The 72089-nt window shown below is 39.8% G+C and overlaps 1 protein-coding gene across 1 annotated transcript; it reads left to right on the top strand.

The window, feature by feature from the left end:
* Window positions 1-17518: 17518 nt before the first annotated feature.
* TXLNB (taxilin beta) lies at window positions 17519-62349 on the top strand. The gene is made up of 10 exons (XM_037144963.2): window positions 17519-17651; window positions 21472-21918; window positions 30355-30446; window positions 36087-36257; window positions 43602-43796; window positions 45562-45681; window positions 49438-49512; window positions 55539-55631; window positions 57740-57835; window positions 59074-62349. Exons 2-10 carry the CDS (start codon window positions 21486-21488, stop codon window positions 59860-59862), a joined length of 2064 nt encoding a protein of 687 aa, XP_037000858.2. The 5' UTR covers window positions 17519-17651; window positions 21472-21485; the 3' UTR covers window positions 59863-62349.
* Window positions 62350-72089: the final 9740 nt, after the last annotated feature.

The raw sequence follows: 72089 nt of genomic DNA, 5'->3' as shown, positions 1-72089 counted from the left end.
TTTCTCCTACTGAAATACGGCCACTTCCACGTGAAGAAGCTTGAACTGGCCTTCATGAAGATGACAGACCACAGGAAGGGAGAAATGCAACCATTCGAGGTGCCCTAGCTGAGCCAAGCTCTCTGCTGATCCATTAGCTGCATGCCACCACCTGCGTGAGTCCACGTGACTCCAGCAGGAGTCTTGTCTGCCAACAGAACTCTGACAAATGAATTGTCATTGTTTTAGATCCCAAAGTGCTGGGTTGACTTCTTATGCTGCATTATGCATCTGATCTAGTATGCTACAAATATTATGTTATTAATATTGAATCCTGTTGCACAAGAATGAAAGGGAGAGAAAAAGAATGAATAGGAATAATAAGATTGTCTCAGAAACTTCTAGAAAAGCAAGAAAACTATTCCTTGGAAAGGTATGGTTCACTCTTTTATGAGAATAGTTGAAAGGACACAGTCTCTCCTGAAAATGGTACTAGAGACAATAACTACAATCTAGTTCCTTCCCCTGTGTCAAATTCATGATTTAATTCACAAATATTGGTTGAATGATAATGCTATGCTATGCACTCTTCCCTCAATCTGTCTTACTCAATACTTTTATCAGTGACTTGGATGAAGATGTGTCATTAAGTTTATCAAAAGTACAAATGGCAAGACCTTGACATTTAAAACATTTAATGGTGGGGTCATCATTCCAAAATGTCTAAATCAGCCCTGGCTGGTGTGGCTCAGTGGATTGTCAGTCTAACCAAAGGATCATCTGTTGGGCACATGCCTGGGTTGAGGGCCAGGTCTCCAGTAGGGGGTGCTCAAGAGGCAACCACACATTGATGTTTCCCTCCTTCTCTTTCTCCCTCCCTTTCCCTCTGCCTAAAAATAGATAAATAAAATCTTTTTAAAATGTCTAAATTGGAATAATGAGGCAAATCTATAAGTTTAATATAGATTCAGGTTAAATCCTTAGATTCAAAATAGCAACTTAGCTCAAAACTTACAAGTACAGAATTGGAGAATCATATTTAAAACATATCACATTAAAAAAAAAATAGAACAAAACACAGAGACCTGAGTCGGCTGCAGGTACGATGAGTCGAGAACACTATAAGGTTGCCAAGCACAGGTATCTTAGCTACAATGGACGTGCAGCTCCCAGAAGAGGGGAGCAGTGGCCCCCTGCTCTCTGCTCAGTCAAGCCACAACCTGCATATTGTGCTCATTTCTGCACTTCAAGACAATATGCAGGAGAAACATGGAAAAACTAGAGGAGGGAAACCTGGCAGAGGAAAACAACTGAAGAAAGCAGGAATCATTAGGTAAAAGAAATATGGTTTTCAAACATTTGAAGGGTTGTCATAAGGAAGTGTTTTGAAGTTTATCATCTTTCTGTCCTGATAACAAATGTTCAGTTGGGGTCTGAGAGGAAGACTGTCTCCCTGCTTCAGCCATGTGGTCAGCAGACCTTCTCACATCTTTTCACAGAGAATGCAAGGGCTGGGTCCCTGGAGCATCCCTGAAGTGTGACTTTCCTGTTTGTAAACATGCTCTAGACTAAACCTCAAAAAACATCAGAGGAACCATTCTCCTTGTATCTACTACATTCGGAAGTGGCTGCAGGAGGGAGCCTTCGAAATGGCAGCTCAGTGTCACTGGGCTGAGACAGTCTGTCCTCGATCTCTCCAGAAGAAGATACTGCTGAGGACCGAATCACCTACAACCTCGAGGACCTCATTTACTCATTCATGGAAGCTTCGTGAGTACTGACTCTTGGGCCAGGTGCTGTGTTGGGAATGCTCAGATAAGACATCATCTTGCTCCCAAGGAACTCACTGCCTATTGGGTATATAGGCAAATAGCTAATTATAATAAAACTTGATGAAATGCTATAATCGTGACTAGTTTCCTTGGTAGATCTTATAGTTCCCTATTTGTCATTAGTATTAATAAATCATTTTTATTCTTTAAAAAATTTTATACTTAATTCTAAATCTTCTGAGGATTAGAAGTTGCATGCTTATCAGGAAAGACAGTTCCCTTCCCAATTAATTGAGGTTATTTACTATTAGAGACAGATGGAGGACCTGGATACTTTCCAAGACCTGAGGATACATGCAAAACTCTACTTGGAGTTATTATGTTAATAATCCCACAACTCTGATAGAAGTAATTATCCATCCTGCTTTCCTGGATTTACATTATATACAAGATCTAATTCTTTCATCTACTTACAGAATCTACAGCTTCCATCCAGGAGAATGCATGTGATACGTTTGGGATTTTTAAACTATGTAAATATCTCTTTCATTCTAAAGACTTATAAACTGATAATACCATAAAATATATAGATGCCTTTTGATTTAATTCTTTTCAAAACTGAACTTTTTGTTCTGTGATCAGTCCACAGATGTTATGACATTTTGTAAACAATTCTCTTTTTTTTTTTTATTTTATTTTTTCGAGAGAGGGGAAGGGAAGGAGAAAGAATGGGAGAGAAACATCAATGTATGGTTGCCTCTCATGAGTTCCCTGCTGGAAACTGGCCTGCAACCCAGACATGTGCCTTAACTGGGAATCGAACCACGATACTCTGGTTCGCAGGCCCAAGCTCAATCCACTGAGTTATGCCAGCCAAGGCCTTGTAAACAATTCTTAATACACATGCTAAAAATTTAAAAATTCATGAGTTATAATCCATAGCAACCTTTTCAGTGACTTTCTATCATAAAATCTGTAGGCAAGTTGTTCTTTCATAGAGGATCTTAAATACTAGTTTTAATAAATATTGATAAGCTGTCAGACCTAATTTCCCTTCAATTTATAATTTAGAGCATAACACCACATGCTCAACATTTTCCAGTTTTCATAACACATTAACCAAATAATAAGGAAAACTGGACAACTACCACTACCAAAAAGGTCACAGTTCTAATGGAAGAGCTAAGAACATGGAGCAGACATTTGTGGGAATAATTCTACTTAGAAAATAGGTTTTAAAAGGTTAGTCATTTAAAATATTTGGCAGGTGGAATGCATGATTATGACTTCAAATTGCTATTTAGTTACACATCAGACCATAGGCTGTTAAAACTGCCCTTCTGCAGCTTACAGAAGGTTCAGTTGACACAAAAGACAGTATTCACCTTCTTCAAAGCATTTACACTAAAAAAAAAAAAGCAGTCACCTAAATATGAAAAAAACAGAATGGAGAGTGGAGTTATTTTCTTTAAAATGCCCTCCTAGAGCTACTGACAATTTGCATTTATAAAAGAATCCACACAGATACCTCTGGATTAGCTAGAAGAGATGGGCAAGGACCGCTGGTGAGACTTGGTATGTGACACTAACTGGACTTGACTCTCTTCAGTTTTAGTTTCTCTGGCTTCTGCAGGGGAATCTCCTGTAGTCGCTTAGTTGGCTCTCTCGACCTTTTCTCTTTTGTTTGCATCTATTTTTGTCTGAAGATGTGTTCTGTCCTGCTGTGTTTGTGGCTTTGTGTCAACATGCACAAGTAGGCTTGACTGACAGCCCAGCCGTCACCTCTTGAACTCTTGTTTTCCTGCACCTTCACTTGACTTGACCTCCTTTTGTGCCTTGTGATAGTGTTTGCCTCTTACATTTACCCTTAAAGACATTTGTATGTGATGCATTTTTCCCAACCTTGGCACATTTAAAAACTGATACAAATAAACTTGTACACTTCCCTTGACTTTTGTCTGACTTGTAGTTACATGTTATGGAGTCTTTCTACTGAAATTCCCATCTTGGGTCAGAAAATGCCCTCTAACTGACATATTCCACATCAGCTAATTTCTGTATTTTTTATAAGCATAATAAATGAGCCAATAACGCCAAATAAATAACGAGGCTCAGCAGTAATAAATTCTAGTCCCTTCATCTTCTTTTCAAAGACTTCATGTAATTTTTTTTCTTTGTGTTCATCTTTAGGAAATCATGGCATTTTTTTATTGAGTTGATGGGGGTGATATTGATAATAAAATCCTATGTTTCAGGTGTACAATTCTATAGCACACCATCTGTGCATCGTACTGTGTGTTCACCACCCTAAGTCAAGTCTCCTTCCATCCGCATCTATCCCCGCTACACCATCTTCTCTACCTCCTTCCACTCCCTTTCCCTTCTGGTCATTACTATGCTGTTGCCTGTAACTATGAAGGTTTTTTTCTTAATCTGTTCACCTTTTTTATATAGATTAAATGTGTTTCATTTGACTGGAGGATTCATTACAATTTTTTATGTCACGGCTTTGGCCAGTGATAGCTTTTCTTTAATGCAGGTTTCTATCACTTTTCTGATAGGACTTTAATAATCCTTGAAAGCTTTCTTGCTTTCAGGCACACAGTGATCCAAGCTATCTTACATACTAGGCCAAGCATAGACTGAGATGTTTCTCCAAGAATCTAATGTTCTTTTAGTGAAAAAAATATATAGAACAGGACACATGGGGGAAATATTGTTTCTAGGTTACTTCAATATCAAAGCTACAAAAGTTTTCTTTTAAAGTTTACGTTGATATTTCTAACTCTGTGCTAATAAAGTTACAATGTCCCTACTTAATCTGAGGAATTCTGTGAGTGTAGTACCTTTCTTTTATGCAAGCAAGAATAATTTCTTATTTTCCTTACTTGACTCAGAGTTCCAGGAAACCCGCCCCAATATCACTATGAGTGATAAAGTACAGTGCAGAATGAAGCTCCATGTTTTCTATGTAGTCACTTTTGTGTTGAGCAGTGATCCCAGAAAAGGGTGTGGGTTCCAGCTCCTTGGCCCCAGGTTCATTCGCCAGCCCCCATTCTGTACAGCTATGTAAGTGCTTGCCAGACTTGCCAAGCTCATCAGTTCCACTTGCACCTATTGGCTTTGAGCTGGAGGTCCTGGTCACAGCTGCCAGTTCTGCATTCTCGGAAGTGGAAGCTTTGGGTCACTCGTCCTTTCTTGGTGCTAATATTCAGTTTCGGAAGAGAGGTCAAGAGCTAGTCCAGTCTGTTCTTAGAGGATGGAAAGGTTTTTGGCCGTGTCTTCTGTGACCCACTACACAACTGAAAGCACAAATTCATTTATCCAAGTGGACGCTGGTCAGACTGATTCTTCCTAACTCCTTTTTCATTTCTCTATGATACATTCAATTCAATGTTAGCACTCTTAAATTTTGCCTTTATCTTAAAACTCTTTAAATGTGTCTTCCTTTCCTTACCCACAAGCATTTCCTTATAAAGACCATTCAACACCTCCTCATTCCACTAGCAACCTAATATATCATGAAATAGTTTATCTGCATTTTATAAACCCAAGTGATTTGGGTTTATAAATCCAGTTAGCCCAGTTAGCACCACTTCCAACCCAGTGCCGGGCCAGTTTAAAGTGTTTAATTTTCTTCAGAAAGATCAAAGAAAGACTTTGTATGCAAATAACATACATGCAAATTTAGGCTTTTGAGGTTTAGACTGGAAGTTTCCTTTGACCCATGATTCAAATTTCATATATTTTGAAAAACATCATCTGGAAAATTTTTATTTTTCAAAAACTCATACATTTTTAATTTAATTACAGATGACACCAGTACAGAACTCCGATTTCTCAGGGGTCTTTTGATAAATGAAAATACCCATTACTTAATATTTATAAATTCAAAGGTCCTAAAACAATTTAGAGTTTTATCGGAACACAGGCAAACTGTATCAAAATAAGGTAGTTCAGAAACAATATCATGTACATTTACATGAGGTGATTGCATATTTTCACTTCAGTGTTTATGCATAAATCTAAATTTGCGTCACTATCCTTGTAGCGATAAATATAAAAAAAACCCATTAAACTTCCCAATTTCATTATAAAATATAGGCATGGTTACCCTTTGAAATGTAACAAGTTTTTAATATGAAATTACTTAGTTTTGGAAAAAAATATTATTGAAAGCCCACCAAATTAATTTTTGTTGTTGCCCCGTCTTTCTAGAACCGGAGTTTTTATGATTAGGACAGATTTTAAATGGCCCATTTTTATCCCTCTCAGAACTTTACTCAGGGCCAAGCTTCCTATTTCTTCCTTGGCCTTACTTTTTTTCTTACTAATAGAAAACTAAATTTCTCTTTTGGAGCCAAAATCTTTGATATTAAAAAAAGCATTCATTAAAAAAAAAGACCCTGGCTAGCATAGCTCAGTGGATTGAGCGTGGGCCTGCGAACCAGAGTATCGCAGTTCAATTCCCAGTCAGGGCACATGCCTGGGTTGCAGGCCAGTTCCCAGCAGGGGACACATGAAAGGCAACCATACATTAACATTTCTCTCCCTATCTCCTTCCTTTCCCCTCTAAAGATAAATAAATAAAATCTTTTTTTAAAAAGTATTTATTTAAAACAGCTTAATTCATATAATATTTAACTCTGTACATTGTCATACATTTGACTCTATATATTATCATCCTATTTTGGGGCTAATATACATCAATATATTCCAACAAACTATTCAAATACAAATTTTTCATATATGCTTTTAGCCAATAGAACTTCATTGTTTCAATTAAGTGTTTTTTGAAATTGTTTGCTTGTTGTTGCCTCCCCAAAAGAGCACTTATTCTTTAGATACTAACATCTCTGATTTTTAATATGTCAGTAGCCTGTCAAGAGTCTTTTCTTTTGTTTTGCTTTTTTGTTTTGTTTTAAGGGAGGAAACATTTTTTTTTGTTAATGCATACAAAGCTTAGACAATTATAGATTTGTGCTTAAATATGTGCTCGGGTGAAAAAAAGTTCATCATCCAATGATTTGAACCTAAGGTTCAGGCGTTGAAGCATAAATTTCTGTGAACAGACTCCTCCTGATGAGGGCCCTCCTGGTGATTGTCCCCAATCAGTGTGGGACACTGCAGGACAGCACTCCTTGAGTGAGGGCCCAAACCTATTCTTTCTGGACTGTATCTTCTAATCCACGGGGATATGGTGATCATATCTCATGACTTCAGTCACATTTCCAGATACTCTTCTTGGCATCTCTAGAGAAGGAACATATGGTAGCTTATGGGGACCTTATAGGAAGGTAGGTTTTGGGCTAAGAGCAAACATGTACTCAGGTTCTCATGTCCCCAGCAGCCAGGGTACCATTACTTTTTAGTAAGTTACTTTCCCCCACAACAAAGTCCAAGAAGATGTCATCTTTTGCATTTGGTGGCACTATACAGATACCTGAGAGGATTTCCCTGTATTTTTGCCTCATGTTTTTAACGATTTTGCATCCTCTCTTGGCTGTCTCTGAGGAAGGCAGTTAGGAATTTGTCCTTCTCACGGACACCGTGACCCCACCTGGCCAGAGCACCAGGCTGAGTCTAGGACAGCCATGTTACCCAAAGCCAGAGGCCTCACCTTTACTTCGTTTGCCTGGTGACCCCTGGAGCTAAGCAACAGGGCAGCCCTGTCAAAATCCAATTACAGTTTTGGGATCATTACGAATTAACAAGATTAAGTGAAAAACAAAATCAATTCCAAATTGCTACAAAATGGGGCTCATACAATGGTCTGAAGATGAATAGAAGCGAGGAGGTGCTTCCTTCCCAGTCCTTGAACTTAAACTAAGGAGCACACATGGTAAATTACTCTAGTCAAGGGACAAAGTAGTCACGTAAGAGACACTCGGAGCAGAAAAGGCATGGAAAGCCTTGACAGGCAGACAGACAAACTCAGGGAATGGTTTTCCTCCAAACAACAAAGCCGAGGCATCAGCGCCCCACAGAAGAGAGGTAAACAGGAACACAAGGAAGATTTAAAAATGAGGTATCAGACGTTGTGGCATTTATTCATTCAGTCCTCTTCTGCTGACCTAGTCTCTGTCATCTCAGGGTCTGTGCTGTTTCAGAGCCTATCCAAACCACCTCAAGTTATTGTGGAGAAAAAGACCTCACACTTAGAATTTAAAAATATCTTTGGTACGAACTGCATTGCAAGAAGACAGGAGAAGAGTATGCATCAGATCGTAACTAGGTGAGGACCACACCCCTGTTTTTCAACACATCCAAACGACAGGCTTTCCTCCAAACAAGTTCAACCTTGGCCCCTTCGCAGAACCACATTGTGATCAATGGGGGAAGGAGTCCCCGTGACACTCGGGCAGGGAAAGAAGAACTCGTGACCCTGAGGGAGGAGAATCAAAGGAACTGCTGATACCAATCAGAGAAGAGAAAGATGAGGCTTGTGGTCATTGCTTAGCAAACCTCAGAAAGTCTACTTGAAGAAAAAACTGCCTTTGTCAAACCTTTGAACCTTTACTACACAAGCTTGTGTAGTAAAACACATGGACCTACCATTTCAGTAGAATTTATTTTTTACTTAACTCTTGGCTAGAAGTGCTAGCTTATTAGGAGGGGCTGATTTTTTTTCAGCCGATGTCATCTATTTGAGATCAAGTGACGGTGGCTTTGGACAGGACCCCTGAGTGTAAGGAAGGTGAGGAGAGGATCTGTGAGGCCCGTCCGCACCAAGATTCTCTGGATCCCACTGTACCCACCAAACAAGGAGGACTGAGAAGAGGGAAGGGAGAGAAAAAATATACCTGATGGGGGTTCCCAGTCCAAAGCCCTGGGTGGCTTGACCATCTCAATGTGGGGACCACCAGTGATGGACACTTCAGTCGATCCATATCATCACCTTCTGGTTGTCATTAATTTTGGTATCTTGTTACCATAGTTTGTTTTTTTTTTCAAATGAGACATATTTCCCAAGTTTTCTGGAGGGAACATGAGACAGAGGAGGTGGGACACCACAAAGTGACTGTGGCCCTGGAATTCAGGAGCTTCTGCCCCTGAGGTTGTCTTATGATTATTCAAATGCCATCAGGATTTTCCTGCCATTCTGCAGCTGCAAGCAGACCCTCCCCCAAAGGACATCCTAGAACTCCGCTGGGAAAACCACCGATGACACAAGATTTAGACGGGAACGAGGGGAGGAACATGGCCATGCTCAGCCTGTGGCCTTCAAGCCCACCTGCAGGAAGTTGGAGGCTAGAGGGTGAAGCCTGCTCCAGGGAATGTCCTTGCTGAAGCCATGAAAACTCAGCTCTAGCCCTAACCAGTGTGGCTCAGTGGGTTGGGTGTCATCCCGCAGGGCGAGGGGTTGCTGGTTCAATTCCCGGTCAGGGCACATGCCTGGATTGTGGGTTCAGTCCCTGGTTGGGGGCAATCGATTGATGTTTATCCCTCACATCAAAGTTTCTCTCCCTCTCTTTCCCCTTCCCTTTCTCCCTCTCTGAAAATAAAAATAAACTAAAACCTTTAAAAAATATCTAAAGAAAGTGTTAAAAAAATCAGCTCCATCCTCAGTGGACACATTCTAAATAAACAAGGCAACACAGTCCTGTGGTCCTGAGTCTCTACTGTATTCAACAAAGTGGCAGCAATCGGCCTTTGAAGATGAGGGGTCTGGTATAACTACCGTACAATAGATCTTATTCTGACCTTTCTTGAATAAAATATTAACGTGAACTATATCTCCCTTGTGGAATGCATGTGGCCAAATTCTGTTAATTCAGATGAAACAGAGAATCAGGGTAAAGGAGCTTACCCTAAAATTTGTCTTCATTATTTATAAGAAATTCATGATTCTATTGTTATCATGAGAAAAGTATTTATGTGTAATTAAATAAGGCCACTTAAGATGTGGAGCTCTTTTCAAGTACACATGTAGCACCAAATATTTATGCAAATTTCAAATGAGTTTATGCTGGAAAGCTAGTCCACATTGTCCTTTACTGAAGACAATCTTTGTTTGCCTAATTGTTGCTTAAAAGGAAGAAAACCAAATTCTTTGCATAGGATGTGAATCATACTTTTCACTTCTGGAGACCAACTGCACACAGCTGGTACAAATTAAAGAGGTGCCAGTTAGGAATCAAACAGTACAACTTGCTGCCCGGTTCTGTATTTAGACTAATTGAAAATAATCTCTGCTCAACCACAAGCCCACATTTTTCTTTATTCTACAAACACAGAGGTGATTGCTAAGTAGGAACAGAGTGTACAAAGATTTTTCTTCCTCACCCCAAATCAGATCTAACCCAGATCAAGTACACATATACCAAAACTAGGAGATGATAACAATAGATTCTCAGACTTGAACTTGGTTCTAGAGAGCAACAATTTCAAAACATTATTAGTGTAGAAAATACTAATTCCCACTTCACAGGCTTCACATAAACACATCATTATTGGAATTGGAACATATTATGTGTTTGTTATAGAGACCACGTTTCCTGTGTTAGTCCCCTAACAACCATGAGAAACAAATAGTTTCCATTTTGCAGGGTAGAAAATTGAAGAAATTAAAATATAGCATAAGTAAGAGACTGATCTGGAATTCATGTGGAAGCTGCCTGATTTTCAAGTATATAATCTTAATTATTATATGATATTTGTTTTCCTTAAGCCCATAGTAGAAAAGTATAGAATTCATAAACTCTTGCATTTGAAAGAGATCTTAAGAGAGTCATTTAATCTGACTCTCTACCCCACCTTCCCATGCAGAAAGTTCCTCTCCAGTGTCATCAAGAACCAGGCTCTATTGAATATTACTGAAACTTTAGCTTCTTACTTGGGGGACAGTTCATTTAAATACTGAACTGATGTAATGGTTAAACAGGTCTTTGTGACTCCAAGAAAGCATTGTAAAGATCTTCTAACTTCCTTCTCCACTAAAATGAACTAGCATCTTCTTTGGGACTCTCGGTGCTTCCCAGACTTGCATGTCTATTTCCTTCACCAAATTAGGGAAGTTTTCATTATTTTTTCAAACAGATTTCCAACTTTTTACTCTTTCTCTTCTCCTTCAGGTACCTATATGATGCAGGTATTGGAACACTTGAAGTTGTCCCAGAAGCTCCTTATACTATCCTCATATTTTTGGATTCTTTTCTTTTTTTGTTATTCTGATTGGTTGTTTTTTCTTGTTTTTGTTTTTTTTATGTTCCAAATCATTGATTTGACTCTTGACTTTATCCACTCTATTGTTGTTTCCCTGTAGATTGGTCTTTATCTCAATTAGTACATCCTTCCTTTCTGACTGGATGCTTTTCATGCTGCTGAGTGCCTCACTTGGTCCTTGAACATCCTTATAACCAGTGCTTTGACTCTGCACCTGACAGATGGCTTACCTCCATTTTGTTTAGTTATCTTTCTAGAGTATTGATCTATTCTTTGATTTGGGCCATGTTTCTGTGTCTCCTCATTTTGGCAGCCTTTGTGTGTTTGTTTCTATGTATTAGGTAGAACTGCTAGACTCCCTGTCTTGGTAGTGTGGCTTAATGTGGTAGGTGTCAGTGGCACAGCCTCCCCATCACCCAAACTGCGTACACAAAGCATACTCTTTGTGTGGGCTGAGTATACCCTCCTCTTGTAGTTGAGCCTTGGTTGCTGTTGGCCAATCAATAGGAGGGATTTACCCAGGCCAATCATCTGCAAGGACTGGCTGTGACCACTGACTACCAACCTCCACCCTCCATGGAGGATCAGCTGTGTCGGGGCAGGGAAATAGTGCTCCGTCATGGTCTATTGCTGTAGGTCAAATTTACCTGGTAGATTCTGAAAAGATTGGCAGCACAGGCCCTGGGATTTCTGGGGTGGTAGAGGCCAAGGTCAGCCCCCCACCTGTATTTTGCCTTGGGCCATTTTACCTGAACTATAAAGCAATCTGGGATAGCCACTACTTATTTTGGGCTTGGAGATTCTAGGAGAAGCCAAACTGTGAACCAAAGTTGACTGCTGCTAGTGCTAGGCCTGCTGCAGAAGTATGGGAGTTGGGGGTTCATTGAGTCTGGCTGTTGCTTGTTTGAGAGGATTTAGAAAGTTGTGAAGCATGGGGGAAGACCAGCCATTCATATGTAAAAGGAGGCTGGGTGGGTCCAGAAGTTGGGTAGGAGGGAGATAGATGCAAAGAGGGCCCCTCCAAGACACATCATAATTAAAATTCCGAATGTTAAAGAGAAAGAGAGAATCTTAAAAGCAGCATGAAAGAAGCAGTTAGTTACAGGGGAATTCCCATAAAACTGTGAGCTGAAAGTTTGCAGGCTAGAAGAGATTGGCAAGAAATATTCAAAGTCGTGAAAAGCAAGGCCCCACAGCCAAGATTGCTCTACCCAGCAAAGATATTATTTAGAATCAAAGGGCAAATAAAGAGCTCCCCAGATTAAAAAAAACAACTTAAGGAAGTTCATCATCACCAAACCATTATTATATGAAATTTTAAAGGGACTTATTTAAGAAAATATAGAAGATCAAAACTATGAACAATAAAGTGGCAATAAATACATATCTATCAACAATTGAATCTAAAAAACAAACTAAGCAAACAAGAAGAATAAAGATGGAATCATGGATACAGAGAGCATTTTGATGGTTGTCAGACAAGAGGGAGATATAGGAGAATGGGTGAGGAGATGAGAGAATTAAGAAGTACAAATAGGTAGTTACAGAATAGCCATGGGGATATAAAGTACTGTGTAGGAAATGGAGTAGCCAAAGAACCTCTATGCATAAGCCATGGACATGAACAATGGTGTGGGAATTGCCTGAGAGATTTGGGGGTGCTGAGTGAAGGGGGGCAAAGTGAGAAAAATTGGGATAACTGTAATAGCATAATCGATAAGTATAATTTAAAAAATAAAATGCTGTAGCAAATCAAAGAATGAGAAACAGAAATAAAAACTCTAACATCAGGGAAACCAGAAAAAATGAATCCATAAATTCTACACCACAATGACTGAGGACAAGAACACAGTATGTGCTCGACAGAAATGGGGTTGGGTGGTGGCAGAAAAGGAACCAAGAAATTGAGAGGCTAGCTAATTTGCCTGGTAGATTCTGAAAAGACTAAGACATTTGAGATGAATACTCACCAAGTGAAGATAATATCAAAAGAAGTAGGAAGGCAGGGAAAATATAGTAGTATCATTTGACAGCTAGTTTTTTGTTTTCTAATTAGGAGAGTGAACAGTTAGACCCAAAATTCACAAATCCCACTCACAAAGTCAAATAACTTCTCTCCATCCTTTCAAGAGATCTGAGGATTGCTCTGTGGAGAAGTTTAACCAAAAAGGCTCTGGAGTCAGGGATGTGAGGTCCAGTGAGGGCAAAGGTGAAAAACAATGGTAAAGAGAAAGAAGTAAAAGACATAAATCTCCAGATTAAAAACCCATTAAGCATCCAACACAATAAATGGGAAAAAAATCAAATTTTATTATTGTGAAACTTCATAATAATAGGGTTAAAAAGAATATCCTAAAAGATTCCAGAGAGGAAAAAAGAAATAGATCATACAAAGGATCTGGAATAAGAATAATCTTGTACTTTTAAAGAAATAATGTGGTAATATTTCTGATGGAAATGTAAGAAAAGTTTACTCAAAAACATTCTTTTACATTTTGTAAAAGTTTGCATCCATCCAAACTACTAAACAAGTAAATAAAAGGGTAGCAAAAAGGCATTTGAGATATACAAAGTCCCCCATAAATGCTTTCTCAGAAAGCCAAAGGACAATATGTTTCACTAAATGAGGAAGGAAACCAAGAAAGAGGAAGAATGGGAATCAGGACATAAGAGAGAGATAAAGGGAATTTCCAGGATGACGGGGTGGGGCGAGGTGGGGAGGAGTGCTAGGACCACAGCTGCGCAGTAGGCTGAGAAAGTTACCAAGTCAACCTGGAGTAGGAAGTCAAAGTTCCGAGGGTATTTATATATGGGGTGATAGTGCCAAAAAATATTATAATGTGTATCCTATTGCCTAATAGATTTGATCTCAGGGAAGATTGGGTAGAGAGGCATTTTACAGAGCTCTTATACAGTTATGGAACACAGAGTATTATTAATACTAAGCACATAGAAAAAAAAGAAGGTGATCATTAACTCCAGGAAGAAACAAAAAATTTCCAAAGGATGGAACTACAGTCACAGTGTTCTACCTCATTTAGCAGTATGTTTTATTTCAATATTGAAAACATAGAATATGAATTAAAAATAAGATGTAATCTTACTGAGAAGTGAGGAGAAAAAAGGGGTATCAATAATTTGTCTTCATCTATCATTACAGGAAGACAAAAGGCAACATCAAAAATAGATGAGTTGAGAAACAGCAAGATAGGTGTATTCACAAATGAGAAAGTAAATCACAGAAGAAATACCTGCAATAGTTTAATATTATTTACTATTTCTGGGGAGCATGTCAAGGAGAGGGTAGAGATTATTGTTTCTTGCGATGAGCTGTTTAGCATATTTTGACTTTTAAACTATTTTTTGTAATATTTGCATAAAATTGAAAATGCTATATATTTTTTAAAATTACCCTTTACAGTAACACAAGCTCTGTTAATTTATCTTCTTAAATTCTCTACTCCAGATCTCTGGGCCTCTTGCAGGCCACAGATGGGTTCTTAGGAGCCACAGTTAGTACAGTGCTATTAATTTCATTTATAATTAAAATGTAGGTGGGATTGTAGACCGCCATAGCCACTTTGGAAGACAGTCTGGCTGTTCCTCAAAAAATTAAGAATAGAGTTACTATATGACCCAGCAATCCTCTCCTAGGTATCTACCCAAAAAACTCAAAAATATTTATTCACAAAAATATATTCACCCCTATGTTCATTGCATCATTATTCATGGTGGCCAAGACATGGAAACAGCCAAAATGTCCTGCAATAAAGGATTGGACAGAAAAGGTGTGGTGTATGTGTACACAATGGAATACTACTCAGCCATAAGAAAAAATGAAATACTGCCATTTGTGACCACATGGATGGACTATGAGAACAATAGGCTAAGTAAACTAAGTCAGTCAGAAAAAGCTAAGAACCATATGATCTCACTCGTATGTGGGATATAAAATAGAAACTTGTGGACACAGCAATGTGGTGACTGCCAGAGGGATGGGAGGTGGGGAAGTGGAGGGGGCCTAATACACGGTGACGGAAGATGGTGTGACTTTAGGTGATGAACACACAGTGCCATGTGCAGGTCTAGTATCACTGAAATGTACACTTGAAACCTACACGATCTTATTAACCCAGATAAAGTTAATAAAATGTAATTTACAATGTATAAGCCCATTCTGGATCATCTGGGTAGCTGTCATTTTGGTGCCTTCACTACCTGGTGTATGTCTAATCATGTTAGTGAGCGCCAAGTAGCCCCATTGCAGGAAATAGAATTATTTCCTCATAATTGCAGGAGAGTGAGAAAGAGCAGAAAATGATGCTTTTGTATCAAAGAAAGTCCAATTGAAATGACGGCAGGTAGCCCTGGCTGGTGTGGCTCAGTGGACTGAGTGCCAGCCTACAAACCAAAAGGTTGCAGCTTCAATTCCCTGTCAGGGCACGTGCCTGGGTTGCAGGCCAGCTCCCCATTTGGGGTCAAACAAGACACAATCAACTGATGTTTCTCTCCCTCTCTTTTACCCTACCTTCTTCTATCTCTGAAAACAAAAACAAAAAGAAAGAAAAAGAAATGATGGCAGGTAGTATGAATGAAACTTAGGTAAGAATCTGAGTGAACTGAGTCTTAAAGAAAATGAATCCTTTTATAAAGCACAGTGTAGAAGAGGCCCTTGAACTCAACAGTCAGTACCATATTCATATTTTAAGTTGAAGTTTTGGTTCAGCAAAATGCTATCTGTCACATAAAAGCAATGTTGTTCATTTAAATTGCATTTATTGATTTTTTTAGGGTTTTAGGTAATATGTTTTTAAAGTTTATAATATAATAATAAGCACAAGAAGTTTATACATATTATATATATATATATATACATTAGTACCAATAATAATATTATAATATAGTTAAACATGGCAAGGTCTTTTTTCCCTCAAAATGAACTTCAACATTAAGTTATTCTGTTAATATGTATATTACTTAAGTTTGAGAATCACTCACTTATTGTTTATATTCACTTAAAGATCTCACTGGTTCAGTTTGCTGCAATTCAATAGAGCATATCACCCACCCGGGGCCTCACCAAGTACTCATTGCTTAAAAGGAAGTACTTTTTCTCTCACCCCTTTTAACTCACCAACTTTATTATCAAATGATACAGTAAACAGTTTGATTGTCTTTATCACTGAAATTTCTTTATCCTGACCTCTACTTGTTGAGTACACTCATCTGTGTGTATATAATTGATGCCTCCCCTGAACTTGGAGAAAGGGGTGGGGAAAGTCAGAGGGTAGGATATTTTCATTTCTCCTTGCTATGATAACAACTTAACACAAATCTAAAGGCTTGAAAACAACACAAATTTATTATTTTATAGTTTGGGGGATTAGATACCCCAAATGAGTTTCACCGTTAATATCAGGTGTCAACAGAATTGCAGTCCTTCTGGGGGAGCTGAGAAAAATTCATCTCTTGCCTTTCGAAGCTTCCAGAGACTCCCCACACTCCTTGGTTTGCAGCCCCATACCCTTCTGACCTCTGCTTGAGTCCCCAAATCTGCTTTTCTGACTCTGACCCTTCTACCTCCCCCTTTTCTTTTTTTATAAGGATGCTTGTGATTCCATCGGGTCCATCCAGATAATTCTGGAAATCTCCCCATCTCAGTATCACCAAATCACATCTGCAAAGTCCCTTTCACCATGTAAAATAAGTAACCTATCACAGGTTCCTAGGATTAGGATCTGGAAGTTATTCAAGTGGCATTATTCTGCCTACCACAGGGGTATCGCAATGTCCAGCCAGTCCCAAGAGCAGAAACTTGGTGGAGGAATCCACTTTGGAGAAGTGTGGAAATACACTCTCCCAAAACAGACAACAAAGGGGGCTGGGCGTAGGGTTAAGAGAAGCATCTTTTGATGAGTGGGGAAGGAGGAGGTTCATCTTCTGAGGAATTGAAGAGCAGGTTGAGGGTTTAGAAAGGGTGGGAAAGACCTGGAAACACTGCTTAGGAAGGTGGGGAAGCCTCCAGCTAAAGATGAAAAAGCAACTGCTTCCCTGAGGGCTCATCTGAGATGTCAAGGCAGCGGCCTAAGGAGTGGCATCTGAGGTCACGCCAATGACCATGCCCATGATGATACTAAACCCACCACCAGGAGAGCTGCCTAAATCTGCGCTTTGTATTTTTCAAACAAACAGTGACATCAGAATTAAAGTAGCTGCACCCCCTCCTTGTTTTGCCATTGTTTTCCTACTTCCATGATTCGTGTAAGAAACCTGACACTAATTCGACTGGCATAAGAAGAGGAAAAAGGAGATGAATCATAGGCCACACTGGAAATAAACCAAGAACTAGGAAGACTGATCTTGGCCCCAAGTAACAGCAATGGTGAAAAACTGCACTGGCAAAGGGGCTATATACTGAGAGTTTAAATTTCTCAAAGTGCAAAACATGGAGTTTGCTAAGATCTACCAGCTGCTTCTCCTCTGTCAGATGTTTGCCTGGGAGACAACTACTGAGGCTGGGGCCCATTTCTCTCTTGCTGTGTCATACAGTGTTGCTCTCCCCTCCCCCTCCCGGCGCTCCTGCTGCCTGATGTGTGTGTGTGTATGTGTATTCAGTTTCTCTCTCCTTCGTAAGAACACAGCCGCCTGCCTTCGCCTGCTGCTGCTGCTGTTCTGACTAGCTTTTTGCTGCCTCTTTACCTCTCCTTTACTCTCTGCTTAGCTTCTAGTTTTCTGGTAAGTGTGACAAACACTCCCCCAAGCAGTGTAAGAAGATGTGGGGTGCGGTTTGTAGTGTTCAAAACTTGCAGCATTGAGATCGCCAGTGAACTGTTGAAGAACTTTCCATTGTTTTATTTATAATTAAAATGTGTTGCTCAGAAAGGGATGTGTGTGAGTGATAATCTGCCGGGACTGCTAGTTCAAGGAAAAAAATTGTCTCCCAGCGGAGGAAAAGGCAGGCAATAAAGTTTACAGAGGATAAAATTTAGAAATAATTTTTGTTGTAAAATTAATCTAGAATGAGAGGATCTAAAAGTCCCAGTTCTTTAACTGTTTTTTCTCCCCTTTGTTGATTTATCTTGAGGCTACTTTTAAGAATTGAGTCGTTCTGTGGTTTACAATGACTCAGTAATTCCATTTTAAAGTAAATGTGGTGCATGAAACTTAAAGGCTACCTGTGGGAGTAATATAAAAACATCAATGATTACTGTCTCTAATCAATGAAGAATAAAGTTAATATAAACAAAATGCTTGCATTTAGACTAGCCACACTAATACTCCTACAGAGAGTCAGTTCTAAATTCACTGCTTAGAAGTTTGGTTTAATCTAGATTTTTATAACATTCTAAGAAGACTTCCTAACACTTTAAAACCCACAAATGCATTTAAGCCAATAAATGTTTACTGTTTTTAGTTTGTATTAAAAAGTACTCTTTTCCCTTGATTTCCAAGGATAAAGTGCTAAATGCCATGGCTCCTTTTAGAAAAGCTTAAAATAGCTTCTGGCTGAACAGCAGGTGCTGTGTCTTTCTCCAAGTTCAGGGGAGGCATAGTTATATATAGATGAGTGTGCCCAACAAGTTGTGGTTGGGATAAAGACACTTCAGTGATGAAGACAAGGCAACTGCTCACTGTATCGTTAGATAATAGAGTTGGTGGATAAAATGAATCAGTGTGGGTTGTGGGGCTGGGTGGAAAATGTGCAGGGATTAAACAAAACAAAAAGACTCATAGACATAGACATCAGTATGGTGATTACCAAAAGAGGGGGTGGGAGGAGGTAGAAGGAGCAGGGGGATAAATGGTGATGAAAGGAGACTTGACTTGAGGTGGTGAACACAGAATACAATGCACACATGACATATCATAGAATTGTACACCTGAGACCTATATAATTTTATTAGCCAAGGTCATCCCAATAAATTCAATTTAAAAAAATTGTGAGAGGAAAGAGCACTCCCTTCTAAGTTAATGAGTACTTGGTGAGGGCCACAAGTGGGTGGCAATGTTTGTAAGTTGAATTTTCTTTTTTAAAAAATTTATTTAATTGTTGTTCAAGTACAGTTTTCTGTCTTTTACTCCCATCCCAGCCCATCCCCCCAGTGCTCCCCACCTCCCTCCCATTTCCACCCCCCTTAGTTGTTGTCCAGGTGTCCTCCAAACTAGTTCCTGCAAATCCTTCCCCTTTTCCCCTGAAATTCCTTCCCCTCTCCCCTCTGGTCACTGTCAGCCTGTTCTCTATTTCAGTGTCTTTGGTTATATTTTGCTTGCTTGTTTATTTTGTTGTTTAGCTTCCTGTTAAAGGTGAGAGCATATGGTATTTGTCTTTCACCACCTGGCTTATTTCACTCAGCATAATGCTTTCCAGTTCCATCCATGCTATTGCAAAGGGTAGGAGCTCCTTCTTTCTTTCTGCTGCATAGAATTCCATTGTGTGTATGTACCAAAGTTTTTGGATCCATTCATTTGCTGATGGGCACCTAGGTTGCTCCCAACTCTTGGCTATTGTAAATTGTGCTGCTATGAACATTGGGGTGCATAGGTTCTTTTGGATTGGTGTTTCAGGGTTCTTAGGATATAAATTAAAACCTTTTGCATGGCTAAAGAAAACAGTATTAAAATAAAAAGAGAACCAACAGTATGGGAAAACATACTTGCCAATGGTACCTCAGACAAGGGTTTAATCTCCAAAATATACAAAGAACTTACACAGCTCCACACTATGAAGACAAGCAACCCAATCAAAAAGCGGGCAAAGGACTTGAATAGGCACTTCTCCAAGGAGGACACACAGAGGATACAGAGTTACGTGAAAAGATGCTCAGTATCGCTAGCTATCAGAGAGATGCAAATTAAAACCACAATGAGATACCACTTTACACCAGTCAGAATGGCCATTGTAAACAAAGCAACCAACGAGTGTTAGAGAGGTTGTGGAGAAGAGGGAACCCTAATCCATTGTTGGTGGGATTGCAGCCTGGTACAACCACTGTGGAAAGCAGTATGGAATTTTCTTAGAAAACTAAAAATGGATCTGCCTTTTGACCTAGCAATTCCACTGCTAGGATTATATCCTAAGAACCCTGAAACACCAATCCAAAAGAACCTATGTTCGTTGAATTTTCTGATCTTGCTGGAGTTCAAGCATTTGACACCTGCTGCCCTGAGAATGGGAGGGGGGCCAGGAACAGAGCAGTGGGCCTCTGGTTTTGCTGTCGTGTCTCTGCAGCAGCTAAACCTGTGCATGATGAGCACCTTATCATTTGTTATCCTGATACTCAGCCACTTCACCGTTAAATATCATTTACAAATAGAATGCACCATAACTTAAAAACCAAAGCCAAACCTATTGTGGGCCTACCCATGGTGCTAGCCAGAAACCCTGGAATCTGTGATTTGGCTCATTCTTGGCCCCCTCTTTCCAAAGAACCCAAATTATATCTGGATTATTTCTCTAGTTAATTTCCTCCCTGTTCATTAAACATTGATGTTTCTCAAAAAGTATTAAGCTATCCTAGAGCTTCTGGAATGAAAAGAGAAAGTTGTAACCTGTTCTTATTCTCCAAAAGATAGTCAGTTTTTATATTAGAACAAAAAAGCATTAGAAAAATTTTAAAAATTTCTTAATTTACACCTTCTCTCATTATCTGTCTTATTCCAAAAATGATGCTAGTTTTACGTTCAAAAAAGGATTTTTATCTTTTGGGAAAAGGAAAATACCAGAAAAGATGCTCAGTATCACTAATATCAATATATATGTCCTAACCTGGCTGGTGTAGCTCTGTGGATTGAGCGCGGGCCTGCGAACCAGAGTATCGCGGTTCAATTCCCAGTCAGGGCACATGCCTGGGTTGTGGGCCAGTTCCCAGCAGGGGACACACCAGAGGCAACCATACCTTGATATTTCTCTCCCTCTCTCCTTCCCTTACCCTCTAAAGATAAATAAATAAAATCTTTTATATATATATATATATATATATATATATATATATATCCTATATCCAGTATAAGAATTCATTTATGTCAATATACTCTTATTAACCAAAATTCATTTACAGATTAAAATAGTTAAGAAATATTATTGTTATAAAGGATTTTAGTAAGTTCAGTGGCTCTAATATTAAATATTTTAACTTTGAAAAATAATACCATTTAGAATGTAAATATTTTAAATGTATACATCCATGTACTTCCAATAATTGTAAATCTACGTAGTATTTAAGAGAATGGTTATACAAATTGGCTATTCTAAACAAAATGATAAATACAGCCATGAAAAACAACATCTTGAATTACTCTGTTAATATCAATAATAGAAGATACTAGTGGAATTTAAAGACCGAAACCCAAAATCTGCTAATCACATGACCCGATTTGGAAAAATGGCTTCCCTCTATTTCTACCTATCCAACTGCAATATTGATGGTTTGTGGAAGTACAAAGTATACTCACTCTGTGTGAGAAACTGTAATCAGCAGGTGCTCATTTGGGGATACCCTTATCATTGACATGTAACTGGGTTAACTACAGAAAGTCCGTCTGTGCTTGCCACTAGGTACCGCTCCCAGGATGGAGGCTAACCACTCTGTACAGCTCTCGGGAGAACCACAGTCCGTGCCTCCGGGGGACAGTTCATCACCACCCAGTCTAAATGGCCTGGAGAAGCAAGGGCATCGAGACTCCTCATCCCCACTCCAAGCACCACTGAAGGAGGCAGAGGTGAAACCTGAATCAGGGGCTCATGACATCTCCGAAGAGTTGAACAGACAGCTGGAAGCCATCATTAACACGTATGGGCCTGCTGCCCACGCCGCAGGCAGAGAGAGCTCCACCACGGAGCAGCCTGAGAACGCAGAACCCGCTGATCAGGAGGACGCGGACTGTGAGGAAGCCGCTGAAGAGGCCGAGAGAGAACCCATCACTTCTGGAGAGCCACCTACAGCCAAAGAGCCTGTCAGCAATAAAGAGCAAAAATTGGAAAAGAAATTTCTAAAAGGATTAGGCAAGTAGTTGTATTCTATATTATGATTTTTCTTTGAATGAGTTTAAAACAAAGGGGCTCTTCCTCCAACCTTTACTAAAGACACAGCTCATATTTGGATTACTGCAACAGCTTCCTTCAGGGTTTCCCTACACGTTCTCGCTGTACTTGTCCCTAGCTGCTTTCCCTCAACGGAGCTAACGTGAACTTTCCACAGGTGACCCACTTCCCCTCTGCCCTCAGTGGCTTCCCATTTTCTTAGAACAAAGATCAGAACTCTCAACAGTCTTTCAGGCACTAATGGTCTATCCCAAACCACTCTTTCTAGCTTTATCACACACCACTCTGCCCTACAACATCCCCCTCCTGAACACTCTGTCCCGATCACCACCACCGCTACTGCTGCCTAATGACTAGTCATTCTGATCTCTTTCAGTTCTTGAAACCTGCCTCAGGGCCTGCGTACATCCCATTTTCTCTCCCTCGATGTGCCCACCCATTCCCCCAGTTCAGACGTTTGATTCCTTATCTCATCATTTAGCTCACAACTCAAATGGCATTTTTCTTAACCCAACTATAGATAAAGTCTTACTGTTCTCTGTTTCTGTTGGTACTATATATCTTTCCTTCCTAGCATACATCAGCATTTAAGAATGTGCACTTATTTTGTGACTATTTGGTTAATAAGTATCTTCCCCACTAGCTCTTTTTTCAAGGGCAGGAACTGTGTATACATTGGACGTCATCAGAGGCCTGGTGTGTAGGACAGTAGGTGGCACATGGTAGGTGCTCAGTAAATATTTGTTGTAAAGACAAATGGCTGAATAACAGGAAAATTATTGAAAGCAAAGCTAGTGGAATTTGGGTTTAAACAAAATGTGAGTGTTGGGGTTGTTTTGTACATGTGAAATGGTTGTCAGTTGGATCACTTAGTAATATGTCCCATTACTATATAAACTATTTTTTATTTAACAAAGTTCTTCAGAAATGTGTCCATTTCAGAATGTCAACAATTGCAGAAAATACTCTTACTCTCATTATTCCATTGGTTCAGCAAATACTTATTAATGTCTAGTCTTTATGAGGCTCTGTGCTAAGTGCACAAAGATAAATTAGTGGCCAAGGCCTTTTAGTCAAGGAGCTCTTGGTATAGAGAAAAACCGACATGTAAACTAATTATTACATAAGCTACGCGCTAGAACAGGCACAGGAAAATTGTTGGGAGAGACATGAGGGACACCAAAAATGGCTGTGAGAGAGAGGTGAGAGAATTATTGTTTTAGCTACAAATGAGAGTGTGTTACTTTGCATATGAACGTCCCTCTGCCTGTGTTCTTTGGTGAATTTCACTGAAACACTCACTACCAACACCAGCTCCTAGGTGATTCATTCCCTGACATGCCTAGGTAGAGTCTGCATCACCTTCCTTAGTGTTTTATTAAATTTCCTGCAGCAAACATTTGTTTACATATCTGCATCCCATGCTGGATGGAGAATCTATCAAGGGCAGTGTCCATATCTTACTTGTTTCTAAAGACAACAAGGCAGAGTGAAAGATTGTGAGTGTTAGAATCAGAACTGGGTTCAGACTTTAGTAACAGATTATCTGTAAACCCAAAAGTATGTCTGTGCTGACACAAGACATCACGATGATGCTTAAAATCCATTCATTGCTGGCAATGTTTCAAGAAGGGCTAAAAGACACATTCAAATAGCCTAGTTGACTCACCCAGCAAAAAGATCTAGTTGCAGCATGCAAGATTGGAATTACTCTAGTGTTTTAGCACTTTGGGAAGGTGAATAAAGTTGATCTGTGTTACAGGAACTATTTTTCCTTCTCATTCCAAGGCACCTCCAAAGGGTCCCTTAACAAAAACTTCCCATAAGACAATACAGAATCACATGCAGAGGTGAATGATTTCAAGTGCTTCCAACCAAGAAAGTCCCTTTGCTTTATCACTCTAAAACCACGTCTGCACAGGAATTTGTATGAGTTGTACTGAGAGGATGGATATGAAGAAAGTAGAATTAAAGTTAAAGATGGCCAAGTCTGGTTTCTATTCTGTTTATGAATTATTTCAAGATCTGCATGAACCTCTTAATTTTTAAAATTCAAGAAAAAATTCCACAACTCTAATTCTGCCACTCTCCACAAATTGCCAAATTTTGATGGAACGTGTTTGGTCAGAACCAATATCTGTGAGTTGGACTGCACAGGTGGGTCCACTCTAATGATCCGTGCCCACGCTACTGACCCTCCCATGCCGCCCCTCTGAATACCATTTATGTTCTTCTAACCACTGTGCTATTCCAGGTACAACAGCAGTTAAAGCAACATTTAAGGCTAATCTAAATATCTAACCACCATTTTAAATATTATTTTAGTTGTCTACAAGTGATTTTAATAGGCTTCTTGGCCATTTTTCAATTAAATGGCCCTGCACTATTATCTAAATCAGTGGTTTTCCAACTTAACTAAGCATTGGAATCGAATACATAATTCATCAAAAATGCTGCTTCTTAGCACAGAGATTCAGAATTGGTAGGTATTGATTTGAGCCAAGGCAGCCTGGGTAATTCTGACACAAATGGTATAAGCAATGGTCCCAGTGCTTCTAAGAAGTGTTTCCTCTACCTTTAGCAGAAAATAGAAAGTGCCAGCTGTGATCGTCTTTTAAAATCTACCTGGACCTTCTACAGAATTGTGTTAAGTCATTCTACCCATGCCCAAAAATATATCCTTAGATTCCACTTACATATTTGATCACAGATGAGTTTTTAGTTATTGCATATTTATCAGAAATTTTTCACTTTATTGGTATGTTTAAGATGCTGAAATGTTCTGACTCTCTAGCCCAAAACTTTTCAACTTTTTGGGATATTTGAGATTTCAGACCAAGTTACAATTATCCTACTGCCAGAATTCTCTGACCTTTAATATACAGCAAAGATTTCCAGTAGTGATGGGCATGGTTTACAGCATTTCCTAAACTTATTGGACCAAAATACCCTTCTTTCACAGAACACCTCTGCATATTTAGAAAATGTCTCTGCAGCCCAGGCACCCGGGACTTTTTTCCTGTAGGGGCTGCAAATCCTCCCACAGCCAACACACTGTCCCTTCAGTGGGCAGAGCCACAGTCTATCTCTTCAGTGTGCACTTCCTCCCTGGCATCTGAAGTGAGAGGGACAAAAACAGATGCCCTGTTGGAGGGCACGGCGACGTGTCCTGTTAACATCTCACGTGCCCCCTTGCTTCCCTCACTCCATCTTGCAGGCTCACAAGTGATTTACTAATCATTCCTCTGCTAATATTATCTGGGCTGTACAAGATCTACATGGTAATAAGCACAAAACTGACAAAATATAATATACTTTCTGATATTTAGGTTGATAACCGATTGAGTAGGAAATCAGTTTGAAGCAAAAGCCCAAGAGAAAACAGAGCTGATCCACAGGCCCATTCTGAGCTCAGGATCCATTTAGTCAAACCACTTACTATAGATAGGGAAACTGAGAGTTGGGGTTTGTTCTTTAATTTTTTTCCTTTTATTAATTCTAGAGAGAGGGAAAGGGAGGAAGAGAGGGAGAGAAATATCAATGTGGGAGAGAAACATCGATTAGCTGCCTCTTGCATGTGTCCCAACTGGGCTTGTTCCATGACTGGGAATCAAACCTATGACCTTCTGGTTTGCAGGAAGATGTTCCAACTGACTGAGCCACACTAGTCAGGGTGAAGCCTAGAGGGTTTTGAGTTTTAAAGACTGAAAAAAAATGTTATTCAGTTAGTTGATGTGATTGTAAGATTAGTCATAATGAAAACAAGGGGAAAATCCGCAGTCATTAATGTTGCAGAACCAAATATATACATAAATAAAAATAATCAGTATATTAGTTGAGAAGCATTTACTTAGCTCTCTTAATGTGTTTCATTTTTCTACTTCAAGAGAGTTTTGGCTCTACCTTCTGAAGGGCACCTTGAGCAGGACATTGGGATTCTGAAATGTCTTTAGCCATTTACTCACTTTGCCTTAGAAGAATCACTTTCCCGGTGGTCTGTTTCATCCATTTTACTTTGATTTCTGGTTTCACTGTGAGAGGGAAATAAACTGCTGCTAAACAAGTGCTAGATTTTCTGGAAAATATGGTAGGAGACCAGATACATTCATGCAGACGAAGAATCAGCCAAGACTAAAAGGTTCATGAGTAGGTTCATAGGGATGCTAAAATATGGGCCAGATTCTAAAATGAGAAGAGGGTTTAGAGAAGTAGGTGGAAGGAGAGAGAAAAATATGTCTCAAGCAAAATAATTTGTACTCCCTTCTGAGCCGAATTGGGAAAGGATATATTCATTTCTTACTGCTTTTCTAATGTGTTTCTTTTTTTATTAAAATCTTGGCTTTATTTTATTTTTCCTGGAATAATCTCCCCACTATGACTCTTAAAGATTTTCTTTCTTTTTAAGAAATTTGTCTTTATAGTTACAGCCAAGAAATTATTAGTAGTTTAAACACATCATCAACCAACCTAATAAGAAGTCCAGGTCCACTGCCCAAATGAGTAAGAAGCCAAAGTTCCAATTACATATAATAAGGCCACTAAAATACAAGAGAAATAAAATGTCAGCTGAATGGAAAACTATGTGACTAGAATATACAGGGAAGGTCGTATTTTCAAAACTGATGTAGTTAATAAAACCAATGAAAGCACACAAAAACCATGACTATGAGAGGTGACAGTGAGGAGTGAGAGAATCTTTATAAATTTTAAAAGTGGACCAAAGCATTTGAGATAAACACATATGCCAGCCAAACAATGTTGTTTTTATCTAAGCTAAAAATAGTTAAAGCTATTTCAGGAATCAAAATCTTAGAGGCTGAACTCAGAATTCATTTAGCCAACCCACTAATTTTATACACAGAAAAAATGAGATCCAGTGAGTTTAAGAATCAGTAAAAGAAGTTCTTCAACTGGAATTAACTATGCAGTCGGTTCTGGAACCCAGGCCCCCAACTGGAGCCCAGTGTTAATTTTGCTCTACTGTCCTTCCTATCTACATACCTATGTTATATACATATTTCCCTTAAAAGATATCTATAGGTTCTCAGGAATTAGTTGTATTAAACTCGTTATCTTTAAATTATATTAGAGCAAAAAGAAAGTTAATACTGAAATATGGTTCTGGGTCTAACATTCTGGGAAAAGAACATTCAAAGTCTTTTCCTGCTTTCAGCTTTTCCCACCACTCTTAGAAATCGGGGAGGGGGAAGATAGATGCACAGGCATACCCAAGGCCATGTTTTAGCCCCGAAGTTCTAAAAAATCATTTTGAAAAAAAAGTATAGTTTTGAACACTCATTAAATCTATATAATTTGTCACCAAACTTTACATAGTCATCGCTACGCTAAAAGTTCAAGAAAAATCCCAGTCAACACGTCTGGGATTCATTGTCTTACTTTAAAGTTTTCAGTTTCTTTGAAGTAGAAATAATACTTTTGCATTTCAATGCTCCTTCAGTCTACAACAGTGCTAATAGCCACAGTCATATGTGACATGGTTGTTCTCTCTACATGGGTGGGTCTACTTTCGTGTAGACTTACAGGCAAACTGAGCTTTATGCGGAGTGGTGGCCATATGCCACCGTGTACCTTGCCCAGCTTTAATGAGGACTTCAGGTCTACCCCTTGCTTTCTTAATGACTAAACTCACAATCACGTTGCTTTAGAATTGACACGTTGGGAATAAGGCAGATCACCCCCTCTCAACAGATGTCCCTGAGTAGAGGAATTTTTCCTTTTGTGTCCAACACTGTCACCAAATGATATTTTTATGGGACTATAATTACAGCCTTTCTTAGAAGATGAGAAAATCTCTCTGTCTCTTTTGCTGCTCTACGATAATCCTACACACCACTCCAGTCTAGCAAAATCAATGAAAGTTTAGAAACTAAGTTCCTCGGTGTCACAAATTTATGAATTCTGTACATGCCTGTTTCCAATTTCTTGGACTTTTTTTGTTGACAGGAGAAGTCATTTTTGAAGGATAGTTGATGCTTCTGAGTGTTAATCTTCTATACAAAGTAACAGCATATGAGAAGAGAACTCAGTGAGTGCAATGATAAAAAAAAAACCTTCTCTTAGTTAAAGAAAAAAGTAGAAAATATACTTAATGTGGGGTGAAAGGAGAGCCATTGGACTCGCTCAGGTGTTTCTCTCCCACACAAATGAGACATGTAATGGTTTTGTGTGTCAGTGTTCATCCCGGGAGGTATCCAAGCATCCACTAAATGTCACAGGTGACAGACCTATTTTCCCTCTAGCCAACTACACAGTTGTCTTCAAGACTCTCCATTTGATTGACATGATGCTAGTGTGTACTGGTTGGCTCTGTTTTGTTCCATCATTACCAACATTGACTGAGCACTTATCACAGGCCAAACACTGTACTGGATCCTGGACCTAATCTGACAGTAGTACAGTGTCTTACCTTTAACAGATGACACTAACGCAGGACAGCAGTCTTCACGTGGGCACCTTCCACAGACTAAAGACAAGTGTGAAGGGATGGCCTGGCCAGCACCATGCAAATTCATCCCTATGCTAGAGAAATAACTCAAGCCCAGGCACGGTGGGGGTGGAGCAGCACTGGCTATCACTTTAAAGGTAGCATGTTATGCCAGGCCGCAACTGGAGAGCGAGTGGGGTACCCCTCATGCCTACCTTCTCCCATTCAAGGCCATGTCTCTAATGGGAACTAACTCACTGGGCAAAGATGGACAAAACCAGCTGTTAGAGATGAAGTCATTTTTTTTCCCCAAAAAAACACTTTCCTTTTATTTCTCTTGGTTTCCCTGGCATCAAAATTCCACATGGGAGAGAAGTGATTTAGCGCAAGTAGACAAACTTTGGATTCAAGCCTTGGCTCTGCCAGCACTAATCATGTAACTCTGGACTCTCTGGGCCTAAGGTTCTTATCTGTAAAATTACCCAGTTGTCTGTGCGCCTTTGAAGTTCTTTCTAGATCTAAAGTGTTTTGAAGCCATTGGAGCCACCAGATTTAGCAAATAAAAACAAAGGATACCCAGGAAATTTTTAATTTAAGATAAACAATACATACATTTTTTAGAACAACTATATCCCATGTCCTGTTGTTTATCTAGCAATCCTAATTCCATGATTTATCTGCCTATCCAAGATGAAAGCAAAAATGTCAACAAACAGGAAATGCCTGTTCTTGAAGGAAGATTGTCAAAGTTGTTAATATCCTTGTGCAGATTTATGCCGGGAAACTTGGGCTCCACTGTGCAGTTTGACCTCCCCACTCTCATTAGACAGAGTGGCTGTCCGTCCTATCCACGCTGATCGGACTTTTGAAAAGATAGGCTCATGGTACAGGTAGGCTTCCGGGTCCCTTTCCTCCCTCCCAGCACTCAGCCCAGTGGCCACTAAAAGACAAGATTTCTGGGCACCACAGAAAGGCAGATTGAGCACTTTGAGCCTAAGAAGACAAAAGGAAGAATAATGAGGGGGGAAAAAGAAAGAATCTGAGGCTTACCATCAAATAATCACGAACAGATGAGTTCTTAAACGTAGCATAAACTCCAACTGGGAACAGAAATGCAACTGCCAACAGAGATTAAGGCCTGGGCAGGAGAAGGGGAGGCCCAGGAAGGCCAAACTTGTAACCACAGAGACACACGAAGGCCTGGACAAGACCCTGTAGGCCATGGTTCCATTTTCTCTATTTATTGATTTTATTCTCTGCTTGGTAGGATATGTGATCAGAGTTATTCCCACCTAAAACTCATGGAATGGGCTTATACACAGAAACAAGAGAATTGGTTCCCCCCCCCCAAAAAAAAGAGGAAAGAGGTATTAAAAGAACAGCAACACCCAAAAAAAATTTTCCCTAAAATAAAAAGGACAGACCAAACTGTCAGGTTTCTCTGCTTCTAGCTGGAGTTACAGCAACTCCATGTATCAGTGGTAGCTGTTTCATAGTGGTCAGAAACTTTGATGGACTGCTTGGCGACTTAAAAAAAATTAATCAAGATGGGAAAATGGCTGATTTATTCTTTCAAAAAGTCAGTGTTTTTGATTCCTTTGAATATTTTCAAAATATTTACAATTCTTTTGAATATTTAGACTATGGGGAGGAGAGTAACAGGAATGGGTTCTTGAGAACTACTGTTATACTGAGAATCTACCATGAGCCTGAGACTGTGCCACTCTTTCATGAACTTCTCAATGAACCCCCACTTACTCTGCAAGGTGGGTACCATCCCTTCTTACAGGAAAAGAAAATTATATCTGAGGCTCAGATAGGTTAGGTGGCTTAGTCAGGGGTGGGTAGGAACTAGCCAATGGACAATCTGAGAGATTCCAGCCTGTGTCATCTGACTTCAAGTTCAACACTTTCTTTTAAAAATGTCCTCACCGTTTTTGTTTTCTTTTAAGGCAAAGAAGCCAACCTGCTAATGCAAAATCTTAACAAGTTGCAAACACCTGAAGAAAAGCTTGATTTTTTATTCAAGAAGTATGCTGAATTGGTAAGATCTTTGATTCTCTCTTTTTGTCAGAAAGTTTCAGGCTCTGGTTAGAGCTGAAAAAGGAGGCTCTTAGTTTTTTGGGAACATCATTATAGATCATGACTGGTTAGCTCAGACAAGCCAAAGCTAGAATTCATAAAAGCAGAATTTTTTAAAGGAAAAAGAAACAGAAAAACTGAATAACAGCAGAAGGGGGAAAGAGGATAGTGTTGGTGTCTACTCCACCTTCGAGCATGGGTATAATTTGGCAGATAGAAGAGAGAATTATACATAGTTGAAAACTCTGGATATTTTTAAATTCCTTTTGTCTTTGCAATAGAACAGATATACACTCAACATAAACTTTCACTCCATTGCGTGCCCAGGTTTTGGAGGGGTCCCCTCAGGAAGGCAAAGGGCTGAGTTCATCTCTCTCCCTCAGTTTGTGATTCATTCTAATTGGGTCTTGATGACTTTTAGTTAGTTATTCATTCAGTTATTCTTTTTAATCTACACCTCTTCCTCTCCCTGACATGGCAAAGTGTTTGAAGTGGATTGTATTGTGCCCGGTTCTGGGTCTTCCCATTCAGTCTTCCCTTTCAATAAGTCAGGGCTGCCAGGAGGAAGGGGAGCCACTCCCAGGCATCAGAGAACGCACGATGTGCACTGTTTCCTCATCAGTGGGCAAGCTGGAAGAAAGGGGGCATTCCGTGAAGCCAGCATGTCTGGTTTCAATGAACCCTCACAAACACTTGCTACAGGAGTGACATCAGAAGTCTGTGTACTACCCTGGGCTGTGTGAAGCCCACACTGAGAGGTGGCATCCTCTCAAGTGAAGCGAGGCAATGTGCTTCTCTCTGATTTCTGCTTATTTTCTTTAAAAAATTAATTTACTTCTTTTAGAGAAGCAGTGACAGAATGAAAGTTATGTCCACACAGAGCTGACCAATTCCTGCAGGCAGGAGGTTGGCCTGCATCCATGGGTAAATTTACCTGGAAGCCAAAGGAAAGGAAGTAGAGTCAGGCCTCTCACTGCCATGGCCCCTCAGAAGCCCTGGATATACTTCTCTTTTCTCAATTTTGTTGCTTTTTATTATTTTTTTTATTTTTAAAAGAGGGCCTCCAAAACTGAATAAGCTTCAGGCCCACAAACTCCTCAGGTCCCCAGTTACATTTTATCCCTGTCGATGGAGTAGAATTTAATGAGTGACTGGTTTTCCTTCCCTTTCACTCTAACTACAGTCTTATAATCTGTTTGGTTTTTTTCTTTTGTTTATCTCGATGCATCCTGCTATACTAAACCGTCTATTCAGTAGACCCACAGAAATTAGGAAACCCCGTGACCACCCGATCTCCTCACTCTGGCAACAATACTTTTAAATTATTTTTTATTATATTAACCACATCACGATGATATAAGAAAAATACTGAATACGCAGTGCAAGGAAAAATTTCTCTAATCCCATAATCTAAAATACAAACTTTATCTTGTCCATCTTCCTTTCAAGTTCTGCTATATATGCAGTGATACCATTTATTATAATTACCATCACGAGGTACATATGCAGCTGACCCTAGAGCAACACAGGGTTTAGGGCCCCGACCCCCTTCACAGTTAAAAATCTGAAAACAACTTACTTGCCAAAAGACAACTGCTACCAGCCTACTGTGGACCAGAAGCCTTACCAATAACCAACAGTCAGTAAACACACATTTTGATATGTTATATATATGTCTATGTGTGTGTATGTATTACTATATTCTTACACTAATATAAGCTGAAAAATGTAATTAAAAACTCATAAGGGTAAGAAAATACATTTACAGAATTATACATATGTATTGAAAAAAAATCCATGTATAAGTGGAACCACCCAATTCAAATCCATGTTGTTCAAGGGTCAGCTGTAATTTAGACTCTTGTATTTTGGCTCATAGAGCAGATATTTTCCCACACAGTTTATAAGTCATCATAATATTTTGTAAAAGGGTTGTCATTTTCTATTAAATGGATGTATCTGCTGGTTCTCCTCTAATTTGGGGACTTTTTTTTAAGATCCCTTCCACTGCTTGCTGCAGTGAACATCATCAGGCATGTGATTTGCTCCTGCTCACTCTTTTTTATGGTATTAGGGGAAAGTTCCAGGATTGGGATCATTAGACCAAACATTATGAATGCCTATTTTATGGCCATACTGCTTTCCAAAAGAATGGTAGAAATTTATAAAGCAAGTATCAGTGTATCGTATATTGCAACTCATTGAACTTTGGCTATTAACCATCTATGAACAATTTCAATGCCATAAAATAAGTTAGGTGTCAAAAATAGTATTTTTCAAAAGTATATGGCTCCTTTTCTCATCTGTCCAACCTGCTCTTTTGAATACTTTCCATATCATTTCCCCTTTGCCCCTTCAATGTACCTATTCATACTAAAGCCATTCATGTTTAGTGTCTAACACCATGCGCCGTGGTTGGCTGGACTGGGCATCACTCTAGACTCACTCAGGAAGCCATTCATGGGACTGCAGCCCCACAGCAATACATGGAAAAAGAATCACTTCTCCACTCTGCTCACCTGGTCTCAGGGAGCTCCCTGCACCTATTTACCCACCTACTCAAGCAGTCATCCCACAGAAGTCCTTTTTCCAAGGATCCTACTGAGTTCAAGCCGTACTTACTAAACTTTGACATGTGTATCATGCCTAGTAATAAACTTTAAAGCCCCAATGATCATTCTATTTTTTTAAAAGAAAATTCACCAAAAAAAAAACCCATTTCATGTCCTTTTCAGACAGAAAATGTTATGAGAAATTTCAGTCTTTTACTTGGAGACAAAAACTTATTTCCCTGCTCACTGATTTGAATATTAATATAGAAACTGTCTGGAATATGTGTTAGCACAGAATAAATCATCAAATTCAAAGCTGTGAATCAGACTGCCTCTCCAGCTTACTTGTCCTTACATATTCAGAGTTTTGCAGTATTACCTACTATAGTATTCATTAATAAATAAGGATACATTCATTAATAAATAAGAATACCTCATAACTAAATTAAGAAATGAGCTAGGAGATATATTTTTTTGCAAATGTCCTCAATTTTAATGTAGTTACGACAACATCACTAATACTATTCTAATTTAGTTCTTGGGACTAATGTTGCTTCTTTAACTTCTTAGTACAAAAGAGAGAGCAAGAGAACTTGTAGATAAAAACCCTATATGCCTTTTACAATGGTACAGAACTGTGTCTAAGTGCATTATTAAATCACAAAGCCAGCATCTGTCTGAAGTTGACTCGAATGCAATATGTTTGTTTTCATTCATTAAGAAACCCCATATGCATTCACAGAAGTCTGAAGTAATTATACAAAATTAGCCATGCTCTAAAATAAGAAATTATCAGAGAGTTGGGGGTTTTTATTTAGAGCACAGCAAGACAGACCTAGCTAAATTTCAGATGTGTGTGATCTTGTGTAAACTGCAACATTAAATGGTTGATGAGCAAGATTATCGCTCTTCCAACTGATGAGATACATGTACCATCTCCTCCTCCTGATGCTCAGATACATCAGATGGGGCACCATTCCTCCAAAGGGGGTGGTTTTTCCTACCATGAGACAACAGGCAGAATCTATCTGGAGATATTTTGGATGTCACAATTGGGAGATGGGGAGGTGCTACCAGAGTCTACTGGGTAGGGGTCAGGACTGTTGCTAAACAGCCTCCAGTGCACAGAACAGCCCCACAACAAAAAATCATGTGTCCCAAAAGTCAATAGTGCTAAGGCTGAGAACCCCTGACATATGGTTTAATCTTCAAAAAGCAATGTCTAAACCGTAAAGGCAATAACCATAACAACATATACATTTCAAGAAAAGACAATAGGTCTATCAAGTCTAAACATAACAATGAGATGTTCCAGCCCTATCCAGGAAACATGTACAAAATGGAAGGCCCTTGTGTATCCTAGGAACAGAAGGTGAGCATGAAAAGCATATAAGAAAATATCCCTGGCTTTCCAGTTGAACATCAAGAAGGCTATCAACTTTAATCAATATTTATAGTAATGTGGACCTAGTCTTTCCTGATGCCAATTCTCACTAATAATTAAAAATTACCCACAAATATGAAGGTAGGGTATCAGGTATGAATATCCCCAGCTGGATGTGGCAAGGGTTGACCACAGACATTTCAGCGCAGCAGGAGTAAAGTAATTTGTGAGCTGAAGAAAGCGTGGCAGTCCTGTTCATAGAAGGAACACATGCCTCTTCGGGACGGGGTCATGGAGACACACATCAGGACTCATGTCCTGTGTGTCCATTTGCCTCAGACTCTGTGAGGCACCAGGAATAACTATGGCCTGAAACATAGGGGGGCTTCCCGGGGCTTTCCTCTTCATTAGCCAACAAGGTCATTGTTATGACAAGTACGTACCTGGCTTACCCACCAGTCAGGCAATAGGACTGAGCCCAGCAGAGGAGATGACTCTGAACAAAGGGCTGTCACTTCCATGTACCACACTGTCAGATTGTGATCCATACCCCTTGTGTGCTGGTCTCTGGTGGCTGCTGAAGGTTGATCCCCAAGCTGCCCCGACCCACCTAAAATTTCATTAAAATGTTGCCAAATTTTGCAAATATGAAATGCCTGGTTAACCTCTCATTTCAGGTGAACAAACAACAAATTAAGTAAAAGTATGTCTCATACAATACTTTGAGTATACCTTTACTGAAAAATTAATCTTTATTTATTTGAAACTCAAATTTAACTGGTTCTACGTTCTCTCTGGAAATCCTACCCCAGAACTCTAGCACCCTGACATGGGAAGTCCGGGGGTACCCTGGTTCCACGTTCCATGCTGTCCCTGACACGACTTCAGTTATGAAGTCAGTTCTCGCACTCTTCAGTTCCGCTGCTGGAAGAGGGTGAGAAGTCCCACCTGTGCCCAGCAGAAACAACCCTCAGGACTTACTCAGCACAAGCATGAAGGGTGTGCCAGTAGGCAGAGAGCAGGGCATGTTACAGACACTAGACATGTGCCCTTACGTTGTGCAATGGCTGTTTTGGAAACTTTGGTGACGAATAGTCAATGCTTAGGTAGTTGAGGGGCGCTCTCTCTTCCCCCCCTCTCACAACCCACTGACTTATCTTCTATTTACCAGGAGGCTGCTTTTCTCTTTCCAACTTTCAAAAATAGTTGTGATAAGCTTATTTTGAGAAAGAATATTGAAAACTAAAGGTAAACCAAGCAGACACACTGTTGACCACTGCCTTGGCACAAGGCATTAATAATACGGCTTCTGGAAGTTTACAAGGCATGAGTCGTGCCTTTCTAATGCTGATTGGCACTATTAGAGAGACTGAAGGAGCTAAAGCTACATTCTAGACCATGAAAAGGAAGATAAAAGTAAGAAGAGAGCAATAACAATGACGATGGTAAAGAAAAACCTGTAAACGTTGCGCTGTGAAAACTGTGTCTGCCAGTACTACAAAGGTAGCACTGAGGAGGTTCATTGGATTCCAGAGGGACACTGACAAGAGCAAAGAACACGCTCCCAAACCAGAGTAATCCTTAAGCATTTCCCCATTTGTTCCTTTTTTATCGACTCAGAAGAGATTTCTGCCATTTTCTTTCCCATTTGTGTGTTCCTGTCTAGCTGGATGAACATCGCACTGAGCAAAAGACCTTAAAGCTCCTACAAAAGAAGCAGGGTCAGATCCAAAAAGAAAAGGACCAGTTACAAAGTGAACACAGCAGGGCTGTCCTTGCTCGAAGCAAACTGGAGAGTCTGTGTCGGGAGCTACAGAGACACAACAAGACACTGAAGGTATGTGTCCCCGTGGCCCGCACAACACATCTTCTTGCACACAGCACAGACACAGGCCTCTGGCACTTGTGGGAAGGGCATGAGTTTCGGAATCAGAGAGCCTTGGGTTCAAATATTAGCCCTGCCACTTGCTTATTTGTGACCTTCGATAAATTATTTTACCTCCCCAAGCCTGCTTCCTCACCCATAAAATGGGGCTTATGCTAATTTCATTGTGTAGTTGGAAAAAACTTAAATGAAGGCACATACATACAAGGCCTATGTTGTATCTGACACAGAATGGGCCCTTAGTGAAATGTGAGCCATTCCCCTTACCTTCTGCTTATGTGGAACTTGTTTAGTTTTGTTTTTTAAGGTAGGCCTTCATTCTACTCTTTGAAATACACATTTGTAAAAAGGCAGCATTTTTTATATGATAATGAAATAAATTGACACAAAGCTAGCTGACACCGGAAAGCAAAATGGAGAGCCAAAATGTCAATAGTCATTTGAAAACAGCAGCTGCTTGAGAAAACACTGAAGTTCTTCAGACTTAATTATTCAATCTAAGAATAATAGACTGACCACTTCATCCAGCCTGCATGGGTTTCATTAATTACAGTGTGAGCCTCCAGTTGTGTGGTTAATTTGATTACACACAGACGCCAGCTCCATTCAATGAAGCAAGATGCAGGGCTCTCTCAGATAATACTGCTTGCATGCACAATCCCCTTTCCAGCTGAAGATCCTGAAGCTTTTGACAAATAAGAATTAATTAGACACCAGTATTCCTGGGAGAGAGTTGTTATTAGATGTGTTTAAGAGGAAATAGTTAAAAAAACAGAGAGATTAAGATCATTGCTGAGTTTGTACAATTAGGAAAAAGTAGAAGAGGATAATATCTCCTTGTGTTCAAAAATTGCCTTTTAATATCTGGGAAGTGGGAGTCCAGTGTGATGAACTTGAACTCTAACTCTCAAATTATGAGTTGTAGGAGATGGGCCTCTGGCATCTCTTCGATCATCGCTCTCAGCACTATCAAAACCCAGTTTAGATGGGGGCCCGGGAAGGGAAGCATCATTCCCAACTCAAGATGTGTTTGAATAATAACACTATGCATTGACATAAATCTCCTGGCTCTCACAGCTCCATAATAAGGAGATAAATTAAATCTGATGTAGTGGGAAGACTTATCCACAAAGAGATGGAAAGAGTGGAATAATGTGCCGTGTTCTGTTTGGGTGGCAATCAAAGACTCAATGACGGGAATGGCGGGGGCTGTGGGTGTACACACACCCACAGGAATGGCTTCCGGTTGCGGGCAATGAAATCTAGTGCGGCTGTTATGCCAGGATTTGTGCTAGGTGCACTCCGTGTGTTATTTTATTTAACCTTCACAGCAGCCTTATGAAGGTTAACATCTCCATTTTATTGAAGAAACTGAGACTCAGCAATCCAAATTAGTTGTCCAAGGTCATGCATATTTTAAGTGACAACATCAGGGTTAAAATTTAAAAAATATTTCTTAACTGCTGATTTTTGGTCTGGTCCATGGATTTTTTAGAAGTCTTCATTTTTATAGCCCATGATGTATATACCATATGCACTTGGAAAAAATCTCAGTTCAGCTGTTTGGTATATGTTGCATAAGTAATGTAACAATTAGCTCTAGATGATTTATATGCTTACTGAAGTTTTGTCTAGCTATTCCATCAGTTTTTGAGAAATGGATGTTTAAAATCTCCTAATATAACTGTGGAATTATCTACTTCTTTTAATTATGTCCATTTCTGCTTTATGTATTCTGAAGTACTAATATAATGTATATACATAGTTATGATCATGCCTCCTTGATAACTTGACTGTTTTATCCCAATAAGATGGCCTTCAGGAATAATCTTTATCCTAATGTTTATACTATGTGATATCAATATAGCCACTCAAGTTTTCTTATTCTTATTGTTTGCATGGTATATCTCTTTCCATCCACTTACTCTCAACCTGGATCTTTATATTTAAAGTACATCTATTATAGATAGTATACAGTTGGACCTTTTTTTTTCTTAAATTCTTATAATACCTGCCATTTAATTAGCATATTAATCCATTCACATGTAATGTACTTATTGGAATGGTTGGATATACATGTACCATTTCATTATTTATTCACTATTTGTCACCTCTGTTTTCTATCCTACTTTTTTGCCAGCTTTCCTTAGGATTATTTGACTATTTTAAATTTCTTTGTAATTTATCTCTTGGATTTTTAATTATACTTCTTTGCATTTTTAGTTGTTTCTCTACAATTACAATACATATTCTTAACTCTTCAGTCTACTTAGAGTTAATACTCTACTATTTCATAAAACATGTAGAAATAGTGCAACTAAATAGGTCCACTTACTACCCCCAACTTTAAGCTGTAATTGTTATAAGTATTACATTTACATATACTTATAAAGCTTATGAGGCAATTTTATAATTTTACTTTGAGCATATATACATGCATATCTATATATATGTATATATAATACATATCTATACATACATGTATTTCTTTAAAAACTAAAGCCAAACTGTCTTTTTTATTGACCCAGATAATTATCTCTCTGGTGCTTTTTATTCCTTCTGAAGCTTTACATTTCTGCCTAGCATCATTTCCTTTAGCCTAAAAATTTTCCTTTAGGTTTTTTGTTTTTTGTATTTTTTCCATTATCATTTATCCCATTAGTATTTCTTATAGTACAGATCTGCTGGTAATTAGTTCTCTTGTTTTCTATCCTTAAAATGTCTTTATTTTTGCTTTTATTTTTTGAAAGCTCTACTCATTAGATATAGAATTCTGGCCTAACAAGGTTGTTTTCCTTTTCTTTATCTCAGCCTTTTATAGATTCTGTATTCTGGCCTCCATAATTTAATAATGGAAGTCAACAATAATTGGAATTGTTATTCCCCTGTATGTAATATGTCATTTATCTCTGGATACTTTTAAGGTTTTTCTATTGATCTTTGGTTTTTAGGACATTGAATGCCTTATGCCCAGGTATAGTTTTCTTCATATTTATTCTACTTAAAATTTTCTGAGCTTCTTGAGTCTTTCATTTATCTCATTGACCAAATTTGAGGGAGTTTCAGCCATTATTTCTTCAAATTGTTCTTGCCCCATTGTCTCTCCTTTCCTTCTCAGTTTCTAATTCCATGTGTGTTGGACCTTTTGATGGTGCCCCACGGGTCCTCAGATCTCTCTTCATGTTGTTTAGCAATCCTTTTTTCTCTTTCATTTTTCAGATTAGGTCATTTATATTGATCTACCTTCACATTCATGCTTTCCTCTCTAATGTCTATTCTGCTCTAAGTCTACCCAGTGATATTTAAATTCCATACTTTATAGATTTTGACTTTAGACTTTCCATTTGCTTCTTTCTTATAATTTTTCTCTCCTGAGATTTTCTATTTTTTTTCACTCATTGAGATAATATTTTCCTTTATATCAATCAAGAGCATAGTTATAATACCTGTTTTAAAATTCAAGTCTGAAGATTCCACATCTGGGATGTATGGAACAGGCCTCCTCTGATAATGTTTTCTTTTTAGAATGGGTCACATTTACTGGTTCTTCTATGTCATTGCAGATTACATCCCAGATGTTGTAGCTGTTATGTTGGGGAGAATATGGTTTCTAGTACACTCCTTGAAAACTGTTGGATATTTTTTTAAGCAGGCAATTAACTCGGTTGGAGTCAAACTACAAATTCTCTCTCTTGGGTGGCAACCCAAATCTCTGTTTATTTCTTTTTCCCTTAATAGGCTGCTTTGAGTCCACCATGTGCACTTATGATTTAGGGCTCATCAAAGATTTGGGTGGAGATTATTCAAAGACTTTATGGTCCTCTCACTCTGACTCTCTCCTCCCGGGATTCCCCCCACCTTCCAGTGGCTGTGGTGGCCCAGAACTCTGTAGTCTTAACATTCAGACCACAAAGATAGCAGGTTTTCTATCAGAGTTTTACCTATTCCACGCAGCTGCCAACTGCAGTTTTCCCTCAAGCTAAAAGCTATAAAAATGAAAAATTTATACTGTATACTTCCCTTTTTACAGCTGTAAACTTCCCTCCAGAATTTGCCTGATTTTGTTTGCTCTACAGCGCCATTAAGTAATTGTTTCTTACACTTTATTCAGAGTTTGTAGTTGTTTCTTACTTTTTTTCCAGAGTTTATGGTTGCTATCTGCAGAAGAGTCAGTATGGTATAAACTTCCCGGGCCATACTAGTGAAACAGCCTCAGTATAGCTGTATGGACAATCCAAGGGCAGGCAGCTTGGGAAGATATAGAAGGAAAAGCACAGCAGGCTCTTTCCACAACCACAAAATTTAGCTTTTACTCTTCCTTATTAAAATGGATTCTTCAGTGAATCAAAAAAAATTCCCCCAAATCTCACAATTTAAAATAATTTAGGAAAAGACCAGTTGAAGTCTGAGATATGGACTCATTTAAACAAAATACTGCATATATTCAAAGCAATAAATCTGAGCCTCAGATTATACTGAAAAACAACTGCCCTGTAAGGAATGGGTAAGTGGCTCAGGCAACATGATTGTAGTAAAGGAATAGTATGATTTATACTCACAGGATTTCACAGAATCTTAATATGGATAATAGGAATCATCTAGTTAAAAGTACTCATATGTCTATATATAAATTAACAATTCATTGATTCATTTTTAAAAAATTAATGAACACCTATGGATCATGTGCCAGGCACAGCACCAGTTTTAAGATAGACAATGATGCTTACAAAGATTATTTTCATTAGGTATTCAGACTTCGTTCTTCTATCTTCTTTCCATCAATTTTCACTTTGAATAATGTACTTAATAAGGAAATTGTATTTCAGACACCATTCAAATGATTGCATTTTTTTTACCAGTTGACTCAAATTTTATAAGATTGTGATAGATTCGTTTTTCTCTCATTGAAAAACAATTCAGCCACTCTAGAAGGCAGTATGGAGAGACCTCAAAAAATTAAAAATGGAACTGGCATTTGACCCAGCAGTCCCACTTCTGGAAATATATTCAAAGAAACCTGAAACACTAATTTGAAAGAACATGAGCACCCCTACATTCATTGCAGTGTTATTTACAATCACCATGATATGGAAGTAGCACAAGTATCCAGCACTAGATGAGTAGATAAAACAACTATGGGACATTTGCACAATGGAATACTACTTGGCCATAAAAAAGAAGAAAATTTTACCCTTTGCAACAGCATGGATGAACTTGGAGAACATGATACTAAATGAAATAAGCCAGTCAGAGAAAGACAAATACCATCTGACTTCATTTATATGTGTATAACTGAACAAACTAATAACTAATAAACTAATGAACAAACTCAACTAACATGCAAAATAGAGACAGACTCATAGACAGAGAGCAGGCTGACAGCTCTGGGAGGCATGATTAGCAGGCGGAGGAGTTGAGCAAAAAGGATAAAGGACTCATGGACATGGACAACAGTGTGGTGATTGGGGGGGTGGGGAATAATGGTAATGGGAAAATACAATTAAAAAAAAACTTAAAAAAAGAAAAACAATTTGATGTAAAATACAAAATGCCCTTTTGTGGGCCAGCAATGGATGCTATGATGGTTTGACATGTGTTCAATGCCCTCATAGCATTTCTTTCTGTATCAAGTAGCCAGTAAAAAAACTCAAGAGTTACTGAATAGCACATGATGCTTCTTCCATTGACTTAGTCATGGACGGAATTGTTATAAATGACAGTGTCATTCAGATCATGGTCTGTAATGCTATGACTAGGAACTTGTTGGCTTCTAAGTTAATCAGGAGTCATGACAAAACAATCACTACCATATGTGTATTTAATTGTTCTTAACAAATGTCCATGAGCATTTTTAGTGAAATATGTATAATACATATTAGCATACAAAGTTCAGGGAAATAAGATCTCAGATAGTGAATTTCTCCAGATTAGGAAGTACAACTATCTTCTAAGATATCCCTAAGATCCTGTCACTCAGGAAGTGTGTTACCATGAATAAATTATAATTCTGACATCAGGAGTCATATTAGAGTTAGAAACTATATTAATACTGTAGAGGAAAGAGAACACCTAATAATAAATTAAAATATTTTCAGCATCAGCTTTATTTTGATCACATTATTCTACTCTTATAATAAAGATTTACACAATTACTTCTGTTTAAATCATTTCTTTTTCTTAAATCTTGCTACATAATTTGATAGCAGTAGGGAACTAAATGCAGTATAATTTTACTTGCCAACAATGAAGGAAGCTTTCATAATAACAATTAATCAGAACAGAAAGGAATCCTGAAATGTCTGTATCACTTGTCAGCAGTGTCTCTATCTTTAGTATGATGGAACAAGATTAAACCCTTTTATTCTAAAAGAATGAGAGGAATAATCACAAAGCAAACAATTCTCAATATAGATATGGGAGAAATGTGGGTGCATTGTTACTAGTTAGCAATGAAGGGAAAGTTTTGATTTAGGAGAAAAGAGAACAGAAATCACATAAAAGCTAATTTCCACTTCTTAAATGTTAACAAAGTGGAAGAGGGGAAATTAGATGTTTCATTTTAGAGTTAAAGAAGATTTGAGATTTAATATTGCTTTCAAATTCAAAATTTACATTGAATGTTTCAATTATTCTATGTGACACATGGGACGATTATTCTTCAGAAATAAAATATCCAGCATGTTTTCTAAGGTTTCCTCTTACATTTTTGATTGCTGTAATTGATCTCGAGCTATGTCGGTTTCCTTTTCAAGGTTTTTGATGAATGTTTTTTCTTACCAAGGAAAAGTTTATATCATAACCACTTATATTTCCAAAACTTGGGTAATACAATTATATGTTTCACATCCCATAATTTTTATAGAGGAATATAAGAGCTCTCCTTCTTTCTGTACCAACCAAAGGAACTCATGATCTGTCTCATCCATCAGTAAAACCGAGTGGCCTTTTTTCCCAGGCCACAGCCAAAGGATCAAAACCAGGTGACTGCATGTTTGTCAGAAATCACTGCAGTTGATTCACTCCACAGGAGACCCGTCATCCTTCAAACAAGCCTATTTATCACCAGCTATCAAAGTCCAGACTCACTGCACCTGCTCTGAGTGACTGTGTATTCACAACTGAAACCTTTGCTCACACATCGGTTTGGGGGCTGAGCACCATAGCTCCAGAGAACTGAGAAAAACCACCCTGCTTCCCACTGCACACCAATCTCCTTTCAAGGACCTATCCCTGAATTCTGTATACCCAGGGTGCATGTAGACCTGTATAACAAAAGAGGTTACTTTTTATTCGCAGGAGGAAACTCTTCAGCGAGCACGGGAGGAAGAGGAGAAAAGAAAAGAGATCACGAATCACTTCCAGAGTACCCTGACAGATATCCAGGCCCAGATTGAGCAGCAGAGTGAGCGAAACATGAAGCTGTGTCAGGAGAACACAGAGCTTGCAGAGAAACTGAAAAGTATCATTGATCAGTACGAGCTCAGAGAGGAGGTAAGAACCACATCAAAGAACTTAGAAGTACTGGGTACAGATCCTGATCCGGGTTGTGAAGGTGAGGAACAACCCACCTTCAGTGGTTAATAGGAAAGTTATGGCCAGCCTTCTCAATTGATTAATATTTAGGACTGGATTTCTTCTACTAGCCAAAAAAAAACCAGATGGTATTGCAAAATACCTGGCGGAAAGTCATATGGAATGTCTTCAAAACTGGAATCACTGCAAAGTAAAGGCAATAAATAGAAAGTGGTAGGCTGTGAGTACAGTTATCCTCGGTCTTTCTTAAATGCTCTCTACAGAGCCAAGAAATATCGTACACACCCTCTTAAAAATCAGTATGTCATTAAGGATCTGTATTCTATACACCCCCGTGAGCCAATACTAGTACTGATAATGTAATAATTATAATTATCATGGTATTATTCAGAGTTTAGTTTGGGCCATGTGCTGAAAACTATACCTATGCCATTTCATTGTCTCAGCAACCTTATGCACTAGATGACATATTGTCCATATTTTATAGATGGAAAGTTGAGACTATGAGGTTAAATCACCCATGGTCTAAAACTCAAAAGAGTTTTCCTTTCAGTCACAATAAGGGGACTATCAGGATTCTTTCATTATTCCAAAATTATATTTTAATATTTGATATGTTTTTAAGACTCCAGAAGTCCCTTCAAGATTCTGATAGATCATATTTCTTTCCTCATCGCACCCAAATTTTAAATCTGTTCTAAAATGTAAAATAACTTAGTCAAAATGGTTCTGTCAGCAACATGCTAAGAAAACTGAGCCAGTGCACATGGTGCTACCACTTAGGCACGTCAAGAAACTCTTCATAATAAGCCAAAATGCCATGTGAGCATTTTATCCCGTTATAGTTAGGAACATTTGACCAGGAAGATCAACCTGCTCCAGAGCGAAGGTTCAGACCAAAGTGAAAGGGAAGGGGCTGAAAAGCCATACTCTTCAGAGAGATCTGGATGGGAATAGCCTGGTAGACCGGCTGCATGTTCCTGGGGCTGGTGCTGAGTAAGGCCCAAGGGTAGAATTCCACATGTCTTCTTGCTGATGGGACCTCCTAATGCCCGAGAAACTCTCCACACTGGGATAGGGTTGGAAGCTTCTCTTCCCCAAGCTGGCAGAGAGGTCAAGGTGTGGAGTCACACGGCACCACAGTTGCATATCAATCAACTCATCTGTGACCCTGGCCTTGTCTTGCCCACTAGTGCTGTACTCAGGGGGTTCCTGCCTTAGTCCCTGATTTGGGTCTACATGCTGGTACCCCAGAACTTCTTATGCCCTTGAAGCAAGAATGTGGAGGATGTGGTGGAGAATTCACCATGATACATTGTGTTAATGTTGTGCTTACAGGTGGTTTTATATCCATAGAAAGAGCCAAAGCACAGAGTGACAGTGCTGTCATGATATACCTCACTGTGCTGTCTGTGCTGGATACGGTCCTTGTGCTGGGCAGCACAAGGACTAGATCATGTCCAGTAGTCACTAAATTTAGAAAAACAATGCAGGGGCCTCTGGAGAAATAATTGCTGAATTCTGGCAAAATTCAGGGGACTTCACCAATTTATGACTTTTCTTCAAAGCTATAAGTGGTGCCAATGCATTTATTCCTCCCCCCCTCCATTTTTTAAAATCTTAAAACCTGGAGAATATGTGTTACATGAATATTACTTTTTTATTTTACATTTTTCAGCACCAATGGCTAATCATGCTTGATGTGTGCACTTTTTTTTCTTAGCATCTGGACAAAATTTTCAAACACAGAGAACTGCAGCAGAAGCTGGTGGATGCGAAACTCGAGCAGGCTCAAGAAATGATGAAGGAGGCAGAGGAGCGACACAAACGGGAAAAGGAATATGTACTTATCGCCTGAGTCAGTGTGCTTGTCTGGTCTGCCTTGGGCTCAGGGAGCCCTTGAGGAAGGTGTTTTCGAGAATGGTCATGAGCCCTGAGCTGATGGAAAAAGAGCCTGAGCTCCCTGGAGACTAAATTGGTCAGCCCAGTAGGAAGCACCCTACCTAAACTATTTTTCATATAAAATAGTCCAGTGTCCGTTCAACAGATCTTTTCCCAGTGCCAGTCATATGCTAAGTTCCATCTGGGGGATGGGGTATAGTGGTAAGGAAGACAGAGAAAGTCATGACCCATCATGGAAATTAGAATCTAACTGGAAAGAGACAAGCGATTAACAAGCAAACAAGGCAAGGTAATTTCAGATAATAGTAAGTGCTATGAGGGAAATAAGCAAAAACTGAGAAGGGCAGAAGGAAGGGACCTACTTTAGACTGGGTGACCAGAGGAGATGACTTGGGCTGAGCCCTACTGGACGAGAAGGGTGTCTGCAGCAGCAATGTCTGTAGCAGCAACAAAGGCCCTGATGCTGGAACCAGCTTGACATCCTTTTAGAAATAAAAGGTTAAGGTAGCAAGAGTATGTTGACCCAGTGGGAGAAAGTTTCAAAATGATGTTGGAGAGGAAAGCAGAGACCAAGTTGTGCAGCTTTGTAGGCTTGGAAAGTAGTGTGGATTTTATTCTAAAAATAATGAAAAAGGACCGGGTAGTTTTTGCAAAGAAAGTGACATGATCTGCTTGGCATCTGCAAAAGATAAATTTGGCTCCTGGGTGGAAAATGAGCCAAGGAGGAACAAGAACATAAGAAGACAGTTAGGAGACTACTGTAGCCGTGTGGACGAGCTATGATGACAGCGTGAATCAGGGAGGTGGCAGTGGTGATGGAGAGCTGGATGTGGATAAAAGTTGTGTTTTCAATGTAAATCCACAGGCAATCCAGTGAACTGAAGATGGTCACAGGGAAAAAAGAGGAGCCAAGGAGGACTCCTGAGTTTCTGGTTTAAGAAACTGAGTGGTGGTTTTTACTGGCATCTCATTAACCCCAAGTACTCCTGGACAGCGCTGGGCCATCCTACAGATGAAAGGTTCGATGAGGAGATGCAGCTTGTTTAATTAAGGTTACACGCTGCTAATCAACCAAGATGTATAGTGAACCCAAGTGTGTCTGCCCCTAAGACCAAGCTCTATGACAGTACATCACACTCACAGGTGTGTTTCAGAGGCAAAGTTCAAGTCTGTCCATTGCTGGGGTGAAAGAAAGATTTAAGACTCAGTCAATGGGCCAATCATTGGAATTTCAGCATTTAATAATTGATCTCAAGTTTCGCCTTTACTGGAAATCAGATCATAATCACTTAAATTTGTTAAAAGAGAAATACAGACATGACTTTGATTTACAAATGCAGCAACAAAAGAATGAATTTTGGAGAACAGAACCTACTGGACACTGAATAATTTCAAATCAGAAGTCCATGTGCTGTTAATAAGAAGGTGAATTTATTAATTCATCTACAACCTCACTCTCAAAGTAAAAACTAAAACATTTAATTATTGTTCATATAAGAAAACAGACATTCCACTGTTGGCATAACTACCATATTAGGTAAAATGCTTCCTATAGGATCAGTACCTCTGATCTATGAGACATGACAGAGGAGCATCTGGGCAAAGGTTCAAGTGAGTGGGACAAAGGGGTAGACATGGGGTGACCCAGCCTCAGCAAGAGCCCACCATGCGACCCGTTTTCCTACCCTGGTTTAGTAAAACATAGTGGGGTTGTGAGTCAAAGAATAGTAGTCCCCTCGTTCTTCAAAGCTGGCCGGCCTCCTATCCTGATTCTAGCTCTGATGCTTCTTTCTGAGAGTGATGAAATGATGTCGGCGCTGGGAAGTGCCTTCCCTCCACATAGAACAGGCAGCCAGCACCTGCCTCCTCTCTGTCGGGGACCACCCAGTGCAACACGGCTCCTCAACCCACTTAGGGATGCAGGGCCAATGTACACAGCCACCGTGCCACTCAAATGGCCAGAGGGGGCACTGCAGGTCTCCTACCTCATGTCTGCCCCAGACCAAATTATTTCACTTCTGTAATAATTCGCCTTCACTGCATGCTGTCAGGCATAGGGGAACTTATAGAACCCATCTTACAAATAGAGAGGTTGAACCATAGGAAAAAAAGATAAACTTGGATAGGAAAAAAATATCTTCAGGTTTTGAAAATAATAATTTTGTTGGGTTTTCTGTTGTTGTTCTGATTACAAAAGTAATACATGGACCTCATGGACACTTTTCCACAGTAGAGACAAAGAAAAAACTTAAATCGACCTATCTTCAAATACATTAGAACCTTCTTAACTGATGGCCGCTTGACTGACTGGCCAGATGAGTCCATGGCCTCACCATTCTCTCTGTACGCACTGCCCGCATGCCCAGAGCTTGTTGAATCCTGCGATAGGCAAGTGGGCAGCCCTGGACGGCCTGCACATGGTTTTCCTGTTAAGTAAGATGGGGCTGCCCAAGAATCAGCCCCCTGCTCCCAAACCTTTATTTCCAGCCGTCCTTGTGTTTGTAGTATGTAAATCAACAGAATCATACATTCACTAAAGAAAAAGAAGTAGGCAAAGAAAGTGGTTTCTAGGAAAATTATGCTCAATGCTTTGAAAGACTGGAGTAAGCAAAGAGCAAAAAAAAAAAAAAAAAATCATCCAACTAGATGTTAGCAGCTATAAAAGACTGGGAGAAAGTTGCAAAACTCCAGAGAAGTAAAGAAGTCAGGCTATTTGACAAGTGTCTGTTGGTCTCAGGTTCTAGCACTTTTGTTTAAACAAAGAAAATACTCTAATTCTTATATGGCACATTATGGATACGATTTTTGTAAAAACAGGACAAGTTCTTCTGAAGTATATTATGAAGGTCCACCCCCAAAACAAACCTCAGAGCCCTCCATCAAAATGGATAAATAAGTGAGCATACATCTTAGGTTTAAATAACATTTATGTCATTTGTTATACCTAAAACAACCTTTTCAATTTAACCCCTCAGCTCTGAGTCCTGATGCTGTTTCTTATGAGGGCCTTGATTGTATCCAAAAGGCTACCTTATGGGAGATGGACCTTATTCTGTAAAATTACACAGGACTTATTTTGTAAACTTATACAGGATTTGGGATAACAGGTCAAATCTCTAACCCAGTGTTTCTCAGAATGTAACCCATGGACCACTAGTAGCCAAACCACCTTGGGTATTTGCTGTACGTATGGATTGCAGTCACACACCCAAACTTCCTAACTGACGTTCTCTGACAGGGATCAGCATTTCTCCATTCTCCCTGAGAGATTCTGACGCATGTTATGGTGGATAACACTGCTTAGGGGACTAATTTGGGGTTTAATATAAAGGAACAGTTGCTCACAACAGTGCCCCAGGTGGGGATGTTCTGAAGATGGTCAAGTAGAGGCCAAATGATGGCTGGGTAGGATTGCTAGAGAAGGTTCTAGAATTTGGTGGAAGTTTGAATTTTGTGTGATTCATGCTTGCCTTGAAAATGATTTCCCTTTCTTTCCCGATAAAACCACTGATTTTTAGTTGAGAATCCAACTATTGAGACTAGTTGTTTTCTTAGATTTCTTAGAGTCTTTACAAAGTTACCCAGAAATTACTTGAGTGGGCTAATTAGCAAGTTTCTATGTTTTATACGCAAATTACAGTCAAATGGTCGTTTAAGACACCTTGACAAACTTTCCTCGCATTCTCTCCTCTGACAGTTGCTGAACCAGGCAGCGGAGTGGAAACTGCAGGCCAAAATGCTGAAGGAGCAAGAGACAGTCCTTCAGGCTCAGGTGAAGGGGGGAACTGATGCATGGGGTGTGCGCTCCTTCTGTTCCCATGTGACGTGGCTGTGACGTAAAGGTGGTCTGCAGAAGGCCTGCTTGTAGCAGGGGGAAGGGAATAGAAACCACGAATGAAGGATAATTTCATGCTTATTATTAAGTAACAATAAAATCACAATGTTATATCTAAGAAAATAAATGTTCTGCACCAATAACATCCAGTCAAAAGGTTTGCTGACATGCAAATAAGGGCACCAGAATGGCCAATGAGAGTAAGCTGGTCACCGGGTTTCCACCTATCTGTTCATTTGTCCTCTCTCTCTCTTCTCCCATTACCCTATCAAGGTAAGAATAAAGTGTAACCTGTTCAGATGCACCATCTATAACTGTCAATGCTGAAAATGTCCTTGCTTGTTTGGCACTATTTATAATAAAAGGAAATTAGAAAAACAGAGTCAGCACCCAAGTTTTTGTGCTCTCGGAGGCTGGCTCTGTCAGAGGCGAATGACTAAATGGCAGACATTTACGAGACAAGTCAAGAACCATTTTCATCTGGCTCTGTGATGTCCTGGGTGTGTTCTGACTGGGTTATGGGAATTCATCTTTCAGACTCAAAACTAAAGCCTCACGCAACAGCTGACTCTGGGGGGAACGCCAGACTTATCCATCTTTCCTGAGCCCCAGGAGACCCGCCCCTCCAGGCAAACTCTCCCCGTTAGATTCTAGGGGAGGCGCCCTGGTATGGGATGCAAAGGGGTGCAGGCTCCCGTCCTGGGGAAGACGAGGGCCCTACAGACACTGTCTAACCACTTAACACAAATCCACAGAAGATGAAGAAAGTGGAGGCCTTCTGAGCTGGGCAGCATTAATTTAAGAGTTGAGCAATTCACTTGTAAATGTCTATGTGCTGACTGCCAAATACTTGTTTACTGTAAAAGAAAAAGAAAATAAGAAAACCAAGAATAGTAAAGTCACAAATGATACCACTGCACAGACAAAAACACAGACAGCAGTTTGGAGTCTAAGCTTTCTAAAGTATACTTTTCCAATGTCTGTACTGATTGCAACAATGAATTGTTTTCCCTGGTAATATATCAAAATATTTCTAAAATACTAATTACATAGATATTAGAGCCATAAAGTTTCTGACTATTAATAGAATTGAGGGAGCCAGGGTTCAAAGACTAAACTCGAAAGCATCCTTTAGGGAGTCACAGAGCTCATCCCAGCATTGTGTGGGATAGGTGGCAGAGGGGTGACAGAGACAGGCAGGGGAAGGAGATGTGACCTCACAGGCTTGGGGCAGGTCTGGAGAATCAAGCCAGGGCTTCTGGCTCTATGTCTGCCCCATTCACAACACAGCGCCTAGAGGGTACAATAGACAATAATACTTGAAGTTATGCATTATTCACATCGTCTTACAAGCAATCTCTACTTCTCTTTGCTAAATAAAGATAATGAACTTGAGAAGAGCATATTAATATCATCAGACTCCAGGATAGAGAGTGATTCATTCACTTGGCATGAGAATCTAGCCTTTAATGACCTATAAAATCAAAACATAAGGTGGTCTCTAATTTTCCACCTATAGCTCCTCAAACTCAAAAATGCATCTACCAGGGGTTCTAGACTTGCCCATGTTTCTCACTCATCCCTCAATGCTGGACTGAGTCCGGGACTGGGGTCAGAGTCCTGGCTCTTCTGAAGAAAAGCTGTGCCACCCTGAGCAGTGTGCCTAAGCCTCCCTGAACTAAATCTCCTTGTCTAAGGATGATGCAATGGATTAATAACCCCAAACTGGAGCCCTCTGACCGCTGGGAGGCCCATTACTTTTCACTATCTCTGAAACATAGCACGAAAAGCTGCAGCTACTATGCAAAAAATGTAGTTGTTTTTGATGTTATCTCAGCTTTCTGTCAGCAACTATGGATGGCAACTATTTATATGTTTGGTTAAGTTTTTAAGAGAAAAATGAGTTCATGAATATGTAATATGTACAGTTTTTTACAAATTATGCATGCACTTAGCTCAGTACCTAAACTATAACAGACCTAATTAATTCAACTTAGGTTTATTGAGTACCTACTAAGTGCTAGGCATGCTTCTAGGTGTTGCAGATATAGTAGTCAATAAGAGACAAAAACTTCTGCCTAATTAAACTTACAATCTAGTCATCAGTAATGTTAATAAAAATGCTAACAAGCAGTATATGTGCTAATATTAGGATTATTTCATAGGTGAGGACCCACATAGGAATAAATGAGTCCAAGGGAGTCTCTGTTTGCAAAAAAGTTTAAGAACCACTGGGAAAGATGATCCCAAGAACCTGTTCACCTCTGGTTCATGAATGTAACGAAAGCTGCCTTCTCTGTTGCCCTTTTTCACGGCACATGGCTCTCTCTACAGGGGCTCCCCTTTGTCTGTCTCTCACCTTCGAGGCACCTTCACAATTCCAACAATTACTTAATCATCAAGAAGACTATAGAGGTCCCGAGTCCCTGTGTATAATAATGCTCAAATAAGTTCCTCTAAAAAAGTGTTGACATTATATATTTTTTAACATTTAAACCTTGAAAACTGAAGTGTGTCCCAGATTCTCTTGCATAGCCCTCAAACACTGCCTATGGGGCAGGAAGTGAGAAGGGGAAGCCTCAGTCCCCATTTCTGCCGTACAAGCGAGGGAAACACCAAAAGTGGGTTGTGTTCTCCTTGATGGAAGTCACTTTTCCGTCAAACAGCTGCCAGTTTGGGGCATGATTATCACTTAGGGAAGGGATGTCTGGCCTTCAATTATACGAACCAGAGCAATAGAGTAAATGTCAGAGATGATCAATGGGATGCAATCATCACTACAAATAGAGTGTTCACTGGATCGATAAGGAGGAAGGTGGTAGTGGATGTGGAAAATCAGCAATCCCTGACAATGCAGACACAAAATACTGCCCAAGGGGAAGGAGCAGTGAGTAAATTGTTAAAGATGGGTAATCATCATCTTTCAGTCCAAAAGTCCTCACCTTATCAATATAAGATGAGAGGAGAATCCTCTGAAAACACTATGATAATTGGACAAAATCTCTCAAGTTTGCTGAAAAAATTCTGGAACACAGTTTTGTTCCCTCTACACTATGAATGTTTGTAATTAAATTTGGCACTCAGTTAAAAGAATATGTGTGTGTCATTCAGCCCATTTCCAAGTGAAATGTTGGGATGATTATTGCTATTCCTAATGCTAGCACAATTTGTTTCTAATATTTCTGCCTCTGGCAGGAGAGGTACTGGGGTGACCCCTGGATATTGCTTCCATGCTTCTCTGAAATACCAAAGTGAGAGCAGGAACACGTCAGAGCCAACATGTGTCACATCTGACAGTGAGAGGAAAAACACTAGCAAACAAAGATTCATGTAGCAAACAGGAAGTGTACCTTTTTAGTTAGCACAAGTAGAGTGTTGGAGTTGGTTACCTGAGAGAGGTGTGATCGATCCACGTGGATTTTGCCGTGTATGGCACTGAGGTCAAATAGGAAGAAAAGCAGAGGGTTAAAAGCAGTCACCAGAAGGGGAAAATGGGAAATTGTTTATGGGGTACAGAGTTTCAGTTTTGCGAGAGGAAAAAGTTCTGGAGATGGGTTGCACAACAATATAATTAACACCACTTAGCTATACACTTAAAATGGGTAAGATGGTCAGTTTTATGTTATGTGTATTTTACCAAAATTAAAATTTTTTTTAAAGAAAAAAGTTAGAAAAAGGACAGAAGAGGTGATAATAAAGCAAAACATTACTTCCTGGTACTCTGGATGTATCTATGATCTCAATCTTCCCAACTGATACAGTAAAAAGAACATTTTACTCAGACAAAGGTGGGGGCTGCCTGGGGCAGGTGTGTTACGTCCGCTAATACTGTCAAGGCCGCTCTGTGAGATGGATCACGCATGCGCTCACTCCTGCTCTCTCCCGTCTGCAACCTGCAACTACAGGGCTACAAGAATGTGCTTGGAAGGAGGGGCTTGGGAGACCGAAGTGTCTGAGACTGCCATACAACTCTTCTGGAATCGCTGTAAAATGTGTGGGGGGGCGGGGGAGGGGGGCAGACAGAAAGTAAGAAAAAATTAATCGGCGTGCATAGCCAAGAATGTAAAAGAACTGATTTTGTAATAGAAGGTGAAGAGGATCAGCTGGGAGTAGTTACTTCTGCCCTAGGCTGCAGGATCATGTGCAGTATCAATAATCAGGAATGTACATTGGGGTAGAGGCTCTTAAGTTGAGAGGCTTGATCTATTCACAGGGCCCTGAAATCAATTCATTGGATCCCAATCACATCTTTGAAAAAAAATGAAACATTAATTCTGCTTTGAGAATGCATTACATTTAATAAAATATTGCTGTATACAGAGAGAGAGAGAGAGAGAGTGTGTGTGTGTGTGTGTGTGTGTGTGTGTATAAAACCTTCCTGGCCATGAACTCCCTGATGCCCCTTTCCTCAGTCTTCTCCACTCTGACTGCCACAGAATCAAATTTTAGAGCATTAGAGTTGCCCCGAACTGGATCACATACTCACAGTGCTGATGAATGATTTTAGAATGACAGTCAGCTGTTGTTTGACTTTTCTTTGAAAAATTTGTATTCAGTGAAAGGGTTTATGTTATCATTTTGCTGTTCTTTACTGCAATAAACCCCCTGCTATTCTGAATTATTTATGAATGAGCCATTCTAGATGAGCAAACTTTCTGAATTCTTGGGGTTGATTCCCACACACTTCCTCTAACTCCCACCTCCAAGGCTAAAAGCTCTGTATTCTACTGGCTTTCATGTGATGCGTTCTTCTCTGCTTTCAGAAGGACAGTCTCACAGGTATGACCAGCTGGTCAGTTGGTGCCTGCCATCCAGCCAATAGCCCAGCCATCCCAGTCTACAAGGGCAGCCTTGGGTGCTTGTTTGCTGCTGGATGTTGCAAACTTATTTTTCCATACAAAAGACATTTCTGTACCCACTTGAGAACTTGGGGCTATTCCAGGCACTCAAGGGCACTGAATACTCATTTGAAAATGTAGGTTTTACTCACGTGACACATCCATGTTAAATCACTCATCAAAACATGCTATCCTAAAATTATTTTTAAAAGCAGAATTTTACTATTGTATGATATCACTGTCACTAACAATTAAGTACTCAGACACTGGCCTTTCCTGTCCTGCCTCATTCCCAGCCCAAAGGCAAGCTTTGGGATGGAGGATGCGGAGGCACAAAGGCTCTTCTCCGCACCCCCATGGCGAGCCACTTGCCAACGCTAGCCCATACAACGTGGTTTCCTGTAAACTAGGAAAAGGCATTCCTTCCTCCACACTCATTATTTCCATCTGTAGAAAAGTCTTAAAAAAAAACTGATTTTGATGAAAAGAGACATTTAACAGCTATTGGCTGGAATGCTGTATTTATAAATATACAAAACCACCTGTCTAAAATGGAAATGGCAATTGTTTAGAATGGGACAAACTGCAGTATGGCAGCGGCCTTAGTCTATGTCTGGTCCACATTCCCTTTATCACTTTTTTTCATTTGTCTACATTCTCCTATCCTCTAAGACCAAGTTCAAGGCTCACCTCCTCCCCATACACATGGCTCCTTCTCTGCACTGGCACTTTATGTTATCTGAATAAAAGTCAACTTGCCTCCGGGATTGTCTTCCCATCAAGAATGTAGGTCCTCAAAAGCAGGAGTCGCATGTCAAATACTTTTGTACATACAGTCCATGCATATGCTCAGAGCTCAAAAAATCTGTTAGTATAAGTTATGACATAATGAAGTGGTAATGACATATTTTATTATTTCACTTTTCTTTAAAGAACGACTACAATCATGGTCACTGACCTATGTTGTTCTCGTAGTACATAAAAGAACTGAACATATTACTAACACTGTATTGAGAATTTCCTCAAATCATTTTTCTTAACAAATAATGAACAATGACATGCTGTTTTGTTCTGGAAACATTCTGAAAGCAGCCCTAAAGTAGATCCACTCTTTCCCATTTACAGCTCACCCTTTACTCTGGAAGGTTTGAGGAGTTCCAGAGCACACTGACAAAAAGCAATGAGGTGTTTGCCACTTTCAAACAGGAAATGGATAAAGTGAGTACTGCTTATCCCGTACAAAATATTGACATTCTCTGTTTTGACAGGCAATTCTCCTTTGGGTTCACTTTTCTCTCACTAAGCTATTCCAGTGCACTTCACAAAGTAATTAAACATTTACAGGTGCCGATGAGATTTGGGCTGTATTTTTTATTGGTACGTATCTAGTACATTAATCTGAAGGAGGGTCCAAAAACACTGGGACATATTTTCACTCTGAGGAAGATGTTTTCTTTAGTCTGTGAATAGTTTAAAAAAAACAACAACAAGAGCTAGCAACTTAACACTATGTTGTGTATACTGAAATAAAAGAATATCTAATCTTCTAAAGATAAAAAAGCTTTCATACATAAGAGTAAAACTTTAAGGTAGAAAATGCCATTTCATAGGATCCTTCCTAGAAGATATGTAGATGTACTGACAGTGTCTTTGAACAAGATAGAAGTCTGAATTGGATAGTTTACTCAATATCCCTCAATTTTATCTACAATTCAAGGCACTATTTCCCTCGCTTGCTTCATAAGAGTGTGGAGTTAAAATTAAATTATCTTAAAAAGCTTTTCAACTTTTAAAAGTTTGGGGTTTGTTTGTTTTTTACAAATGTAAGGTACTCCTATTCTTGTGGCATACCATGTTTAAATCTTATTCAATCCTGTGTTTTTCCAAAACAAAATAAGCATCAAAATTGTGTTTTGAGAACATTGGCATTAACCCTTTTTAAGGATAGAGAGCATCCTTTTCAAAACATTTTCATAAAATAGTAAGATAAATTTCACAGTTCAGCGAGGAAACTGAAGTAGACCGACATTTATTAATGGTTACAGCTTTCCCACTCCTGACGGGATTTGTCCATTTAAAAAAATAATTATAGGGTTTTAAGATTGAAATAAATATTAAAATGAGAAAAAGGGTTTTAATTCAAAGTTACATAGTTTTAGGATTGGGCTGAATCTTAAAGAGCATTCTTAACCTGGAGTTCATTTATTGACTTTTCAGTAGTAAACCTGAGAATTAGCCAAAAAATTTGATATGCATATTTGCATTTCTCTGAGTGGTCCCATAGACCTCATAAAATTCTTAAAGGTGTCAATAACCTTTAAAAGTTCATAAACTTGGTTAGGAAATGGTCAAAGTGAAAAAACCACTGGAGGCTCACCCCGCTTCTCTGTACAGCCTGGGGGCCCACAGCTGGGCCCAGCCTCTGGTCTCCAAGGTTACCCAGCCTCAGGCAGGTTGGCACAAAGTAGCAAGTGCCAGCCGCGGTAAATCCACGGTGCCTGGGTTACGTGCCTTGTCCTTTACTTCATTCAAGCAGAGAGGAGATCCTACAACCAGGAGCGTAAGCAGGTTCGGGTCCAGAAAAGACAGGCTGTATTTCGGTCACTTGGGTACCTGCCCCCAAAACACACACACACACACACACACACACACACAGCCCCAGCCTAGTGACCAGCAGACACTTGCACTCCCTGCATTAACTGGGGTGAAATAACTCCAGCCACCTCTGGCTAACTCACGTAAATATTACTCCACCTCTTGAGCTTTGGTTCCCCCAGTTCTAAAGGAGAGGCGAAAACAGAACCTTCCCCGTGGGACTGTTTCGAGGAGGACATGGATAATGTGTGTGATCACGCGCTGTGAGCCTTTCTACAAAGGTACAGGCGGGGAAAGCCACCTTTGTGTGGCCACTTGTCTGCTGTGCCTAGATGTGGTCAGCGTTGTAATGGTTAAAGAGCCTGGCCAACTTTCTCACTGACGGTCTCTATTCAAGAAAGTAAATAATCTAAAGTGCGCACTTATCTCGGGGACTCAAGGTTTTCTTATCTTAAAAGAGAGAAAAACGACTGGCAAAGCGGTGCAGCCCTCAGTAGTCTCCTTTCTCCTGAATTGTCTCCAGCGCAAATACACTGTTCACTATGGACCTAGGTGATTCGGGAATAAGTTGTGACTTTGCCCGCTTTGCTCTTCATTCCTTCACCTAGAACTTGTGTTTGCTTCAGCAACCTGTAACAGAAGGGCTGCTCTTGATATCACATATGGAACTAATAGCTTCTTTGATAGACGAACTCTTCAGGATTAATATTAAAATGCTCTAATTTCCGTAGACGACTAAGAAAATGAAGAAGCTGGAGAAGGACACAGCCACATGGAAAGCCAGGTTTGAGAGCTGCAACAAAGCTCTGTTGGACATGATCGAAGAGGTGAGGAAGCTTTTCCCTTCGCTTATTTTCCCCCTGCCTAGTCAAAACATTCATACTTAGAAAACTGTATCCTAAAAGTAGAAATGATTACCTTTGGAAAAGGGCTGAATTTTTCTGGGATGTGATATATGACATCGTAATAAAAGTAATTAGAGCCAAGTAATTTAGAATCAGGTCTGGACTCATGAAGAGCTTTGTGTCCCTTAAGTCACCTGTCTACTTGTAAATTCCAAAGCTGTCCCCCAAGTGGCAGCAGGCCTGCTGGACTGTGAATTCCTTAAAGGCCTGACCAGTGTCTTACTTGCCTTTGAATTTCCCCAGAGCCTGGCATATAACAGGTACAGAATAAATTAATTCATTGATTTGAACATACTGAAAGAAGACACCAGCCCAAGCTCCCAGGGTGTATGTTATTTTATAGACAGATACAGAGATATGTAGTTTAATTTCTCCAACAGGCACTTAAACACTGATATTATGTCAGGCTCTGAGTAGGTGTAGAGACTATACAGGCAAAGATACATGGCCTTTGACCTGAGAGGCAGGACTTACAGGTGACAGTCTCTCCATGTAAACAAGTAAAAAAAAAAGTCTTAAAAGGAACAGAGTAGCACAAAGATGGGCTAAAGGAGTAAGATGATTAGGAATGATTTTATGCACAAACGCTGGCATTTCTAGAGAAAAGGAAGGATGAACAGTTTGAGCAGCCAGCATTATGAATTAGCCTGTGGTGAGTTTCTGTGGTTATAATTACTGTTCTAACAATTCATCCCAAATTGCAACCAATTCCAAAGACATGAGCTTATTATTCATCAACATAAGTCAAACAGTTGCTGGATTAACACAGAGCAGTGTGTCCATAAAGCAGATAAAGCATCGCTCACTGTCAAGCCCAGTCCATCTCATTTATTCTGCCACTGGCAGCTACTTACACCCTCTACGTCTTAAAAGTAGAAAATTCATCTACAATTTTAGAGGCTCTGGACTGAAGCTGAGAGAGGCTTCACCATCTTTCTTTTCTAAATACTACCAGAGTGACTGAAATTCTACCAGAGTGTAGCACACAGTGCAAAAAAAAAAAGATTCTCTGACAAAGTATCTGTCCAGCCCCTACTCTGTACTCAAACCCCAGAGCCTAGTAGACAAATTCCTGGACAAATGGTTTTGCTTCTTTCCAGAGAACATCCTGGCAATTTGGTTTTTGACATTTGATGTGAATGTTTATTTTCAAATCACAGAAAGCATTGAGAGCCAAAGAATATGAGTGCTTCGTGATGAAAATTGGGAGGCTAGAGAATCTCTGTCGGGCTTTACAAGAAGAGAGAAATGAACTCTACAAAAAAATCAGAGAAGCAAAAATGCCTGAGAAGGATGAGCAAGGCCAGCACACCTCTGACGAAGAGCCAGAGGCAACTGTTTCTGTGGGTGAAGAGGCTGACGCAGAAAACGTCAACAGTATTCACGATGCTGTGAAAAACCTGGCCACAGCCTTCATGGTTATTCATCATTCAGAGCCGACCCTTGACCAGTCCAAAGAACTCCAACCAGAACTCAGCAGTCCTCAAGGGGGCGCTGACAGGGCCCCCAAGGAGCCAGAACAACTCTCTTTGGGCCCTTCATGCCATTCAGAGAGTTCTCCACCTCCCCCAGCTTCTCAGGCTGAGGCTGAAGGAGGCCAGGAGGCAGAACCCCCTCCCAGTGCCAGCAATCTCCCTGTGGGGTCCGGAGCAGAGCCCCAAGACCAGGGTTTCCCCACTGGAGTACTGGCTGATCAGCAGCCCCTTCCGGAGGCAGAAGCTGCCTGTCAGGCTCCACAGTCCTCACTAGAGGCCTTCCCACAGGGGACGGAGGCAAGTGGCCCTGCCCTGGCACCCCCGGCAGATGAGCAAGTGCCAGCTGGGGGGCCTGGACAGGAGCCCACTAGGCAGCTTCCAGCAGCAGCAGCGGCAGAGGGCCTTCCAGAAGGGGACTCCGCTGGAGCCCAGCTGCCCAGGGGGGCCGACACCAACCTGGAGGGAGTAGACTAAGCCTCGTGGTGCCTCCAGAGGCTGTTCTTCCTGACTTCACATCTTCATCATGAAAGACTGTCTTCTGAAAGAGGCATTAAGGGCCAGGGATGTCTAATGAAAGAGACTTAATAAGAATCAAAACATCTTTAAATGTTATGCAGAGCACATTCAGCCTTTGCTATTTGTTCTCAACTTATAACTGATTTGGAGCTTTTGTGTTTAACACTGGTTAACAGTATAATTTTCCCAAATGGCAACAAAGCATGCTAAAAGAAAATTTATGTTAATCTGCTATTAAGATGGTACAGTACTTATTCAATTTGTTAATCAATAGTAAGATTTAGTATTTAAAGACTTCCACTATAACATGTGATGTTCCATCTTTATTTCCATATATAGCTTAATAAGTTCCATAGGAAGTAATGGATGTCCAGGTTCTATTTATATATTATATACATAATATATACATAAGTACAGGTACATGTGTTTAAATACAGGTGTGTGTTCATGTGTAAGTATATACATGCATGTGCTCGTGCATGTATATACACATATGTGTATTATCTGTGTGCACTTACATATATTTCTTTAATACTTTTTAAAATTTCTCTCATGCAAAATATTTAGATGCTAATCAAAAAATTTATCTTTTACTTGCTCTTAGGACTACAGTAGACTAATGTTCTAGGAATCAGAAATAGCTTCAGGACACAAGTATTTAGGCCACGTAATGTCAGGCAAAAATGAGTAAACCAATGACAGGTCAATAAATTCAACCAATGGATCAAATGACAGAACCGCAGTTGGGCTGGACTGCAAGTCCATGGAAAGTGCATAGGTGTGAAGATGGGCACAATCGACCCAAACTGAGAGGGGAGCAACAACAGGTGTGGACTGCTCACTTCTTCCAGCGTCTTCTTCTATGCAACTCAGCCCACTGCCTTGCAACCCGGCTTACCTGTGGCTTCCTGCACAGAAGGGGTTGGAGTGGGAAAGGGAGTGAGGGCACGGAGGGACTGAGGGTCCTCAGACAAAGAAGAAGCTGTGCTCATTCATCCCCTGCCTCTTGTGCTACCGAGGTCCTGAGACAGTGAACGCGCCTGGCCCTGCCAACTGCACAGCCCCTCCTTGTCACCAACCGCTCTCTCCAGAGGGTTTCCCACCTCCTCCTCCTGTCACTGTCTCCGTCTACATTCTCAAAACATCTGCTCCCTCTTTCCACCAGGAAATTTCAATTTCCTGCCCTCGTTTCAATTATTGCTAAGTAAAAGCTATTATCTTTCCCAAACAGGGTCTCAATATGAGTGATGAGGCTTACAAGCCAACACATTTTCTTCTACTTGAGGAATTCTCTAGTGCCACAAAGCACAGGACAAATAGCTCTCTACTCAACATGACTGGAAAAATAAGTGAGGATTCGGGACAAGACAAAAGCGTGAAACACCTGGGGTTGTCTACCTGAGTATTACATTACCCTTGCTTGACAAGAACCCCCAATACTAGTGACAGCATAAGTTACTCTCTGGGTAAAACGAGACCACACCGAAGAGATGGGAAGGATGAGAGGGATGGGGGAGGGGAGTAAGTTCTAGAAGGAGGGAAAAAGGGAAGAGGAAAGAAAAAAATGGATCTAACCCAGCCCCACCTTGTAAGTTGAACTCAAGTGGAAAAATGAATAAAAGCAAAATTCTCTACTACTCATGCAGGAAATAATTCTTCAGTGTCCCATGCACTGTCTGCCAAGGCACACAGAGTGCTCGTCAACATGCTACAAGAACTAACTGCATAAAATGTGTTTGAAGTAGACAGTGAGGGTAATAACTAAATGCTAATCAATGGGAGGAAAAGCTTATTGTTATTTGAGGATCCGTGTATTTTTTAAAGACCTAAGATATTGTAATCACAGGGGATCCAGCCAAATTCAGCATCACTTGAAGTCTTAGAGATTTAAACATTCATTTAATTTAGAGCCAAATATTCACCATAACAATTCAGGAGGATCTCCTTTTCCACTATTTACCAGGGCTAAACTTCCAAGAATGGACTAAGGTTAGATAATCACAGTAAAGTCTGTCTGAAATGTTTAGCAAAGAGAAACAGGCAAGAGAGGAGCCAAAATCTGGGAAATCAAATATTCTAATACTCAAAGTTGTGTTTTGTTTTTTTTTACAACCAAAAAACTTTCATAGCAACACATTACTAACTATACATCTTGGGCAGAGTTTTGGATACAATAACTTGCCTGAAATTTGCAAAACTTAATATAGGCTTTGGGAAAATTATTTTCATATTCAAAAAATGTTTTACTAGAGTCCTTTGTGTTAAAATTTGGCCTTACTAATTATAACAATAACTCATAAGACCTGAACGAATGAGGTCTTTATCAAGTTCATGTAACTATTTCTACAGGTGACGAGTCTACTTTCCCACTAGACTTGTTTGGTGTTTTTTGAATGAAACAACTATGATTTATGTGTCTATTAAAATGATACTTTGTTTCCCAAATGCTCTGGCAGTAATTTTATTTTTTAATTTTAATTTCTACTTATGTTTACTTTTGTTCCTTCTATGTTTCAACAATACCTAACAAAGATTATGGGTTTATTCTACTGTTGATTGATATTTTGGTCTGAGTAGAGTGTAACAGAGTAAACTTTGAAAACCTTGGGTGTGTGCGTGTGTGAAGGGGAAGGGAAGGGAGATAGAGAGAACATGACTGCCAGGGCTAAGAAGGAGGAAATCCTGGCTGGAGGACTGATGCCATGTGGCTGAGGTTTCTTTCCAGTTGCCGTCTCCCATGACACTATGTTTCTACACGTGTCCCTCAGAAAAGCTCTGCCCTGTGTATGTCCTTCGGACACAGTGTGAGGAGTAAGGGGGGAGTGTAGAAGGGATCAGCTCGTTTTGCCTCTATCTATTTCTTCTGACTGCCCTGAGAATTTTCTCTAGTAAGACCAGAAAAAGCCCAGCTCTTCTACCTTTTGCTTTATCTCTCACCCCAGACCATACTGATCTGGGAAGGGTTTCTTGAACTTGGCATTTCCTAACATAGTTGGGGAAGATGATTACTTAGCTAGAATGGGAAAAAAGATTCACCCCTGGACTTAAGGCAGTTTTTCCTTTTTTTTTTTTTGACCTCATGTAGTCACACATTTTTAAATAGCTCTCTTTTTTGAGATCATAAAGGTATTATGCCTTCATTATAAAGCTGATGTTGCTTTTCAATAATTTCTCGTTACAAGAGAAATCATTTTAGGAGAATTTCCTCAGCCCCTCCAACTCTAACCAGTAGTGAAATCCAATATTTAGGAAAAGGAAAAGTAATTTAAAATGTAAAGAATGCACTAAAAGAAGATTTGAAATAAAAATGATGACTTTGGTCTCTAAAATTTCTTTCCATCATAAACTGGCAAGTAGGATTTAGGAAGCAAATTAGGTATATGGGCTAAATTTATACACAATAATTTCCTTTTATATACTTTAGACTCTGAAAGTTAAAGTTATTAAATTGACCATGAGGACACTCCATTAGAATAGAAGCATTCCTAAATGATAGTAATAAAGGTTTTTCCCACCCTGGTAAGTTGTATCCTCAGTACCTGAAGTTGAGTCTCATTGGTGATGTCTCCTGATAGAAGTTAGTTCAATAAGTGCCAGTTGCAGCTGCATGTGTGTGTGAATGTACAAGCATGCACACATATGCACATCAACACACATGTATGAAATCTGACCTAGATTTAATTCTGCTGCTGTAGGTGAGTCTTCACACTTGTATTTCCAAAGGACACTAAGTATAATCTTTCCTGACAAGAACAAACTTTAAAAAGAAGTTGTTTCCTGTGTGAATGAGGATATTTGATAGAAACATTTCACTAGCAAAATAAGCCTACAAATTCATTGATCAATTGCACCAAGTAACTTACAGAAGCTGTTGAACTCTACCAGGAGATGAGAAATGAAGTGCATCAATTCAACAGCGTAATCAAGCTGGCTAAATCCAGGGGCAAGTCCTTCTGTTTGCTGGATTTCAGAGCCTCAGCTTTCTATTAACACCAATGTCCATCCCATTTTAACTATGAATTTATTTAAAAGCGATATATTATAATGTAAAATGACCACACATCATAATTAAAACATACGTAGGTATAAAACTCATCGTTTCAGAACCAGCAGTTGATTTGACGACACTTTATGTCCAAAAACACAAAACCAGCATAGAAGCCAAGCAAGAAGGCATTATTTTCAGAGAGAGAAAGATGAGAGAGGAAAAAAAGGACTTTCACTCTGATAGCTTTTCTATGAAGAAAATGAAAAATAGAACTTTAAGATGAGTAAGAGCAATAAAAGGAGGAGGCACATAAATTGGTGGATGCTGTTATGAGAACAAGGTGGTGATGGGAGGCCAGAGCCACAGTGACAGTAACGCCCTCCCTGCCCAGCAGGACTGCGGCCTGGGGAATTTTTATAAGTGTGTTTCTCAGCATTGGTGCATTACTGCATTTCTGTTAGCTTTCTATTAAAATAATAAGTGCATTTATTCAGCATAAAATTAATAAGACTATATCATAAAACATTTAGAAAACAGAGAAAAAAGAAAAATTACCCATAATTCCATTACCCTAACGTAACCACTGCCAGCATTCACTATGTCCTCGTTTATTTTAAATGATCTATCTGTTTTATTTAACATGATGTTAACTTGTCTTTTGGGGAGAGCACAAGGGTTCAAGTGAGAGTAATAGCTATTAATAGCTGCCAGATTTCAGTGCAAGTTTCATACACTTTACCACGGAATATGAGAGCATATTATATTATCTTCAGAATGAGCATGACTATGCAAATACAAATGCACAGCATTCTTACATGTTGTTTGGAAAAGTTATCCCATGGGTTGCACTTACGTGTCCCACCACACATAGGTAAGTTTCCAAGTAAACCAACTGACATGGCTAGAGAGATGCTTAACCCCAACGCTGCTCAAAAAAATAGAAACTAAAAAACCTTCTCTAGAGAAATACTCATGCGGTAGCTAACAAACAAAGAGGAAAAGCTGAACTCCAGTTTATAAAGTGACAAAAAATATGATACTATATGTTTAATATTATAAATCATAGCATTGGCTAAGTGAAGGTCAATGTTCTAAAACAAATCCAAACTCTTCAAAATGAGTGAGACAGTTAGCGGTTTTCTTGTTTGGATGAAATGGTGGTCAGCAGCCGTTAGCTGTATCATATCTCTGAGGTAAGGCAAAGCTAACAACCACTGTGAACCTGTGATTTCTCTAAAACCCACCAGGCAGAGGCAACCAGCCACAGAGAGTAGTCAGAGATACCACACACTGTACAAAAAGATTTCAAAGCCAAGTTCAAATTTACAGGAATAGTACAACAGAGACGTCTTTCATCATGCCCTATCATGAGGGTAAACTTATGTCCTATCTAAACCAGTATAATCATTCCTCACAGACTACTGTAAAGAAATTATTCCCAGGAATGAAACCAGCTCAGTCTAACCAGGGTAAGAAGCGCAGGATGGCACTAGTCTAGGAATCAGGCTATTGCACCCCTAGTTCCTGTTCTGCTACCAAGTGGCTAGTAATTTCAGAGAAATTAACCTCTCTGGGCCTCAGTTCTCTCACCTACAGGAGCCTTGGACTAGATGTCTGAGGGTTTGGAGTCTCTGACTACTTGAGGTTTGAAATCTTTAAGAGACTTATGAAGTTATATAGGGCTTTCTACACTCCAAGGAAGGTTTTATTCTAAGACATCTACACATCACCTTGGGCACTTCTACTAAGTCAGGCAAGGAAAAGGAGACAAGAAATTACTCAATATCTTTTTAATTTAATTTTAAAAATTAGATGAATGAAGCATTAAGGTGGAAATCACAAATTCTTGGATTTATTCAACAAAAGCCGAAGTGCTTCTATGTGTGAGCCTCTGTGCTAGCCCGCGGATGGCAGTGGTTACAAAGTTAAACAAAGGATGCCAGGACCACCCATACCTTGGGCTCCATCTGCTCAAAAACAGAGCACCTAGTCATGTGACCAGGGCCCGAGCGTCCCTTGTACTGAGGGTCCCCTGTGCACCAGAGACTCATCACCAAGGACAGGAGTTGCAAGAGATGCTGAGAGGTCCCACCTAACCACAATGCTCAGCAAACCAAAAAGCAGAAAGGAAACCTCTACGAGCACTTTTATTACAAATGATACTCAGATTTCTAAGTGAAAAAGTTTGGGTTCCTGGTAGAGAAGAAGGGTTTTATAGAACATGTGTGGTTATTTGTCTGTGGCTGTAATGCATGTAACAGCATACTTGTATGTGAGAGTGTATATGAGTAATTGTGTGTAATATGTGCCAGTAGAAGTATGTAGTTTTATGAGAGTGTGTTGTATATATATAGTTCTGTGTGAATGTTTATAATTGTGTGTGACTGTATTCATGCATAACAAATCAATGTAAACCTGTGTAAATGTGTGTAGTTGTGTGAGAGTTTATAGCATGTGTGTGATGGGGCTGAGAACTGAAAGACCGGAACACTGCAGATGTGGTGTAAGTCCTGTGACTGGCTTGTTTTTTTACAAGATCATGTCTTGTCGCAGACTTTTGTTTGCGCAACAAACCCTCTCTCTCATACAGTGCTATGGGGCTCATTATTTTTTGGCTGACCATCTGCCTTCCGAACACACAGGCAGGTGGATGAGGCTACAAGTGTAGTGGCAGCTATTCACAAAATAATTGCACCTGTCACCAGCCCAAAGTGACAGCCAACACTGACTCATAGCTACCATCCCCAGACAAGGCGTTGGGTATGTCTTGATAAACTCACAGTGCTATTCATCATATAGACCAGCCATGGCTTGAGTGGGAAATACAAGAAGTAGTAGCAAACAGAATAACTGGATTCTGGTTTTTCTAAATGAGAGAAGAGCTTCTCCCAGGGCCACTGCTTCTAACAAAGTCGGCATCCCTGGAGGCAGAGTTCTAGTTGGCTTTATCTCTACTGAAACCAAACCCCTGAATATTAAGAACGTTTCCATGAACTAAAAGCCAAAGAGAAAGTGTCCAATCCATTTACATTTTAATCAGTGAATCAGAAGAAAGCAAACCAGAGATGACTGCAGATGCAACCAGCCAATCAGTCAGGCCCATGACTCATTCTTTGTGCACAGAGATTCTTTGCTGTGATACAATTCATCTCCCAAAAATATCTACTATTGACTAGCTGTGCTGTCATAGCTGGACCATCTGGCTGCTCCCTTGCCTGTTATTAGGAAACTGATCCAGAAGTCCTCTGATTCAGACTGGGAGTAATTTAAGGCAATACTCGAAGGAAGGAGAGTGAGAGCTTTTTATAACAAATTAATTGCCTGCCATAGAAGTAAACTGATGATCTTCAAAAGCTAAAGGGAAGAAAACAACTAAACATAAATAAAATTTAAAAGACAAGAACAGAAGAGAGAAGATAATCACAATAATACAACAAAGCATGAATGTCCGGAATACAAACAGAAATCATACAAAGCAGTAAGAAAAGACAAACATTTCAAAAGAACATAGGGAGAGGCTGGGGGAGTGCCCCCCCCACCCAGGTGCAGATGAAGAGGGGTGTCAACTTCATCATTTTAAGATTCTAGAAATTCATCATATTTCCCTTGAGCTCTAAAATTAAATGATTCACTGTGACTTTATGTCCTTCAAGTTTCTGTTTCTTTTCAGAATCAACTATGAGGGATCTGTTTTGCTGTTTCAACCAATATTTTGACCTTTATTATTATCTAATATAATAAAAAATATCAAAGGTCAACAATGATTAAAACCAGACAAATAGGTTTTTTCCCAGAGGCCAAAAGTCTGATGGGCCAGCAGGAGAATGTGCCAGGACAAACCAATGGCCCCGCCCAGGAAACAGCAGTGGCAGCAGCATGCTTCTCGGGCCCTTATGAGATGGTCCAGATGTGAACTCATCTGTCTGAGGAGTTACTTTCTATCTTCCATTTTAAAGAGACACAGCTATTGCCTCTCCCTTGAGGGTGCATATATTTATATACCACTAATTAATAATGTACGTCCATGTACTATAGTACATTAATATCATGTCCTCATGAATATTAAGCAAGTAAATTAGATTAATGTATTAATGACATATAATTATAAACAGACATTAATATAATAAATGCATGTCTATGTATAATGATTATCAATGATTAATCAACTGGAAGTACATTAATTTAATAATCGTACATACACCATCAAATTACATTTAATTCTTATCCATATGACTATCCCCTACCAAATGGTATCCCTTGATCTACCTACCTCGGTGAAACCAGCAACCCGCCCAATCAGTACCTCTCTTCTTGTCCCAGGCCCATTTAACTTGGAGGTTTCTAACTTGGGTGGTAAACGGCATCTGGTTCTTGCTTCAGGGCCATAACAACCTAAAATCGCCCACTCGTTTTCCTTAAATAAGATATCACGATGGATTAATGACTAATCAGCCCATGCCGCGGCATAACTGTGGTGCCTTGCCTTTAGTAAGATTTTTTTGGGGGGTATGCTCAGACTCAGCTAGGGCTGGGAACCCCGGGGTCAGGAGCATTTCCGTCCTGACATGAAACTTTGCTGACATGGCAGATATTCATCCCATAAACTAAAAGACGCAAAAACCAAATCCCAATGGCTCAAAATTTCCCATTCATTGGGATGAGTTTGAATCAGATGGAGAGAAGAGGCACATTGTTGGTTGTCTTTGTCCACTTGGGCTGATATAACAAATATCATAGATTAGATGGCTTGTTAACAATAGAAATTTATGTCTCATGGTTCTGGAGGCTGGGAAGTCCAAGAGCAAGGTGCCTACAGTTTCAGTGTTTGATGAGACCCTGTTCTCTGGTTCAAATATGGCCATCTTCCCACTTGTACCCTCAGGGGTGGGGAGCCTCTTTTATAAGGGCACTAATCCCATTTGTAGGAGCTCTACCTGCATGACCTCATCACCTCCCTAAGGTCCCATCTCCTAATATCATCCATCACACTGGAGGTTTGGATTCAAACACGTGAATTTTGGGAAGACACAGACATTCAAGCCATAACACTGGTCGAGACCCAGCTCTCAAGAGATACAGGGAAATTGTGGTGACCACGTTTTCTAAACCCCAAGTAGAGGCTCTATCTGACAAGCTCTGGTGCTCTTATATCAGCAACAAGACAGAATGTTAGAAATCAAGACTGACCAGGAAAAGCCAGCATTCAGGTATAAAAAATACAATTCTGTCACCAGTGCAAGAAATGTAAGATTTTCACCAACTTGGTTCCAAGATGGGACTTTAAAGAGCTGGCCTTTTTGATAAGTTTGTCCCAAAACAGAGTCACGGAAGAGAAGGGCCTGTGTACAGTTTGGTCACAGCCACCAAGCTACTCCCACACTTGTCTGCAGAGAACCAGATAACTGGCTCCCAACCTGCTTATTTTAGTCGGGTGGCCTCACTTCTTCATGTCCACACTCTCACAGTCAGACTCCAAAGGCCCTTACTCTGAAACTGCCTGCAAGTAGGGAAAGACAGCAGCAGCTGCCACCCCACTGATAATGGGTTTGTGCTGCTGCTTGCCCCAAAAAGCTGTTGGGAGTTGACGGTTTGCTTTCCTGCCCGCCCAAAGCCACAGCCTCTGCAGCTGCCGGCTCCAGCACCGAGAGAACAGGAGTGCCACCTACTGAGGCACTAGAGCTGTAGCCGGCATCTCAGCCAGCCCAGGCCTGCTTGTCACCCAGCAAAAGCACTGAAAATCACCTGTGTCCAGTGATTAAGTAGGCTTCATCTTCTGCCAAAAATAGTGATTGTTTACCACGGGTAGGCTGAAAGAGTCTCAGGGAAGTTAACTCTGCTCTGAACAAAGGAAACCAAATTGCAGTTGGGATCTAGGCTGTATTCCACTTAAGGGAGAAGTGCGCAAGCAGCAAAGGCAGAGTTTAACACAGAGCACGGTTATTAAGTACAGTATTTATCCTGTACCAGATACCGGGTAGGCTAGAGATAGAAGTATGAATGATCAACACTAGAGAAACAATAGAGAAGTGATAAATCCGTATCTGTTCCATAATTGACAAAATACACTCAAGAAACCCGGCCAAATTTATTGCACAGGAAGCACATCTTAGAATTTGGGGATCTGGATTTTCTACTTTTCCCTGGATTCTATCACCACTGTCCCTAAGCTCAGATTAAGAAGTCATGGTGAGTTTTGTTAATTTTTTGAGTCACCAATTAACAAATAATATATTTAGAATTTTATGCTCAAAATAGCTGCTTTGCAGAAGCCCCAAGCATCCTCTTGGCCTGCCTCTCAGAAAACGTTGCCATGACAACTCTCAAAGTGCTAAATCGTTTCCTTAGATTCACAAACTCCTCTACATTTGCTAATAGCACATTCCTGACCATGACCAATAAAATGCCTTTCTAAATATTTTCGGTGTCTAATGGCATCAGAATATTTTACAATACACAGATACATACTTACATGAGTTAGTATGTAAACACCCTATCAAGTCAAGGGCCCAATACACAGTGATTTGGTCACATATTTGCATCTGGGTAGCAGCTGAACACCCCCGAGGGGGCCCTTCCCTACTGAGACACCCTGGTGCGGTAGCCACTGTGCACGGCTAATTCCCAAACATGTTCTAACAAGCTGTACAGGTGTGCCTCCCCCTCTCGGAGGAGACTAGGAATATACAAATGAGAGGGAATGAGCAAAGAAGTGTTGTGTTGGATGCAAAATCTATAGACTGAAGGCAGAATATAATACTCACAAACTAAACCAAAATGTATTCACCTAATATTATGAGAATTATATTTGAGGCTCTGCTTAAGTCTCTGGTATTTTACTATCATTTTCCTTTGAATACAGCCCAGGTGGGCAATAACTTAAGGATTATGTATTAAGTATTTATGTTAGCTCATATTTTCACAGATGAACATACAATCATTATATTTCCCATCCATCCTTGCCCCTTCTTTTAGAAAGTAGTAGTTTTGTGTGTGTGTGTGTGTGTGTGTGTGTGTGTGTGTTATTTTTACTGCTGTTCATGTACAGTTGACTCCATTTCTCCACCACCATTTCCACACCCCCCTACCCCCAGCAGCATCCTCCACCACCCACTTTCAATCCTTCCCCCCTTGGCTTTGTCCATGAATCCCTTACACATGTTCTTTGATGGCCCTTTCTCTTCTTTCCCCCATTATGCCTCTCCCTCCTCCCCTCTGGTTACTGTCAGTTTGTTCATCATTTCGATGTCTCTAGTTATACTTTGCTTGCTTGTTTGTTTTGTTGATTAGGTTCCACTTATAGGTAGGATCATACAGTATTTGTCTTTCACCTCCTGGCTTACTTCGCTTAGCATAATGCTCTCCGGTTCCATTTGTTCCTTAGTAAACAGTAGGAGCTCCTTCCTTCTTTCTGCTGAGTGCTATTCCATTGTGTAAATGTACCACAGTTTTTTGATCTACTCATTAACTGATGGGCACTTAGGTTACTTCTAGCACTTGGCTATTGTAAATTGTGCTGCTGTGAACATTGGGGTGCAGAGGATCTTTTGAATTAGTGTTTCAGAATTTTTAGGGAATACTCCCAATGGTAGAATTGCTGGGTCAAAAGGCAGTTCCATTTCTAGTTTTTTGAGGACATTCCATACTGTTTTCCACAATGGCTGCACAAGTCTGCATTCCCACCAACAGTGCACTAGGGTTCCCTTTTCTCCACAACCTCATCAGCACTTATTGTTTATTGATTTGTTTATGATGACCATTCTGATCAGCATGGAGTGGTATCTCATTTTGGTTTTAATTTGCATCTCTCTGATGACTAGTGATACTGAGCATCCTTTCATATGTCTCTAGGCCCTCTGTATGTCCTCCTTGGGGAAGTGTCTATTCAGGTCCTTTGCCCATTTTTTAACTGGATTGTTTGTCTTCCTTGAGTGGAGTCATGTTAGCCCATTATATATTTTGGAGATCAAACCCTTGTCCGAGATCATTGGCAAATATATTTTCCCACATGGTTGGTTCCCTTTTCATTTTGCCAATGTTTTCTTTAGCCATGCAGAAGCTTTTTATTTTGATGAAATCCCATTTGTTTATTCTTTCCTTCATGTCCCTTACTCTAGGGGACATATCAGTGAAAATATTGCTGCAGAGAATACCTGAGATTTTCCTGCCTGTGTTCTCCTCTAGGATCTTTATGGTATCA

This window comes from Artibeus jamaicensis, unplaced genomic scaffold (genome assembly GCF_021234435.1).
Source record: "Artibeus jamaicensis isolate MK-2021 breed Jamaican fruit bat unplaced genomic scaffold, CSHL_Jam_final contig_3176, whole genome shotgun sequence".
NCBI lineage: Eukaryota > Metazoa > Chordata > Mammalia > Chiroptera > Phyllostomidae > Artibeus > Artibeus jamaicensis.
Note: the sequence above shows the minus strand (reverse complement) of the source record. Positions and strands in the feature narration are given on the sequence as shown.

Coding starts and splice junctions, on each gene's coding strand:
- TXLNB (XM_037144963.2), top strand. CDS start 21,486: ATGGAGGCTAACCACTCTGTACAGCTCTCGGGAGAACCACAGTCCGTG. Junction 43,797..45,561: donor AGTACGAGCTCAGAGAGGAG/GTAAGAACCACA, acceptor TTTTTTTCTTAG/CATCTGGACAAAATTTTCAA. Junction 49,513..55,538: donor AGACAGTCCTTCAGGCTCAG/GTGAAGGGGGGA, acceptor TCCCATTTACAG/CTCACCCTTTACTCTGGAAG.